The sequence below is a fragment of the Bos mutus genome, unplaced genomic scaffold (genome assembly GCF_027580195.1).
Source record: "Bos mutus isolate GX-2022 unplaced genomic scaffold, NWIPB_WYAK_1.1 CTG292, whole genome shotgun sequence".
NCBI lineage: Eukaryota > Metazoa > Chordata > Mammalia > Artiodactyla > Bovidae > Bos > Bos mutus.
Genome location: NW_027219787.1, coordinates 1 through 72,089, shown reverse-complemented (window position 1 = coordinate 72,089; position 72,089 = coordinate 1). Strand labels below are relative to the sequence as shown.

Genomic DNA, 72,089 nt, shown 5'->3' with positions numbered 1-72,089 from the left:
GCAGGGACACAGAACAAAGACTAATTACGTGGGGCTACATCAACTACTAAACTGATTATAACGTTCATGACCTTTGGGGTGACGCATTACTGGCTTCCACTCTTTTCAGGTATAAAGAAGCTCTTCTCCTCAAGCTACGTAAGACTTACAACAGTTTGGTAATTTACACCTCTGGGTAAAGATTCAAACATTTTTTCTTTTCTCTCTGCCTTGTCCCTCCAGAACTTAGAGACACTTGGGTTCTGAGCAGCCTTATCAGGTAAATGAAAAGACCATCTCCTGACACATACAAGAATCTCAAAGATTTGAGATTTGGGGGACCTTTAGAATAGAGAATGGAGAAGGCGATGGCACCCCACTCCAGTCCTCTTGCCTGGAAAATCCCATGGACAGAGGAGCCTGGTAGGCTGAAGTCCATGGGGTCGCTAAGAGTCGGACACAACTGAGCGACTTCACTTTTACTTTTCACTTTTCTGCACTGGAGAAGGAAATGGTAACCCACTCCAGTGTTCTTGCTTGGACAATCCCAGGGACGGGGGAGCCTGGTGGGCTGCCGTCTATGGGGTCGCACAGAGTTGGACACGACTGAAGCGACTTAGCAACTTAGCAACAAGAGAGAAAAATCCACTTAGTCAAAATCTGATGGCAAGCCTCTGGCATGACTTTCTAGGCCTTGAGAGGCCTTTTGGGAATTTTAGTCCAAGACTCCTGAGGAATTACAGCAGAGACCGTGTAGAAGAAGCTGTGTGGTCAGTACACCAAACTTATTTTTAAAACACATTAGTCTTGGCCTAGTTTAATAAAAATGGGGGTAATTTTAGGAGAAAATTTGTTTCATTAAATATTAAATTCTAGTTTTGTTAATTCAGGTCTATGTTTACTAAGACTTTTCCGTCTTAGTAAACGTAGGACCTGGATTACACTGGCTGCACTTCGTCCAGGTTCTCAGATTCTTGCCTGTGACCCTACTAGCACTGCCAGCTGTGTTATTTCTTGTTCTGCCTGCTTTCGAGTTGCTTCTTGCATTACCAAATATACGACTGAGCCTCTGATAACACAATGATATCATATCATTCCTCATGAGCTCAGTGATGGTAGTGGTTTAACCCTAAATATGGAAGAAGCTCCAAATGGGAATGTTTTCATGGGCCACAGAGGCTGGAGAGACAGGTGGCCCAGCGGCTCCCGGCTGCTGCTTTGTGGCCTTGTCCAGTAACGGCGCACTGAGTGGCCTGTCAGCGGAATCTCTGCCAGGCCTGGGAACGAGCGTGCCTAGCACCATGGCTCAAAACGGATGTGAGATGCCACCAAAACCGTCATCAAACCTCCGGCCATGAGGGGGCCATGCTGACAGGAGACTGGCACCGCCGTCTGCTCCTGCGAAGATTGAATCAGGGGCCTCTGCCGTGGTTGGCCTTCAGCACACCCTGAACGGCACTGAGGCGGAGGTCAGGAACGAGGCCCCGGCTCTGGGGAAGCCGGCAGAGCAAGCCTTCAGACGGTTAGATGTCTTCAGGAAAGATTCTCATGAGCCCACATTCCTGCCTCTTCTCATGCCTAGAGAAGCACTAAAGTCAGTAACTGTGACAACTGCTTTGGGTTTTGTGATTTTTTTTGTGTTATTAATAATACCACATCAGACGTTAAACTCTATTTAGATAAATCTAGACAACTGGCTACCAGGCTAAAGGTCTCCTTGAAGTGCCAGGTCTGGACTGGAACTCAGGCTTACCCTCCTGGAAAAAAAAAGATCTATTTTCCTTATTACTGCTCAGGTTGTCACTCCTCCAACGACTTGAAACTGAGCCTGTCACACCCACATCAGTCACTCTGGGCTAATACAGGAGACATCGGAAGTATGTAAGACCACGCAAAGGCTCCGTTCCTTTGGACAGGGCACCACCCGTGCTGACTATCTGGACCAGGATCAAAACTGCTGCAAAACATAACCCGATTCTCACTCCTGCTTGGGCCCCTGGTCACAGTAATTCTGTTACCGATCTTCAGCCCCTGCTTTTCTAAATCTCCTTGTTAAATTTGTCTCTTTCAGATTACTACAGTTTCACATCAAGATAAGGGTAATGCAGAGATTCCAGTCCATCCTTGGAACAGATCCTGAGAGATTAACACCAGAAGTCACCCTGGGGCCCCTTCATGAGACAGGGTGAGAGCTCCGTGACCCCAGCAAGGTGGGGTCTACAGTCCCATGCCAGCCTGAAGAAGCTCCAGAAGACAGACCTTTGCCCTTCATATTCCCAATAAACAATTTTATTTTTCATGTTTCTCAGAGGGATTTGAGGTAGGAGATAGAAGGGCCCCCAGGCTGGAAAGCTGGAGTCTGTCAGGTGGAGTAAAGTTGAAGCTCTGTTCTCACCAGACACTCCAAGGACAAAGCTAGTGGCAGAAGCTGAGCCCTGCTGGGGTCAAGAGATAAAATGCCCATTCCTGAGGACAAGCAGAGCTTCCCTCTCTGCACACGCGCAGGAAGGCTGCTTGGCGCTGAGAAGACCATGTGGCCCCATCCCATAATAAGTGTGGACATGCACCGCAGGCCTCTGTGGTGGGATCAGTGTGAAGGAAAAGTTGTACATGTGTGCTGGGGAGGGTCCAGGGAAGAGCCGGTGGGGAGGCGAGGGGAGGGGAGGAGAGGGGAGGGGCAGGGACCCTGGGGAGGGAGGGCGGGGTGGGACCCTGGGCAGGGGAGGAAAGGGGTGGAGAAGCAGGGCGGGGCGGGCCCTGCCAAGGTGCGGCCTCCGGGGAGGGGGTGCGAGGTGGGGCCTTAGTGATTTGGGTCTCAGGCTCTTTGTCCACTACCTTTCAGAGAACAGTTGTTGAGTGTAGGTTTTTGTTTGTTTGTTTAACAGGTGCCCAGGCTTGGTGAGGGCCTTCCCAGGTGGCTCAGCAGTAAAGAATCTGCCTGAGATGCAGAAAAGGCAGGAGACGTCACTGGTTGGTTACCTGGCTCAGGAAGATACCTTGAGGAGGGCCTGGCAACCCATTCCAGAATTCCTACCTGGAGAATCCAACGGACAGAGGAGACTGGTGGGCCACAGTCCATCGGGTCGCCAAGAGTTGGACACGACTGAAGCGACTGAGCACACACGAGGGCTGGTGGGTGTTAACTGCACAGCAGATGTTTACAATTGCTTTACCAGGGTCAGGATTAAGTCAGAACCAGAGTCATACCAGAGTGAGGCCTAAGCACGTACCACAGTCAGGCCTGAGTGTGCACCAGAGTCAGGCCTGAGTGTTTCCAGAGTCAGGCCTCAGTGTGACCAGCGTCAGGCCTGAGTGTGACCAGCATCAGGCCTGAGTGTGACCAGCATCAGGCCTGACTGTTTCCAGAGTGTGGAACCGACTCCTCCTGATATTACTCACTTAGGCCTCACTCTGGTCTACACCAAGGCCTGACTCTTGTACCCACTCAGGCCAGACTCGGGTCCACACTCAGTACAGATTCTGGTCCACACTGAGGCATGGTTCTGGTCCACACTCAGGCCTGACTCTAAACCACTGAAGACCTGACTCTCGTCCACTTTCAGGGCTGACTGGTCCACGTTAAGTCTGACTCTGGCTCACACTGAGGCCTGGCTGTGGTTCTCACTGAGGCCTCATACTGTTCCACACTACAGCCTGACTCCAGTCCACACTTAGGCCTGAGTCTGGTCCTCAATTAGGCCTGACTCTGGTCAAGGCTAAGGCCTGGTTCCACACTAGGGCCTGAATCTGCTGCTCACTAAGGCCCGTACATCATAAATCAGTTCAACCCCAAATAAGTTATAATCAGAGCTGGCATGAGCTTAGTCAGAAACTAACAGAAAATTTCAGAGCTATTATCCAGCAATAAAAAATAAATTAAAAAATCATATATGTGTATAAATTTTCAGTGCTTGGGCTCCATGCCTGCAGAGAGAGCTGGAGAAAAAGTAATATTTTAGAAGACAGCCACACCCCAGCGATATTGGCAGCTCTAGGTTCAATAACCAAGACAGCGAAGCAACCTACGCTTAGAAGGAGAGATGACAGATAGAAAAGATGCAGTGCAGATACACAGGGCGATATTATCTACCACAATATGCAATGAAATCGCGCCTCTTCCAGCCATGGTGACAGAAAACATATGATCGTGATCTCGGGGAGACAGCAGTGAGCGCGCCTGGAGAGGGATCTCGGCTCCCTGCCCGGAGCTGAACCAGGGTGCCCTGGATGAAAAGCAGGACTGCCAGCCATGAGACCGCCGGTGACCAGAGTGTAGAAGCAAAGTGACCCTCGGTCGTTCCCTGGTTTGAACCCAAGAATATTTTAAGGAGGCAAGAAGCATAAATACGTATAGAAGTCCATTATTATTGACACAGCGTAACATCTTGGAGAGCATAGAGAAATGCAGGGTGTTTAAGAGAGAAGCAGCTCAAAGACAAAGAACTGAGAGAAGTGTATGTGTCCTGCGGAGGAGCCCAGGAAGAGGTGATGTAAATCCCTCATTTAGGACCATCCTTCTGGGTCTTTGGTCACCTTTGAGCAATTACCTTGTCTCTTTTTTCACACCTGACTGGTCCCTGCACCCTCCCCAAGATGTGGGCATGACATTTGCTAAGATTGATCCCCCACAGAGGCCTGTGGGTGCATGTCCACACTTATTATGGGATGGGGCCCCTCCTTTTTGGCCATCAAGGAGGCTTCCTGCCCTTGTACAGTGAAGTCTTCTTCAACCTGAGGAGTGGGCACCGTATCTCTTTACTCCCACAGACTTCAGCTTCTGCCACTAGATTTGCCCTTGGAGTTTGTGAGTGAGAACAAAGCTTCAATTTCACTCCAGACAAATACCAGCTGTCCAGCCCAGAGGCCCCTCTATCTCCTATGTCAAATCCTGCTGAGAGACATGAACCCCAAAAACCTTTATTGGGAGGCTGAAGGGCGAAGGTCTGTCTTCTGTAGCTTCTTCAGGCTGGCACGGGGCTCATAGACCTTACCTAGCTGGGGTCATGGAGCTCTCGTCCTGTCTCATTCAGGGGCCCCAGGGTGACCTCTGTTGCTATCCCCACAGGATCTGTTCCGAAGAGTAGCTGGAACCATTGTCTTGATGTGAAACCATTGTAATCCGAAAGAGACAAACATAACAAGTGGATTTAAAAAGTCAGGGGCCAAAGATCTGTGATTAATTATCACAAATTATTGTGAGCAGGAGCTATAGCAGGAGTAAGAACCAGGTTATGTTTTTTAGCAATTTTGATCCTGGTCCAGATCAAGTCAGCACGGGTGGTGCCCTGAGCCTTTGGCGTGGTCTTACATACTTTCGATGTCTTGTATTAGCCCGGAGTGACTGATGAGGGTGTGACAGGCTCAGTTTCCAGTAGTTGGAGGAGTGACAACCTGGACAGTAATGTGAAAAATCAATCACAATTTTTCCCAGGAGAATAAGCTGGATTCCCAGTCTAGACCTGGCAGGCACTTCAAGGAGACCGGTAGCCTGGTAGCCAGTTGTCTAGTTGTGTCTGAGTAGGTTCTAGCTGCTGACGTGGTATTCACATATTAATTCACATATTAGTCAGAGCAGTTGTCACTGTTACTGACTCTAGTGCTCCTCTAGGCATGAGAAGAGGCAAGAATCTGGGCTCGTGAGAACCTTTACTGAGAGCATCTGACTATCTGAAGGCCTGTTCTGCCAGCTTCCCCAGAGCGCAGATGCCCCGTTCCCGATCTCCCCCCTCAGTGCCTTTCAGGGCTGCTCAAGGGCAGCCGCTGCAGCGGGTCCTGATTGAGTCCTAGCAGAGGCAGACGGCAAGTGCTGGTTTTTAGTTGGCACGGCCCCTTCGTGGCAATTTGACCGTGGTTTTGGGGGCGCTTCATGTCCATTTCCTCCCATGGTGCTAGGAATGCTCATTCCTAGATCTGGCAGAGATTCTGCTGACAGGCCCTCAGTGCGGTGTTACGGGACTAACCCAAAAAACAGGAGCCAAGAGACGCTGGATCACCTGTCTCAGCAGCCTCTATGGTCCGTGAAAACATTCCCTCTTGTTGCTTCTTCCCATAGCTACAGTTTCACCGTTACCCTCACTGATCGCATATCATCATTTTATCAGAGGCTCAGCCACACATTTCCTAATGCAAGAAACAATTGTGCAAAGCAGGCAGAAGAGGAAATAATGCAGCTAGCAGTATCAGTAGGACCATAAGAATCTGAGAACCTGTTTTAAGTACAGTTAGTATGTCCCAGGTCCTCTGACTTAGTTTGTTAAATAACTGTAGCCTGGTGTTAATCTCCTGGCTGTAGACCATGGAGATTCTGACCCTTATCCAAAGACTGATTACTGAGATAAGTTTTAGAAATAAACTTAGAGAGCTCCTTAATAATTCAGTTAACTCTCATCAGCATTATAACATAAACGCAAGGAACTATGTCATAAGAGTTTCTTAGTAAATATAGACCTTAATTAACAAAACTGGAATTTAATATTTAGTGAAACTTTTTTTTTTCTAAAATTGCCTCTATTTTCATTAAACTAGGCCAAGACTAATTTGTTTTAAAAATGTTTGGGTGCTGACCACATAGGCTTCTTCTACATGGACTCTGCTGTAATTCCTCAGGAGTCTTAGACTAAATTCCCCAAAGGCCTCTCAAGGCCAAGAACTTATTAATTTGTTCTACTTTCCCCCATTTATAAATGACTGACTAGAGAATAGAATTATCATTACTTTTTTACAACAAAAATGTTTCCAGTCTTTATATCTTCTCTCACTGACAACACATATCCGACTTGCCATACACACTGAAACATTTTCCTTGTCACTTTAGTAGATTTGAGTCCATAATTTTTAATCTTTAAAAAATGAACCCCTAGTGAAAATCAAGAAGAAAGCAATTGTGAACTCTCTGTTGCATTGGCAGTCTCTGATTAGCAAATTCAAGAACATATTTTAGAACCTCTAACAACATGTATTTTTTCAAAGTAGTTTTTCTCAATGTAATACAAGGCATGTGTCTAATAGATATGTGTCTGTGTATAACTGAATGAAGTTCCTGAAAACCAAAAACAAACACAACATCGGAAATCACTCCGGAAGTCTACTCCAACAGAATATAAAAATTTACCAAAATAATAGAGAGTGGGGCATGAAGAAATGTTGCCACCTTGTGGCCACTTTGGGTAGCAACAATTTAAAACCTGTGAAGATGGGTGCGTAATATCCCCAGGCCTTCAGGGATGCGAGGAAAAAACACCTGTTGTCAACGAACGACCTTAGGTAGATCCTGGAAAAAGAATTCAAAACCTGGCAATTGGTCAAGAAGCCAACCTTACTCACACTCGTTCAAAATAATCACACGAAAAGATTTCAGTATCACTAAAACTTCCTGCTGCTGCTGCTGCTGCTGCTAAGTCGCTTCAGTCGTGTCCGACTCCATGCAACCCCATAGACGGCAGCCCACCAGGCTCCCCCGTCCCTGGGATTCTGCAGGCAAGAATACTGGAGTGGGTTGCCATTGCCTTCTCCACACTAAAACTTACAGAAATTCGAATCAAAACTACAATGAAGGTATCACCTCACTCCGATCAGAATGGCCACTGGCAAAAAGTCTGCAAACAATAAATGTTGGAGAGGGTGTGGGGAAACGGGAACCCTCTTACACTGATGCTGGCAAGGTAAGCTGTTAACCGTCAGCATGGAGGAACAGGGTGGAGGTTCCTCAAACAAGTGAAAAGAGGATGAAATTACTACACTGCTTAACCCCATGCAGAAAAACATACGCCAAATCAATTAGAGATCTAAATGGAGGGATGGATACTATAAAGCTCTTGAGGAAAATATACAGAACATGCCTTGATATAAATCGCAGCCAGTTCTTTTTGGATTCATTCTTAGAATAATACAATAAAATAAACAAATGGGACCTTATTAACTTTAAAAGCATTTGAGCAGCAGGATAAACCATAAATGAAAGAAAAAGAACCCTCAGAATGGGTGGGGAAAAAAGTGTTTGCAAATGGAGATACAAGGAATTCATCTCCAAAACATGAAAACAGTCCATGCAGCTCAATTAAAAAAAAAAACAATCGAAAAGTGGGCCAAAGATCGAAATGGGCGTTTCTCCAAAGAAGGCATCCAGGTGGCCATAAAGTACGCAAAAGATGCTCAGCGTCCCTAATCGTTCAGTTCAAGAGAAATACAAATCAAAAGTTCAATGAGATATCACTTCACACCAGTCAGCATGGCCATCTCAAAAATTCGACAACAATAAATGCTGGAGGGGGTGTGGAGAGAAGGGAACCCTCCTACCCCGGGTGGGAATGTAAATCAGTGCATCGACTCTGGAGAACAGTATGGAGGGGCTTTCAGACACTCAGCAACAAAGTACCACGTACCCCAGCCATCCCATGCCTGGGCATGGATCCTGGGAAAACCAAATCTTCAAGATACTGCACGCCAACAATCATGGCAGCACTGGATACAATCGCCAAGATACAAAAAAACCTAAGTGTAGAAGGACAGGTGAACGGTTAAAGAAGCCGGGGTACAGACACACAAAGCGGCATTACCCAGACACGAAAGGATGACAGAAAGCCACTTCCAGTCACAGGGAAGAGCCAGAGACGCCACACTAGGGGAAGTAAGTGAGACAAAGTATCACCTGTTATCGCTTCTAGGTGGAATCCAAACATGGAAACAAATGAACTTCTTTACAAAACAGTAACAGCTTCAAACACTTAGTAAAGAAACGTGTTACCAAAAAGGAAAGGCCAGGTACAGGGAGAAATATTTGTTGAGAATAACATATACACACTATTAGTTATAAAATGCGAAGAGTTGACTCAGTGGAAAAGACTCTGATGCTGGGAGGAATTGGGGGCAGGAGGAGAAGGGGACGACAGAGGATGAGATGGCTGGATGGCGTCACTGACTCGATGGACAAGAGTCTGAGCGAAGTCCGGGAGTTGGTGATGGACAGGGAGGCCTGGCGTGCTGCGATTCATGGGGTCGCAAAGAGTCAGACACGACTGAGCGACTGAACTGAACTGAACTGAACTGAATCCATAAGGACCCACTGTAGAGCACAAGGAACCCTACTTTGACTGTAAATAACGTATATGAGAAAAAGAACCCCAAAAGAACATATATACATCTATGTATAAATGAATAATGTTGCTTTACACATTAAAAAAAAAAAAACCCACAACAGTGCAAATCACCTATATACTCGAATTTAAAATAAACATAACAGGAAAGAAAGAAAGCCAAAAGAACTGCTGACTCTGTTCCCCTCGGGCCTTGGGACCTGGGCTGGCGTCACACTCCTGGGGCCTGAGCAGGCTGGGTCCCCAGGCGGGGCTGTCCTGGGGCTGAGGGCGCTGGGGAGGATATGCCAGCCAATAAGCCCCCCACCCCGGTGGACATGGACTTCCTGTACCCCTCTGCATGAGTCCACAGTCTCCAGATCCTGTGGGACCCTCCTGCAGCAGAACTAAATCTAGTGCCCCCAAAGGATGGTGGGGTCTCTGGGCTGGAAGAGCTTTGCAAAGTGCTCTGGGCTCCGTGTCTCCTGGTGGCAGGGTTCCCAGCTCCAGCCTCCTTCCTTAGGGTCACCCCACTGAGAGGACAGGTCCCTCTGCAGAGTGGTGTTGCAATCATTGGGATCGCCTGGGGATGAAGGCTAAGGGGGAAGAAATAAGGAGACACAAGCCTTAGGGCTTCCCAGGTGGCGCTAGTGGTAAAGAATCCACCTGCCAATGCAGGAGACATAGGAGAAGCGGGTTCAATCCCTGGGTCGGGAAGATCCCCAAGATGGATTCTCATTGACAACCCAGAAACCGGATTTGCCCTAAGGCTCTGGTTGTCCAGGTAACCAGAGCGGGCATGAAGAAATGCTGCCACCTTGTGGTCATTCCCCGTAACAACCACTTGAAAACCGGGGCTGTTGGGCTCGGCTCTAAATGACACCAGCCCTAAAGAAATCTTCCGGGGTAAATCACATGAAGAGAACTCAAAACAGGGCTGACTGTCAAGAAGCCACTTTCCAGAGGTTAACTGTACTCGCCCGTAGAAGGTAAAAAGCCCATGGAAAGATACTCAACATCACTAAGTATTAAAGAAATGCAAATTAAAACTACCATGAGCCATCTTCTCACACGGCTCAGAACGGCCATCCTCAAAAGATCTTCGAAGTTTAAGTGCTGCCGAGGGCGAGGGGAACAGGGAACCCTCCTACACCGTGGGCAGGGTTGTAAATGGGTGGGTGCAGCCACGAAGGAAAATATCTGGAGGCTCCTTGAAACACGAAATAGAGAGTTACCACGTTTTCCAGCAATACCACTCCTTGCTTTGATCTGGAAAAAACTCCTAATTCAAAGGAATATGTACATTTCTATTTTCAGGGCAGCACTACTCACAATAAGCAAGTCAGAGCATTAACCAAAATATCCATCGACAGAAAAATGAAGACGAACTGGCCCATCTATACAGTGGAATACACTCAGGAAAAAAAAAAAAACTACCATGAGCAGCAGCATGGATGTACTGAGAGATTATCACACTGAGGTATGAGACCAAAGACAAACATCCTAAAATAGTACTTAAAGCTGGAAGCCAGAAATTCATGCAAATGAAACAATTTGCAAATAGAAACAGACTCAGAGTTAAAAAAAACAACTCATGATTATGTTTTTAAAACGTTGCAGGAGGGATACACTAAGAGGGATTAAAATGCTACATTACTACGCATCAAACAGGTAATCTAAAAGGACCAGCTGAAGAGCTCAGCAAGTTGAAGGAAACACACTGTGATAACCTTCCCGGGAAAAGATCCCCAAAAGAACAGCGGTACATCTGTTTATGACTGAATCAAGTTCCTGAACACCTAAAACAAACACAGAGTCGGAAATCAACTCTATTAGAAAAAATTAATTACCAAAAAAAGTGGAGGATGAAAAATGCTGCCGCCTTGTGGCTGCTTTTGGTAACAATAGCTGAAAAACCTGTGCTGACCAGTCCTTCAGGCACGTTAAGTAAATACACCTGTTCTCAACAAATGTCCTGGGGTAGGTCCTGGAAATAGATTTCAAAACAGGGCAGGTGGTCAAGAGGCCAACGTAACTTGTTAATAGCCAGGACAGAGGACAGGGAGGAGGGTCCTTAAACAAGCAAAAAGAGAATCAAATTACAACACTCCCTAACCATTTAAAGAAAAACTCCAAATTAGTTAAAGAACTAAATGGAGAGACAGTTACTCCCTACCATTAGAGGAAAGCATAGGAAAAACAGGCTTTGACATAAATCACAGCAAATTCCCTCTGGATCCACCTCTTAGAATAAGGAAAAAATAGAAATAAGAAAAACTCAGCAAGGGACCTCATTAACCTTAAAAGCACTTACACAGCAAGGGAAACCATAACGAACAAAAATGACAACCCTCAGAGTGGAAAAAAACTTTACAAGCAAATATATCAACAAGTAATTCATCTGCAAAACAAGCAAACAGCGCATGCAGCTCAATTAAAACACACACACACACACACACACACACACACACACACACAGAAATGGGCCAAAGATCTAAACGGATATGTTTTCAAAGAATGTATCCAGATCGCTATAAGGCACATGAAAAGATGCTCAGCATCCCTAATGATTGGAGAAATGCAAATCAAAATGACAACGAGGTATCAGCTAAAATCACTGAGAGTGAGTATCCTCCAAAAGGTCTACAAAGATTAAACTCTGCCAGGAGCTTGGGGAAAAGGAATCCTTCTACCCTGGGGATGTAAATAGGTGGGTGTGGCCAAGAAGGAAACCAGCATGGAGATTCCTTAAAACACTAACAGGGAGTTACTAAAGCCCTGGAAGCCAACTCCTTGCCTTAGATCCGGAAAAAATAAAAAATTTAAATGATATGTGCATGTACCCTTATTTTTGCTGCTGCTGCTGCTAAGTCACTTCAGTCGTGTCCGACTCAGTGTGACCCCATAGACGGCGGCCCACCAGGCTCCCCCGTCCCTGGGATTCTCCAGGCAAGAACACTGGAGTGGGTTGCCATTTCCTTCTCCAATGCATGAAAGTGAAAAGTGAAAGTGAAGTCGCTCAGTCATAACTGACTCTTAGCGACCCGGTGGACTGCAGCCTACCAGGCTCCTCCGTCCATGGGATTTTCCAGGCAAGAGTACTGGAGTGGCGTGCCATTGCCTTCTCCGACTTATTTTTAGGACAGCACTATTGACTATATTGAAGACAGAGTGTTAAACAAAATGTCCATCGACACAAAAATGAAGGTAACTGGTCCATCTAGACACCGGAATACATTCAACCAGCAACAGAAGGAGACAGTGGCCTAGATGGACGGAGGGGACGTAAGGAAAACACACCTCTCCTCAACTTGCGTCCTCAGGTGGGTCTCGGGAAAAGAATTCAGAACAGGGCAGACGGTCAAGAGGCCAATCTTGAGAGGCGGGTTTTAATCACAGTTTTGTTTGTTTGTTTGTTTAATCAAATGGAAACCTTTTGATATGAAGTAATTTTAGAGAAATTCAAATAAAAACTACAACTAGGAATGAGCTAGTCCCAGTCAGAATGGCTAGTGTCAAAAACTCTACAAACAGTAAATGCTGGAGGGGTTTTGGAGAAAAAGAAATTCTCCCACATTGATGCTAGTAATGTCAATTGTTAACAGCCAGAGCAGAGGATGGTGTGGGAGGCTCCTGAAACAAGTGAAAAGTGAATGAAATTGCATTTCTCCCAAACCTCATACAGAAAAGAAACTCCAAATCGATTAAAGAACTAAATGGAGGGATGGATACTCTAAACTTCTTGAGGAAAATATGGGCAAGACAGGTTTTGGAATAAATCCCAGCAAGTTCTTGGTTTCCCTCTTAGGATAACAACAACAACAACAACAAAACCTCAACAAAAGTAACCTCATTAATCTCAAAAGCTTTAGCACAGCAAGGACAGCCCTAAATGAAAGAAAAAGACAACTTAAATTGGGAAAAATGGATACACTTGATTTGGAACACGTGTACCCTGTCACGGATTCATTTTGATGTATGGCAAAACCAATACAATATTGTAATTATCTGCCAATTAAAATAAATAAATTTATATTAAAAAATTAAAATAAAAACAATTTATTCATCTCCAAAAACATGCAAACAGTTCATTCAGCTCAACATCAAGATCTAAATAGGCCTTTGTCTTCAGCTGGCATCCAGCTGGCCACAAAAAGCTCATGAAAAGATGATAAACACTACTGTTAAAAAAATGCCCATCAAAACTGCAACGTGGTATCAACGCACACCCCTCAGAATGGCCATCTTCCAAAAGCTCTCCGAAGATTAAATGACGCGGAAGGCGAGGCAAACGCGAAGTCTTCCTACACTGTGGGCGGGGATGTTAATCAGTGGGGGCGGTAACGAAAGAAAGCAGTGTGAAGATTGCTGAAACACACTAAATATAGTTACTGCATGATCCGGCAAGCCCACCCACATTGCCTTAGATCCAGAGAAAACCATAATTTAAAATGATACTTGCAACCCTATTTTCAAGGCAGCAATATTGACAACATTTAATAGCTTCCCCAGTGGCTCAGCTGGTAAAGAATCCACCTGCAATGCGGGAGACCTGGGCTCGATCCCTAGGTTGGGAAGATCCCCTGGAGGAGGCGTGGGAACCTACTGCGGTATTTTTGCCTGGAGAATCCCCAAGAACAGCAGAGCCTGGCGGGTTACAGTCCATGGGGTCGCAGAGAGTCAGACACGACTGAGCGACTAAGCCCAGCAGAATAAAGAGCATCAGTCGAAATGTCCATCAATAGAGAAGTAAAGTCACTGACCCATCTACACACGGGAATCACTCAGCTGTCAGAAAGAGCGAAAAAATATCATTGTCAGCAGCATGGATGGACCGAGATTTATCATACTGAGTGAAGTCAGTCAGGAAGGGAAAGAAATATATCACTCACGGGTGGAATCTATAAATTCATACGAATCAAAGAATTTATAAAGAGAAACAGACTCTTAGACTTAGAAAACCAATTTATGATTATTAAAAAAAAAAAAAAAAAAACAGGTACAGGGAGGGAGACAGTAAGAGGTTGGGATTAACATATACTTACAACGTATTGTCAGATAGATAATCCAAAAGAACCTCCTGAATAACACAGAGAAGTCTACCGAACACCCTGAAAGAACCGACCTGGGACAAACCAGAAAAAGAACAGACACAGTTCTCTATGTAATTCAATCAAGTTCCTGTAAACCTGAAACAAGCACAACAGCGGAAATAACTCTAGTCCAAGAGAAAATAAATATTAATTTAGCCAACGGAACAGCGGAGCGTGATGTGCTGCCGCCTTGTGGCCGCCTTTGGTAACAACAGTGGGAAAACCGCAGACGGGCACTTAACATGCACCAGGACCAAGGGGCTGTAGGATACACCCGTCCTCAACTCATGTCCTCGGTGGGTTGTGGGGAAGATTCAGAACAGGGCCAATGATCACACGGCCGATCTCAAAAGATCAGTTTTACTCACATTGTTTTTAAAAATATCACATGAAAAGCTTTCAACATCGTGAAATGTTCAGTTCAGTTCAGTTCAGTGGCTCAGTCGTGTCTGACTCTTTGCGACCCCATGAATCGCAGCATGCCAGGCCTCCCTGTCCATCACCAACTCCCGGAGTTCACCCAGACTCACGTCCATCGAGTCAGTGATGCCATCCAGCCATCTCATCCTCGGTCGTCCCCTTCTCCTCCTGCCCCCAATCCCTCCCAGCATCAGAGTCTTTTCCAATGAGTCAACTCTTCGCATGAGGTGGCCAAAGTACTGGAGTTTCAGCTTTAGCATCATTCCTTCCAAAGAAATCCCAGGGCTGATCTCCTTCAGAATGGACTGGTTGGATCTCCTTGCAGTCCAAGGGACTCTCAAGAGTCTTCTCCAACACCACAGTTTAAAAGCATCAATTCTTCGGCACTCAGCCTTCTTCACAGTCCAACTCTCTCATCTATACATGACCACAGGAAAAACCATAGCCTTGACTAGACGAACCTTTGTTGGCAAAGTAATGTCTCTGCTTTTGAATATGCTATCTAGGTTGGTCATAACTTTCCTTCCAAGGAGTAAGCGTCTCTTAATTTCATGGCTGCAGTCACCATCTGCAGTGATTTTGGAGCCCAAAAAAAGAAAGTCTGACACTGTTTCCCCATCTATTTCCCATGAAGTGATGGGACTGGATGCCATGATCTTCGTTTTCTGAATGTTGAGCTTTAAGTCAACTTTTTCACTCTCCACTTTCACTTTCATCAAGAGGCTCTTTAGTTCTTCACTTTCTGCCATAAGGGTGGTGTCTTCTGCATATCTGAGGTTATTGAGATTTCTCCCGTCAATCTTGATTCCAGCTTGTGTTTCTTCCAGTCCACTGTTTCTCATGATGTACTCTGCATATAAGTTAAATAAGCAGGGTGACAATGAAATGTTACAGAAATGTAAATCAAAAAAGTACAAGGAGGTATCAGTTCATAACGGTCAGAACGGCCTTTGTCTATAAGCCTTAAAAACGATAAAGGCTGGAGAGTTTGTGGAGAAAAGGGAGCCCTCCTACGCTGATGGTGGGACTGTAAGTTGCTAACAGCCACGATAGAGGACGGAGTGGAGGTTCCTTCAACTTGTGAACAGTGAAAGAATTTACTCCTCTCCCTAACCGCTTACAGATGAAGGAATTTAAAATCGATTGAAGAATTTTATGTAGGGACGATTCCTCTACATCTCTTGAGGAAAATATATGCAGAACACACTTTAACATAAATCACAGCAAGTTCTTTTTGGATCTATACTCAGAATTATTAAAAATAAAACTAAACTGAAAAAAAAGGCACCTCATTAACCTAAAAAGGTTTTGCACAGGAAGGGAAACCCTAAAGGAAAGAAAAAGACAACCCTCAGAATGGGAAAATCAATGTTTGCAACCGAAGTTAAAAATAAGGAATTCGTCTCCAAAGATGCAAACTGCTCACGCAGCTCACGATAAAACAAAACTCTGAACCCAGCAGGAATACAGGCAAAGATCTAAACGGACATTTTCCAAAGAAGGCATCCAGATGGCCATAGAGCGAGTGAAAAAATGCTCAGGACCACACTTACAGAAATGTCAATTGAAACTGCAACCAGGTATCACTCACACCTCTCAGACAGCCCCCCCAAACCTACAAAGATTAAATGCTGCCGAGAGCCAAGGGAACAGGGACTCCTCCTACACTGTGGGCGGGGAAGGAAATGGGTGGGTGTGGCCACAGGGAAAACAGTAAGGACATTCCTTAAAACACTGCTGCTGCTGCTGCTGAGTCGGTCAGTCGTGTCCGACTCTGTGCGACCCCAGAGACGGCAGCCCACCAGGCTCCCCCGTCCCTGGGATTCTCCAGGCAAGAACACTGGAGTGGGTTGCCATTTCCTTCTCCAATCTTAAGACACTAATCATAGACTTACTACCTGATCTGGCAAGGCCACCCCTTGCTTTACATCCAGAGAAAATCATAATTGAAAATGACAGTTGCACCCCTGTTTTCAGGGCAGCACTATTGATTCTCCACGACAGAACATCAGCCAAAGTGTCCATCAATAGAGACGTAAAGAGGAACCTGTCCATCTAAACACCGGAATACACTCAGCCATCGGAACAAATGAAAAAACGTCATTTTCAGGAGCATGGATGGACTGAGAGTTTATGATACTGAATGAAGCCAGTCTGAGCGGGAAAGCAAACTCTTACACACGAGGGGAATCCATAAATTCCTCAAATGAACGAATTCATAAGCAGAAACAGACTCACAGACGTAGAAATACAAGTTTATGATTTTTTTTAAAGGTTGGGGAAGGGAGACAATAAAAGACTGGGATTAACAGATACACACTACTTACTGTCAGATCATCCAAATGAACCTACTGAATAGCACAAGAAAGTACAAAACACACTGAAGGAACCTATATGAGAAAATACTCCGGAAAAGAACAGAATAGATGTACCTCTATGTATAACTGAATCAAGTTCCTGTCAGCCTAAGACAAACATAGCAGAAATCAACTCTACTTCAATAGAAAATAAAAATTAACAGCAGTAAATAAATTAACGGAAATAAATAATTGTGAAACACAAGGAAATGCTGCCGCCTTGTGGCCGCTTTTGGTACAACAACGGAAAATCCTGGGCTGACGGCACTTCCTATTCCCCAGGACTGAGGGGCTCTACGGAGAAGGCAATGGCACCCCACTCCAGTCCTCTTGCCTGGAAAACCCCATGGACGGAGGAGCCTGGTAGGCTGCAGTCCATGAGGTCGCTGAGAGTCGGACACGACTGAGCGACTTCACTTTGACTTTTCACTTTCATGCATTGAAGAAGGAAATGGCAACCCACTCCAGTGTTCTTGCCTGGAGAATCCCAGGGACGGGGGAGCCTGCTGGGCTGCCGTCTCTGGGGTCGCACAGAGTCGGACACGACTGAAGCGACTTAGCAAGCAAGAGAGGCTCTAAGGAAGAAACACCTGCCTCAAGAAATGTCCTAGGTGCGTCCGGGAAATTTTTCAAAACAGGGCAAAAGATCAAGAGGCCGATCTCCGAAGCTCGTTTTACTCACACTGTTATTAAAAATATCTCATGAGAAGCTTTCAACATCGTGAAATGTTATAGAAATGTAAATCAAAACTACAGTGAGGCATGGGCTCATACTGGTCAGAATGGACTCTGTCAAAAAGTCTTAGAAAAAATAAAGGCTGGAGAGATTGTGGAGAAAAGAGAGCCCTCCTACGCTGATGCTGGGAATGTAAGTTGTTAACAGCCAGGATACAGGACGGGGTGGAGGTTCCTTAAACAAGGGGAAAGTGAAAAAATTTACATCTCTGGCTAACCGCTTACAGACAAACTCCAAATCAATTAGAGTTAGCTGGAAGGACAATTACTCTAAACCTCTAGAGGAAAATATAGGCAGCACACACTTTACATAAAAACCACAGCAAGATTTTATATATATATATATGCTCAGAATTATTCAAAATAAAACTTTTAAAAGGCACTTCATTAACCTGAAAAGATTTTGCACAGGAAGGGCAACCCTGAAGGAAAGAAAAAGACAACCCTCAGAATGGGAAAATAAATGTTTGCAACTGAAGTGAAAAACAAGGAATTCATCAACAAAGATGCAAAGTGCTCACACAGTGAAAGTGAAAGCTGTTCAGTTGTGTCCGACTCTCTGTGACCCATGGACTGTACAGCCCGTGGAATTCTCCAGGCCAGAATACTGGAGTGGGTAGCCTTTCCCTTCTCCAGGGGATCTTCCCAACCCAGGGATCGAACCCAGGTCTCCTGCATTGCAGGCAGATTCTTTACCAGCTGAGCCACAAGGGAAGCCCCCCACAGCTTATGATCAAAAAAACAATCAACCCAGTAGAAAAACTGGCAAAAATCTAAATGGACATTTCTCCAAAGAAGGCACCCAGATGTCCATAAAGCACATAAAAAGATGCTCAGGACCACTCTTACAGAAATGCCAATCAAACTGCAACCAGGTAGCACTGACACCCCTCAGAAGAGCCATCCTCCAAAAGATCTACAAGGATGAAATGCTACAGAGGGCAAGGAAAACAGGGAATCCTCCTACACTGTGGGCGGGGATGGAAATGGGTGGGTGCAGCCACAGAAGAAAACAGTATGGAGATTCCTTGAACACTAACCATGCACTTACCGCATGGTCCGCAAGCCCACTCCTGGTCTTAGATCGGTAGAAAGTCAAAACTGAAAACCATGGTTGCACCCCTATTTTCAGGGCAGCATTATTGACAATATCCAAGACAGAGCATAAACCAAAGCGTCCATCAATAGAGAAATAACGAGGAAACTGTCCATCAAAACACGGCAGTACACTCAGCCATCAAAACGAATGAAAAAAAAATTTTTAGGAGCATGGATGGGCCGAGAGATTTATCATACTGAGTGAAGCCAGTCAGAGAGGGAAAGCAAAGGATGACATACAGGGAGAATCTATAAATTCCTCACGTGAACTAATTCATAAACTGAGACAGACTCACAGACGTAGAAACACGAGTTTACGATTTTTTTTTAAGTTTGGGGAAGGGAAACAATAAGAGATTGGGGCTTACAGATACACACTACTTACTGTCAGATAGATAATTGAAATGGACCTACTGAATAGCACGGGGAAGTCTACTGAACACTCTCAAAGAACCTGTATGGGAAAAGACCCCGAGAAAGAATAGAACAGATGTACCTCTGTGTATAACTGAACCAAGTTCCTGTCAACCTAAAATAAACACAACAGAAATCAACTCTACTTCAATAGAAAAGAAAAGTTAACCATAGTAAATAAATACATAATTGTGCAGCATAAGGACTGCAAGGAGATCCAACCAGTCCATTCTGAAGGAGATCAGCCCTGGGATTTCTTTGGAAGGAATGATGCTAAAGCTGAAACTCCAGTACTTTGGCCACCTCATGCAAAGAGTTGACTCATTGGAAAAGACTCTGATGCTGGGAGGGATTGGGGGCAGGAGGAGAAGGGGACGACCGAGGATGAGATGGCTGGATGGCATCACCAACTCGATGGACGTGAGTTTGAGTGAACTCCGGGAGTTGGTGATGGACAGGGAGGCCTGGCGTGCTGCGATTCATGGGGTCGCAAAGAGTCGGACACGACTGAGCGACTGAAATGAACTGAAGGAATATAGACACAAAAGTTTGTCCTTTCCTCCTCCTTGAGAATTCCAGACCCCTCTCTCCTTGGGGACCCCCGGACTTCTTATCAACCTGCCTAGGAACTGACTGTCTCACTCTTGAGTGAAGTCTATGGCCACATCCTGGAATGTCAGCCGTCCCTGAAATACAAAGGACATATGCCATGTGACTGTGGGAAGACTTCCTAATGTGATCCAGGATGAAAACAGCACGTACAGAGAACTAGTTTTTCAATGAGAAGAGTGTCTGATGTTATACAATAATATACTTTTTATATAGTAATATGCTCTACCACATTTCTAACCTGAAGAAAACAGGATGACAGATGATCCACAAAGCCACTTGGCTTCCCTGGTGGCTCAGATGGTAAAGAATATGTCTGCAATGCGGGTGACCTGGATTCGATCCCTAGGTTGGGAAGATCCCCTGGAGAAGAGAATGGCAACCCACTCCAGTTTTCTTGCCTGGGGAATCTTATGGAGAGAGGAACCTGGCAGGCTATAGTCCACAGGGTCAGAAAGAGTGGGACGTGACTGAACGACTATGATTCATTCATTCATGCATCTGGGAGAAAAATTATTAATGTGATCAACAGAGGCATATTTTCTTTTAAGGGTTTTCCTTGTGTTCCTCAGGATAAATATCAATCAAAGCAGGAATATTTTTAAAAAGCACATTGTGATTCAAGAGTTCTAGGGTGGGGCCACAGTTTTCCATCTTGAACAAGCTTAGTTTTCACTAAATGTCTGGTTGATAAATGGCCATTGTGAATAGCACAGAGGTAAAAGAGCCATGGCAAATAGCCATGGCATCCAGTCCCATCACTTCATGGCAAATAGATGGGGGAACAGTGGAAACAGTGAGAGACTGTATTGTTTTGGGCTCCAAAATCACTGCAGATGGTGACTGCAGCCATGAAATTAAAAGACGCTTGCTCCTTGAAAGAAAAACTATGACCAACCTAGACAGCGTATTAAAAAGCAGAGACATTACTTTGCTGACAGAATTCCATCTAGTCAAAGCTATGGTTTTTCCACTAGTCATGTATGGATGTGAGAACTGGACTATAAAGAAAGCTGAGCACCAAAGAATTGATGCTTTTCAACTGTGGTGTTGGAGAAGACTCTTGAGAGTCCCTTGAACTGCAAGAAGATCCAACCAGTCCATCCTAAAGGAAATCAGTCCTGAATATCCATTGGAAGGACTGATGCTGAAGCCGAAACTCCAATACTTTGGCCACCTGATGCAAAGAACTGACTCACTGGAAAAGACCCTGATGCTGGGAAAGATTGAGGGCGGGAGAAGGGGACGACAAAGGTTGAGATGGTTGGATAGTGTCACGGACTCAGTGGATACGAGGCTGAGTAAGCTCTGGGAGTTGGTGATTGTCAGATGTCCTGCAGCCCATGGGGTCGCAAAGAGTCGGACACAACTGAGCGACTGAACTGAACTGAAAAGAGCCAGGTACAAATTCATAGTTATTACTGAACTTTATGCACTTTACAGATTTTACAGGTTTACTAGATTAGTAAGCAGAGAAAACAATCCTTTTGACTATTTCTGAACTATATAACTTTCTAACAGTTTTTTAATTTTTAATCTTGAATGAGCCACATAAATAATTTTAGACAAAAAATATTGCTGTTCAAAATTGTTTGGAACATTTGATCAAATATTCAGAAAATGGTAGAGCTTGGGATTGACTTCAATGGGTCTGAACTCGATTTATATAAAAAGAATTAAGTCAACACAGAGACCTGACTGAGCGACTGAACTGAACTGAACGAAGAGACCACTCTAATGGATTTTTACCAGTTGAGGTAACTGGCAAAAATATAAAAAACAGAAAAAATGTCATATACTGTTAACATTTTCACGCACACAAACATACACCAGTTGGGAGACAAATTATTCATGTTTATAAAATCAGGAATAGATTTCTGTGCTTAAATCTTATAATTTATTTGTGGCAATATTCTGTATTTTTTAAATACATTAGGGTGCAAAAACACATAATGACATAACTTAGAGCTCTTGGTTCTGAATCTTTTATTCCTTTGAAAATCTCTATCATTTTTGTTGAATTAAATTTTAGATTTAACAGTTAAACATACATAAATAATAACATTTTTGTAAATATTGTAGAAAATAGAAAGAGGTGATAAGAATTCTGTCTGGAAAATGAGTGCAGAGTATATTACTAAGAGAAATGATCAGACCTGGGCTTGAGTGATGAAAACCTCCATTCCCAAAATTGCAACAACCTTACTAAACACAGGTGAGTGTTCATTTTCCAAAGCAAATGGAACTAAGAAGGCACACTTTGCTACATTAATTTTGGTAGTTTATACACGTCACCAAGTCTTTCAAAAATCCTTATTAAAGTAAAAAAGCAGGAACATCACACTTGCAATATCACAGAAGCACCTGAACCAGGGAACGTGAGGTGTAGTGGGATAAATGTTAGCAGTGATCTGAATCCTGAAAAATATCAGTTTTATACAAAATTCACTTCTTATATAACTTCCATGTTCTGTATCCTAAGACTACACTTAAGAGTGAGTCCTTCCTACCAATATAGAGAAGGGTCTCTCATACTTTTCTCCTTCTTTTCCCCAAACTTCCTGTGGAATTCTGGACCACTAAGGTAATTCTATTCATAAGGACAATTTCTTAATGCTGTTCTAAATGTCTGAAGTTGCATATATATGTAAATTCATCATTAATTTCCCCTACTTCTCTAAGATCCCAAGACTGAACCACATGCTAATGGGAATCTCAGAACCTAGGCCTCCCCTTGTTGATCTCTCACAAAGGGAATATTTTCAGCAGTTGAAAGGCACTCATTCAGGTTGAGAATTTTTCATGCTTTATCGGAGAAGGCAATGGCACCCCACTCCAGTACTCCTGCCTGGACAATCCCGTGGATGGAGGAGCCTGGGAGGCTGTGGTCCATGGGGTCGCTGAGGGTCGGACACGACTGAGCGACTTTACTTTCACTTTTCACTTTCATGCATTGGAGAAGGAAATGGCAACCCACTCCAGTGTTCTTGCCTGGAGAATCCCAGGGACGGGGCAGCCTGGTGGGCTGCCGTCTATGGGGTCACACAGAGTCGGACACGACTGAAGTGACTTAGCAGCAGCAGCATAGAAAGCCAGGATACAGACAAGGGAGACAAGGTTCTGGGACACAAGGTGGAAGTGACCTAAAGAGCCGGTCCTCACTCTAAGAAAAGGAAAAAAGAAGAAGTTGATAACAAACACCCCAGGCAGAAACTTAGAGGCAGAGAACTAAAGGTTTGCAGGTTCCCTCAGTTCAAGCATTTTAGGGAAAAAGCAGACACAGCCCCAGACCCAGGACAGAACATGTACCTGAGAAGCTGCCCTTTGGTCCTCTTCTTCCTCCTGCTGTGTCTTCTCTGAGGATGTTATGTAGCAAACACACCTCTGCATCTTGGAAAAATACCTTCAAAGGCACAGCTCTTTAACCTGCAACCACCACAACTACAGAGGACCTTGAAAAGCTGAAAAAGACCCACTTCTCCTGTGCTGTCTCAGGAGAGATTCAGGAACAATCTCTTCCTACTTGGAGACCAGACTGTGAACTTATTTCTTGATTGTTCTCAGAGAGAACTCCTAACCCTCTGCTCACACAGACCATGTGAGCTGACTTCCCTGGTCCAAATCCAGCTAGACCAACGCTGCTGCCTCTCCTCAGACTGAAGCTAGGCCTCAGCTCTCACAGATGGACCAGCAGCCACGTCCTTAACCCGCGCCATCCCTTAGAAGCCCCTGGAGCACTTCCTACACACCACACTGATGCTCCCACAGGACCAAGAGAGAACTCTGTGGGGAGGTTATCGCTTAACACTGGTCATGTGATCTTGATAGGAAACCAGGTTGAAACCACTTAAAGATTCTTTCTGAACCATTTCAGTGAATATGAATCCCTTGAGGTCAGGTCCCCACTCTAAGAAGTTATAAATCTGGAGGTCTGAAGAGGGGCCATGAAATGAGTCTTCAGCAAGTTCCCTGTTTATTTTGATGCTTCTCCCCCAAGACCCACACTCAGGAGCCCTGAGTTTCAGCCCTCACACTCAGCACACCTGAGACCTCTCAGGAGAGGTTCTAGGGCAGGAATTTTTAGGTCAAGGTTAGGACCAAGCAGAAAAAGCTCCAGTATTTGAGGTTCAGGCCTTTATAAGAGACTTTGGGTGAAGTGCTGTGGGCTCCCCAGGCTGAGCGTGGATGGGTCCATTCAAACCAAGAGCAGCAGGAATCTGGTGAGCTCTGAGGGTGTCACTGAAGGGGGGGCCTGTGCAGTAGACCCTGGGGTTCAGCAAGGCTGCTGATCTCTAGGTGGGTGGTCATCTAGTGCAGGTGCTCACAGGACTGGCTGGTGTGAGCTCAAGGACCTGCAGGCTGCCTGCTCCCCAGACAGACACTGAGGCAGCAACAGCACAGAGCAGTCAGGGAGGCTCTCAACAATACTCTGTATAATCCTTATTAGAATCATCACAATGTCCCAGAAGTTACAGAGAGGGGGGAAAAGTACAATGGAGAAATGATGGGAAATATCCAAATATTTGAGGCTTAAAGGCAGTATGGAAACTAATTGTTACAGATATCATCCCTCTGTGCTAACAAAGAGTTTATTGTTAGGTATTCTTCCCTTCAACCTTAAATCGGTAGGTTGACACTTCATTCCACACCAACTTCCTCACAAGAAACCATCCAGTTTTATTAACATGTAATATCACACAGTCAGAATCAAACCTTTTCCAACCCACTGTGTAACTGAATAAAATACAGATTACAAGCATAAACAACAATATTTATTCCTCTGATACAATGATCTGAGAATGGTGATTTCTACCGTTACAAAATGGAGGCTAATCGTTTATGAAACAAGACATACACTAATTACATGACTTTTCTGGGAGGGGTTTCCATACATTTCTAGGGTATCAGAGATGTCTTTATTTGAAACATGTCAACTAATATTCATGACTTCTGTTGATATTATAAAGATACATCAAGATTTCAGTGAACTGTCATTGTATTTTCCTTAAAAAGCAAGTGACATAACTATTGAAAATGTACATCGTACTTTAATATGTGGAATTACTCCCTGAACACTTACCTCATGGTGACCTATAGGGATATTTGACATGAATGACTAACACCTCCATTTAGATGTACATGTTACATTAGTGTGTCCTTAATCTTCTAATGGAGAATAAATAGAAATGATTTCTCACTAGGATAGAAGGCCTTGTCTTATCTTTGAGGTAGCAACCATCAAAACCATAACTTTGCATACACACTAGAAATGAAGCATAGCAGCATGGAGTAATTTGAGAGTTGAATAACATTTATTTTGGTTTTCAAATAATCACAAACAAAGATATATTGCTAATAATTGTACATTTCTAAATACCAACCCGTCCTTGTGATCCATAATAACATATCAGTTTTCTATCTGTTTTAACTATGGATTACTGTCTACAATACTTCTCCTGAAGAGGAACTTCAAAAAACAGGATTGATGAAATGCTTTCTATTGTGCAGGCTTCCCTAATGACTCAGTTGGTAAAGATCCACCTCCCACTCCAGTATTCTGGCCTGGAGAATTCCATGCACAGTCCATGGGGTTGCAAAGAGTTGGACACGACTGAAAGACTTTCACTTTTTCTAGTGTGCAATTTCTGGTATTTATGTAATTTAATTTTCATTAAATACTTTTCTACATTTTTTCATGCCATTCCTTATGTTTCTTAAATAAATGGTCTTGTATTTTCTCAAGTGTATGTTTAGGACAAACCTCTTCCATCACTTATTTTATTACTAGGGTTTCTCTCCAGTACATGCTGTCTGATGTCTAATATGGTGAGAGCTCTGATTAAAGCTGTTGCCACGTTCCTTACATTCATAAGGTTTTTCCTCCAATATGAATTCTCTGATGTTGAGTAAGATGTGAGTGCTTGATAAAGGCTTTTCCACATTCTTTACATTTGTAAGGTTTCTCTCCAGTATGAATTCTCTGGCGTTGAATAAGACTTGAGTGGTGACAGAAGGCTTTTCCGCATTCTGTACATTTATAAGGTTCTCTCCAGTATGAATTCTCTGATGGTAAGTAAGACCTGAGTGCTTGCTAAAGTCTTTGCCACAATCTTTACATTTATAAGGCCTCTCCCCAGTATGAATTCGCTGGTGTTGAGTAAGAGTTGAGTTCTGACTAAAGGATTTCCCGCATTCTGTACATTTATACTGTTTCTCTCCAGTATGAATTCTCTGATGGTAAGTAAGACCTGAGCACTGGTTAAATTCTTTGCCACAATCCTTACATTTATAAGGCTTCTCTCCAGTATGAATTCGTTGATGTTTAGCAAGAGTTGAGTAGTGACTGAAGGCTTTTCAGCATTCTTTACATTTATAAGATTTCTCTCCAGTATGGATTACTTGATGTTTAGTAAGATATGAGCGTTGTCTAAATGCTTTGCCACAATCCTTACATTTATAAGGCTTCTCTCCAGTATGAATTCTCTGATGGTAAGAAAGACCTGAGCACTGGTTAAATGCTTTGCCACAATCCTTACATTTATAAGGCTTCTCTCCAGTATGAATTCTCTGGTGTTGAGTAAGATTTGACTTCTGATTAAAGGCTTTGCCACACTTTGTACATTTGTATGATTTCTGCTGCATATGAGTTATCTGATGTTGAGTAAGACGTAAGCTACAAGGAAACACCTTGCCACATTCTTTACATGTGTTTGGTTTCTCCCCTGCATGAACTCACTGATGCACACTGAAATGTGAACACCTAAACATGGCTTTGCCACCTTCCTTACCTTTGTAAGGTTTCTGCTCTGTATGGATTCGCTGATGTTGAGTAAGATTTGAGTTCTGATTAAAGGCTTTGCCACACTTTGTACATTTATAAGGCTTCTCCCCAGTGTGAATTCGCTGATGTCGACTAAGATGTGAGCAAGACATAAATGCTTTTCCACATTCCTTACATTCGTAAGGTTTCTTGCCAGTGTGGATTTGCCGATCTTGACCAAGCTTTGAATTCTGATTAGAGGTGTTGCCACACTCTGTACATTTGAAAGGTTTCCATCCTGAATGAATTTTCCTTTGTCTACTTAGACTGGATGAGTTAGTAAAGGCTTTCTCACATTTCTTACACTTGTAACTTTTCTGTGGATTCTGAATACTCTGCTGTTGAGTGAGATTTGAAGACTGATTAGAAACATCACCATATTCACAATTATAAGTCTTCTCTCCAGTATGTGTACTCTCATTTAGTGGAAGACCTGATATTTGATACAAGATATTCCTACATGTACTATTTTTAGAATCTTTGTCTGAAGATTGAGGTCCCTGATGTTTCATAGGGTTAGAGTCTTGTTCAGTTTTATACCCAGTTTCATTGCATGAGTGGTTTCTCACTCCATCGTAAATATGCTTGTAATTATTGGGGGTAGAGCTCTTACTTAAGGCGTGACTCGTGTTATTACACGTGAGAAGTTGTTCCGTATTAACCGTATCATGATGTGTATTGAACAATGATGGTGGGATTAACTCTCTTCCATTATAATCAACATGACACATTTTGGAACAGAGAGAAACTGTCTGTTGGTGGAAGAATAATGACCCCTTGCTCACAGATCCCTCAAACTGATTATATTGTGAGTTTTCCCCATCATTTTTAAATTTCTGGTTTTCAGATGTGCTTGAATGTATGTGTAATCGAAGCCCGTGTTCAGAGTAGTTTGAATGAGTATTTGCAGTAGAGACTGGATGACTTTCCAGATTTTCCACATTTCCCTTCAGAGAATGTGTACGTTTCAAAAAATGATTGAAGCCTTTGCTTGAAGAGATACACTTCTCTGCAGATGTTGATAACGGAAACGGGTGTTTTCCACAATTTGACTCCCATTGCTCATTTCTTTTGGCAGTAATGTCCGCATTGTGTGAAACTATCTCAGTTTCTTTATGTCCATATGAACATCTTCTAGATCTTTCACATATCCCCGTATATTCCTGGTCTTTCATTAAATGTTCGTTTCCAAGGTGAGCTCTTTGATAAATTCCTAGGTTTGCTTTTTGGATTAAATTTTCTAACCTTGGATTCTTGGACATCAAACCACGGGTGTTGTGAGAAGACACAGCTGAAAGATACCAAATAAAGTTTTCTTATCTACTATTCTTATCTACTGGGGCTGGTGCGAGCTCAGTTGGGACAGAAGGCGAGCCTTCTCTGTGGGAAGAGAACATGGCAACAGTCTGTGGCAGCAGGACAGACTGAGACCTGTACACAGGGTACTGACCCCAGCCCTGCCCACCCAGTCTGAGAGGGTGTCCACCAGTGCAGACAAGGGCTGGGTGCTGGAATGTGGGGTCTGGAGAGCAGACCCAGGCAGAGGACTGCTGTGGGCGGTGAGGAAACGTCCTGAGGGGATGGGACAGAGGGAGGAGTTCTATAAACAGGAACGCTTGTGGAGGAAGCCTGAACCACCATAGCACAGAGCGCCATTGTTGAGTGATGCCCAAAGGGAAGACCCACCATTGCAGCCCCTCTCCCCCTGTGCTGGCCCCTCCTCCCCCAGCACTAGGAAGGGCCACCACCCCAGTGGGCTCTATTGAGCTCCAGCCACAGCCTCCCCCCATGCACCTCCTCCACCATCAGCAGACTCCTGTGCTCTGGGGCAGCCTCTGGAGCAGACACCTGTGGGTGGGCCACACACACAGAAGGAGCTGAAAGCTCAGCTGAGCCCCAGGGTTAAAGGAAGAAAAACTGAAGTCTCTCCTCACGGTTACACAAACCATGCTTTTATACCTGCAATTGGCTTTGTCAACTCAGCCCCTATAGAGCATCTGAATGGACAACCAGGGCTCCCCCAGTCACGGGAGTGCAGCTTTAGCAGCTGTAGACTTTGTGGGGTTGTATACTAGGGGGTGGGGCCAGGCCAGAGTCTGAGCTGCCCCCATAGCACCACAGTGGGTCCAGCTCCATGAGTGCAATTCTGGGACCTGAGTTCACTGGATCTATGCTGGTGTTCCAGTGAAAACAACATCTGAGAGACACCAGAGCAATGTGCCAGCATGCCCATGGTTGAGGGGGAGCCAAGAGCAGTGCCAACATGGGGTCACAGGAGACTCACAGCACGTGAGCACACCCCAAGGTGAACATCCCCAGAGAAGCAATCCTTGGTGGCTTCTCTCCCAGTGGGCGTGCTCCAATCTTAGCTGCCTTGACCACAGATCAGAATCACAGTGAAGAAACAGATCTGGGGGCTCGACTCCACCAACCAGGGAGCAGATCCCACCACAGACAGGGCAGTGACAGCCACAGAGCCAAGGGGAAGCTCCCCTCAATATCCAGGGGAGGCTCGGGTCACAATAACAGCAATCAAAGCCCAGATCAAGGGGTTAATGGTCCAAGCCTGTGGACCAACCTCACCTGCCAGGGGGAAGACAACAGAGCAAGAGGAGCTAGGATCCGGCAGCCTGCAGAACAGACCACAAACCCAGAAAATGTGACAAAATGAGAGGACAAAGAAGTATGGTGTACAGGAAGGAGCAAGACAAAAAGCTACAAGAACCACTAAATGAAGAAGAGACAGGCGGTCTAATGATTACTTTTTGACTTACGTCATCTTGAATGCAGATGCCCCTAGGTGCCCTCTAATTCTTTAGCCCACTTCTTACTTTAGCATGTTCTAGTAGATGTTTCCATCTAAAAATCATAAACCATACTGACGTAGGTCTAATCAGAAAGTGAGGACATATAGGACAAAGTCTGGGGAAGCTGATAACAAGATTAATTAAATAAAGTAGTTGTTCTTGAGAAATTAAGAAATGAGACTTTAAAAATATGGTGGGAACACAGGGAATGCTATCAATGCTCTGTGGAGATCTAATTGGGAAGGAAATCTAAAAAAGAGTAGATATCTATACGTTAAATGGATTCTCTTTGCTGTACAACATTGTAAACCTGTTAGACTCCAATAAGAACATTTTAAAAACAGTATATTATCTAAAAATTGTAATAGTTTGAAACCATTAAAAATATGGTGGAAAATGTTTTAAGCTCTTATGCCAATTTATTTGAAAATTCTTTGAGTTAATTGAATATATTTAAGTCTTTTAGCATTGAGGAATTGGGGCAAATACACTTACTATTTCATATGAGTTCATATGAAGAAAACAGAAACTTTGAAGTAATCCTGAGATATGCATTCTTTCTCTTTAGGGAGGTTTTGGTTTATACAGTGAAGAAATTACTTGAATTTAAAAGTTATAAGATCATATTTGTAGCTTCCAGTGTTTTAGAAATTATAAGTCAGAAAAAAAAACAAAAAACAAAAACAACCCACTGTCCCCAGTATTCCTAGAACTGTGGCAGTATGTCTACAATTCCACTCACATACTGCCACCTAGAGGTAGAAACAAACTTTAATAGGAGCGTCTTAGAGTTTTTCAGAGAAGTGCCATTTTCCTAGGACCCCCAAGAAATGGAATAGTAACAGATTCATTCAGGTTGTCACAGGCCAAGAGCATTTCAGTTCTCACTGCGATTGAGAAAAGTAATCACTGGACATGAATTCAGGAATGATTTAAGAGACAGAATGGGGCAGGTGATATCTGCCTATGACAGCAACAGAGCAACAGAAAGAAACCCAGACTTCTCTAAAATCATTTCCACTGAAGCAGATCTTCCCAAACCACATGACAAAAGATGAATTCCTCACTGATCCTGGGACCTGTCGTTGAGTCATCGGCTCCATCCATTCACACCTACCTGTGTATATGGCTGGTGACTCCAGTCTCCTTACATCCCAGGGATTCTTCATTTGCTCCAGAAAGGTGACCAGGTCCAGCTTAGAGACCACAAGACCTGCTATCAGGAAAAGGAGTATTTGTTTTGCTAGAGATTCATCAGTTTCCAATCTAATATGTATTCAAGTGAGAAGAGAAGGCACATGTGCTAAGTCGCTCCACTCATGTCTGACTCTTTGCCACCCTATGGACTGTAGCCTGCCAGGCTCCTCTGTCCATGGGATTCTCCAGACAAAAATACCGGAGTGGGTTGCCACGTCCTCCTCCAGGAGTTCTTCCCAACCCAGGAATCGAACCCACTTCTTTTACGTCTCCTGCATTGGCAGGCAGGTTCTTTACCACTAGTGCCATCTGGGAAGCCCAGAGAAGGCGTGGTAGAATGTCAATACAGCCCAGAAATAAAGTATTTGGGGACATCATTTCCTAGGCTGTATTAACATGCCCTGGTGGCTCAGCTGGAAAAGAAGCCACCTGCAATGTGGGAGACCTGTGTTTGATGCCTGGGTTGGGAAGATCCTCTGGAGAAGGGAACGGCTACCCATCCCAGTATTATGGCCTGGAAAATTCCATAGACTATTTCATGGGGTCGCAAAGAGTCGAACATGACTCTAATCATGACTCTAATCTTGCTCATTACATTATTAACATTCTAGAGAAGGCATGGTTGAATGTTAATATAGCCCAGAAAATTATATCCCCAAATACTTTATCAAAAGCACTTTTATAACTAACAAATACATAAAGAAAAGATCTTGAGATTCTAGTCAAGTACTACTAAGGCCAAAGTAAGTAATAGTAGAAATCTGATTTCTAAAGGAGAATGGCACCCTTTTATACCACAAAACCTACAGAATTACCACTAACCTAGAAGGAGGAGGCAGATTACATCAAGGAAAAGTTAGAATCATAATCAATCATCATGAAGTCTTCTTTCTCAACTCATAAATAATCCATTTTTCCCATAGAAAGCAAGGATCTGAAACTATTATAAGAAGCAGAACATTCTAGGAAACATTCTAGAAATGCAGGAACCAAAACCTTGTGGGTAGATAAGGGATTCTGGAAGGCAGTTATCCTCACCCAAGGAGGCCAGGTTCCTGTAGTTCTCTAACATCACATCCCTGTACAATTCCCGCTGATCGAGGTCCAGGCATTCCCACTCCTCCTGGGTGAAGTCTATGGCCACATCCTGGAATATCAGCCGTTCCTGAAATACAAAGTACAGATGCCTTGTGGCCATGGGAAGACTTCCTAATGTGACCCAAGATGAAACCAACAAGAGAAATGGTTTTGATTTAGGAGAATGTCTGGTGTTACAGCAGCAGCAGCTGGTGTTACACATGAATATAATTTGTACACAGTAATATTTTCTACCACATTTTTAACCCCAAGAAAAGAGGATGAGATACGATCCATCAACCACTACAGAAATTATTCTGATTTGGAAGACAAATTATACAATAATCAGATCAACATTGGCATATTTATTTTTGAGTGCTGTACTCAGTTAACAGAGGATAAACTGTCTATCAAAAGAAACAGGAAATATTTTTTAAAAGCACTTCCTGATCCAAGTGTTCTGGAGTGGACTCAGTGTGCCACATTTTTAACAAGCTTATTTGAACTAGTAATGTTGAAAATTCTGCTCCATGAGTGACAATGTCTGAACAGCAACGAAGTAGAATAGTAAGGAAAGAATTCATATTTAACTTTGAACTTTAAGTGCTTTACAAATTTTACAGATCTGATAGGATAGTAACCTTGGCGACAACAATCATTTTAACCATCTGGTATATGCTATATATCTTTCTGACAGTTTTTCAGAATCTTGAACAGAAATAATTTAAAATCAATAATGTTGCTGTAGCATCTTTTGGCAAATATTTAACAAACATTCTTTAAACGACAGGTTAAGGGAAGGGGGAGCCTGCTGGACTGCCGTCTATGGGGTCGCACAGAGTTGGACACGACTGGAGCGACTTAGCAGCAGCAGCAGCAGCAACTTTTACTTCAGTTTATGACTCTAGACTTTAATAAAACACAGACAAATGCACAGAGCTAACTCTAATGAAAGTTTATAGAAATTTCTGTATTTGTAAATAATACTAAAAACAAGAAAAGTGTTAGTCACTCAGTCGTGTCCTACTCTTTGCAACCCCAGGGACTGTAGCCTGCCAGGCTTCTCTGTCCATGGGATTCTCAAGGCACGAATACTGGAGTGGGTAGCTATTCCCTGCTTCAGGGAATCTTCAAAAAAGAAAAAAATCAATCCAATGATGTTAACATGTTCATGCATACAGACATACACTAAAATGGGACTATATACTTATTAATTAGTAAGAGAAAAATTGTCATGTCAATAAAATCAGGATAATTTTTAACTGATTGAAAATGTACATAAATATTTGAGGATGATATTATTTTAATGTTTTAAAATAGACTAGGGTACAGACATACACAATGATAAAAAAAATAGACAGCTCTGGTTGTGAATTTTTTAATTTCCTCAAAAATCTACCATTTGCATGGAACTATATTTTAAAATTTAACACAGTTGAACATAGAATAGCACTAATATGATTCTTATAAACATTTTGGAAAATACAGAAATGTGATGAGACTTATCTGTGATGTGAGTGTGGAGTGTACTGGAAATGATCAGACCTGGGCTTGAATGATGAAAATCCACACTCCCAAATCCCAGCATCTCTACTAAACACACATGAGTGTTGTCAACTACAAATCGGCACTTGCCAAGAGCATTGCTGGGGACTCAACAAGGGCGTTCGCCATCTGCCTCTGGGGAGAATGAACCCTATGGTGCTGCAACTGTTGACTTCAATCCCCTCGAGGGAGTTCAGGGTGGACTGAGGCACTCTGCTCCAGGAAAATCTGGTGGGACAGGTCTTTAGAGAGTTAGGTATTTTCAGGAACTGCTTTCATGATCCCAATCCTTGTATCTCTTCATATCTAGAAAAGCACTAAACCACTAAATGATGACTTCAGTTCCTCACGACCCGTGGCAGAAAACGTTTTGTAAAGTAAGTGCTTGATTGCACTGAACTCCCCCTTCACCAAAATCAGACTGACCTTCCCCCACTGTCTCTTTGGAGCAGTTTCTGAGTTATCTGAGGTGCTGTCTCCTGGGCTGCTGTCCTCATTTTGCCCCAAATAAAACTTAATTCACATCTCTCAAATTGTGCATCTGTTTTAGCTGACAGTGTTCATTTTTCAAAGCAAAGAGCAACTAAGAAGATACGGCATTTCCTCTTTAACTGTGATAGGCATATCCATCACTTTTTCTTTCCAAGAGCCTTGTTCAAGACACACAAAAAATAAATTTCATAGTGTGGAAATCTCACAGAAGCACCTGGACCAGTGAACATCAGAGGTCACGGGGTAAGAGTACATGGAAAAATGCATTATCACTGCCAGATATTTGGGCAATATTAGGAATACCATGATCTCAATCTATCATGAAAAATGTCAGTTTTCTGCAAATTCCACCTCCTATATACCTCCCATGATCTGTAGCTTAATAGTCCATTGAATTAGTATATTTTTCTTATCGGTATAGAGGATTGTCTCTGCTACTTTAACTTCTGAAAAATTCTGGAATGCTGAGTTCATTCTATTAACAAGGGTATTTTCTTACTCCTGTTCTAGAGAGCTGAATTGCATCCACATGTAAATTCATCACGGCATTTCCCCAACTTCCTTAAGATCCCAACACCAGACCACATCCCAATGGGAATCTCTGGTACCAGTGCCTCCCTGTGTTGATCGCTCACAAAGGGAATGTATTCAACATTGAAAGTCACTATTTCACGTTGAGAATTCATCATGCTCTATAGAAAGCCAGGATACAAACAATGGAGAAAAGGCTCTGGAACACGAGGGAGACGAAACCTGAAGAGCTGGTTTTCACTATTAAAAAAAGGCGAGGGGGATAAGATGATAACAAGCACTCCAGGCAGAAAAATTAGAAGCAGAGAACTAAAGGTTTGCAGATTCTCAGTTCAGGCATTTCAGGAGGAAAAGCAGACACAGCCCCAGACCCAGGACAGGACAATTACCTGAGAAGCTGCCATTTCCTCCTCTTCTTCCTCCTGCTCTGCGTCTTCTGTGGGGATGTTACGTCTCAAACTCACATCTGCATGTTGAGAAAATACCTTCAAAGGCATCCATATAGCCGTTTAACCTGCAACTGCTGCAGTGAAAAAGAAGAAAGGGTTTTCTTGTTTCTCTCACCCTTTTCTGAGCTCTTTTCTGACTTTCTGTGTTCCTGAGCTGTAGTGGGTAATCAAGACTAACCTGATATGCTAATCACATCCCGGTGCTCCACTCTATTTGCAGATCTTCCCAGATAGTTCCTGTCCTTCCTTTTTGCATTACAGAGAGCAGGCCGCAGAACAATTCACAAGAGACAAAGGACCCTACTTCTTGGCTACCTGACCCAGCCTATGAGGGTTTTGAAGAAATGCAAGAGGAAGACCCCATTCAGGAGCCCTGAGGGAAACCTCACATTTGGCACAACTGAGACCACAGGAAGGGAGGATTTAGGGGGAACTTCCAGAAGCAAAGGTCAACCTGATTCCCTGGGGAGGGGCTCTTTCTAGGCTGGGTGTGGTGGTCCATAACCTGTGCCTGTGTCCTTGGGGGAGGGGAGGGGAGCGGTGAGTGTTTGGTGGGAATCACCTGGGGGTCTTGGGTTCCTGCCAGGCTTTACTTGCAGAATTCTTCCCACAGATCTCCCTTAGTTTTTTTACCCCCCTCTGCAGCCTGGGGACACAGGTTTTCACAAAATGATTTGCATTGTGACCACCTCTCTGCAGGTGTGGCACCTCCAACTTCAGAGACCAGGAGCCTAGAGGTGTTTCCATCAAGGCTTTCTTTGAAAATAAACCAGAGGCAGCCGGAGGCCTGGCGAGCTGCAGTCCATGGGGTCGCAAAAGGTGGGACAGGACTGAGCAGCTGAACTGAACTGAACTGAGCAGGACACGCTAGGTTAACAGTGTGTGTGGGCAGAGACAAATGCCTTTGAAAATGATGCCCTAAATGCTATCTGATGACCAACCAAGGAAATAATGATCGGTGTTGTCATAAGTTACATTACACATGAATTTAGACGTGAGAACGTTGTTGTTCTACTTCCTGTGTGTGTTTTTCTAGGTTTTATGAATCAATTGCTACAGTTTGTTGTCTGCTCCATTTAGAGAACTCTATTTTCTCACATCTTTAAAGTATAATGACTAAGGAAAAATTAAAGATAGAAGCATGTCCATCTTTCTAATATTATATATTCTAAAAAATATTCAGTGTGCATGCACCAGTACCAACTTGGTAGAAGATTTAGTTTCACAGCAGAATTGAGAATAAGGTATAGACGTTTCCCATATACCTCTTGTCCCAACACGTGGACAATTTCCCTACTTACCTTTCCCCACCAGAGTGAGCATTTGTTACCACTGATGAATCTACATGGACGGTAAATAGATAAACTCTTTAGTTTACCCTTATGTTTCTCTTTTAGGGATGTGCACTCCATACCTCTGGTTAAATGTATAATAACATGTGTCCATCACAACAGTTTAACACAAATTATTTCAAGGTCCTGAAAGTTCTCTAGACTTAGGATATTCATAGTCCCTCCTTTGAAACCCATGGCAACCACAGACCTTTTTAATCTCTTCTATATTTCCTACTAGATTCCTAGGTGATTGAGTGGGAAGAAATCTGCCTGCTGATGCAGGACCTCCAGGTGATACTTGGGTCAGGAAGATCCCCTGGAGGAAGAAATGGAAACCCATTCCAGTAACCTTTCCTGGGAAATCTATGGAGAGAGGAGCCTGGCAGGCTACAGCCCCTGGGGTCACAAAGACTCAGACGCAACTGAGCACATATGGACATTTACCTATGCCAAAATGTCATCTTGTAAACTTCCTACTTTTTGTAGCATTTTTGAATGGGCTTCTTTCACTTAGTAAAATGCATGGAATGATTGTCCATGTATTTTATGCCTTGAAAGCTTAACATCCAAAAGCTTAAGAACTACCTCTGCGCCTATATTCCTGCTCAGTAAATAAGTTCATCAACACCATTTTTTTAGATTCCATAAATATCTGTGAAGACAATATTTGCACAAATATAGAGAACAGGTGTGTGGACATGGCAAGAGAAGAAGGGGACAAACTGAAAGAGCCCCACTGACACACATACATACACCACCATGGCTGAAATGCTGGAGAAGACTCTTGCGAGGCCCTTGGACTACACGGAGATCCAGCCGGTCCATCCTAAGGGAGATCAGTCCTGGGTGTTCATTGGAAGGACTGATGCTGAAGCTGAAACTCCAGTACTTTGGCCACCTGATGTGAAGAGCTGACTCATTTGAAAAGCCCCTGATGCTGGGAATGATTGAAGTGGGGAGAAGGGGACGACAGAGGATGAGATGGTTGGATGGCATCACCGACTCAATGGACATGAGTTTGACAAACTCTGCAAGTTGGTGATGGACAGGGAGGCCTGGCGTGCTGCAGTCCATGGGGTCGCAAAGACTTGGACTTGACTGAGCAAGTGAACTGAACTGAACTGATGGTTAAAACAGGTTAGCTAGTGGGAAGCTGCTGTATAACACAGGGAGCTCAGCTTGGTGCTCTATGCTGACCAGAAGGGTGAAATGGAGATCACAGGAGGGACGTTCAAGAGGGAGCAGATTTATGTATACTTACGGCTGCTTGATGATGTCCTACAGCAGACACTAACACAACATTGTAAAGCAATTATATGCCAATGAAAAGTATATATGCATCTCAAAAGGAAAAAAGGCTAAACAGACTGGCCACCCAGTGGTGGAGAATCCATCTGACAGTGCAGGGGCCATGGGCTGGATCCCTGGTCCAGGAATACTCCACATGCTTTGGGGCAACTAAGCCTGTGCGCCACAACTGGGTGGGGCAGCTTGCTCTTTTAGAGGGCAAGAGGCAAATGAAAGATGCTCACCAGCGGGAAACAATAGGAAATGCAAACAAAGCTACAATGGTGCATCACCTCATGCCAGTCAGAATAACAATTAGCAAAGAGCCCACTAATAGTATCATATTATAATTCTTAGCATGTTCTCCAGGCTGAAGAGGCCTGGAGATCAGGGAACCTCCTACATGGCTGGAGGGAATGTAAACTGGTGCGGTCACGCGGGAGGACAGTGTGGAAGTTCCTTAAAAAACGGAACCTCCTGACATTCAAGGAAATGAATTCCATGAACAGTAGACAAAACAGATTAATTGACAAACTGACAAGTTTTGCAGTTTTTAGTAAATCCTCTGCAATTCTAAAATGACCAGTTTGGATCTAGCATTTCTAAATTCTCGAAGTTAAATGTGTACGAATACACATACACTCACATATTCCTTCTTGGTTTTCTCACTGCTAACGCGTATACCTTTAGATATTTATATAGTGTAATTAAATGTGCACTATACAAATTATATTCTGTATATATCTTCAGATATTTATATATTGCATTCAAAGTATGCCAAGGCCATGAGAAAACAGTTCCTTTAAGCCTAGACAAGAAACATGTGCTAAGAACTATACAGGGTAAGATTTTATAAATCTTGGTTCAGAACTTTACTATCATGGCTTTTAATTATTCTTTTTGTGACTTTGTTAAATTTACATTTGCTTAAATGAGCCCTTGAAAAGCTTTAGCTAACAGAAGAACAAAAGACAATTGAAGCAGGTGAGTTTCTGACTCTAGGTCCTGAGAGAATTCACAGGAAGCCTTGAGGGCCCCTGAGGAAGGTCAAGGCTAGAACCAGGCAGAGAAAGCTCCAGTACTTGGGGTTCAGGCCTTTATAAAGGACCCTGGGTGAAGTGCTGTGGGCTCCCCAGGCTGAGCGTGGATGGGTCCATTCAAACCAAGAGGAGCAGGATTCTGGTGAGCTCTGAGGGTGTCATTGAAGGGGGGCCTGTGCAGTAGACCCTGGGGTTTGGCAAGACTGCTGATCTCAAAGAAGGGGGTCATCTAGTGAAGGTGCTCACAGGACTGGCTTGTGTGAGTTCAAGGACCTGCAGGCTGCCTTGTCCCCAGACAGACGCTGAGGCAGCAACAGCACGGAGCTGTCAGGGAGGCTCTCAACAGTACTCTGTATGGTCCTTCTTATTAGAACCATCACAATGTCTGAGTAGTTTCAAAATGGGAGAGGAGATACAACATAGAAATGGTGGGAAATATATGAACTTATGAGAGTTTCACGCCAGTAAGGGACTAATTTCTACAGATGCCATGCCCCTGTGCTACAGATAGTTTATTGTAACGTTATCTTTCCTGCAACCTTAAATAGGTGGGAGAGGTTCATGCTGGTGGTGCGTTCACCCTTCATTCATTCCACGTCAGCTGTAACACTAAAAAACCACTCACTTTTATTAATTAACATACATTAATTTTACACAGATGGAATAAAACCTTTTACAACTGTTGTTTGATCCTTGATTAAAAGACAGATTACAAGCTTCTAAAAACTTTCCTGTTTCTCTGATGAAATGATCTGTGAATGTGATTTATATCGTTTACAAAATGGAGGCTAATTTAGTAAATATGGATGGACATTTATTATACTAATATGACTTTTCCAGAAAGAGTTTTCTATACTCACATCAGGTAGCAGAGAAGGTGTCCTTGCTTCAAGCCTGCCAGGTAATATGCATGATTTCTCTATGTTGATGTTATAAAAATACCTTAGATTTTAATGAACAACCCTTGTTTTATGCTTAAAAAGCAAGTGACATAATTACTGAAAACTTAGAGCAAACTTCCGTCTTACTTTGAATTATTCCCTGAACACTTACATCATGGTGACAACACAGATGTTTGACATCAGTGACAAATACCTCCATTTAGAGGTTTGGTGTGCATATAACATTACTGTGTTCTTAATCTTATAAATTGGAGAATAAATATAAATGATTCCCACCTAATATAGAAGGGCTTCTCTTACAATTGAGGCAACAACCATCAGAAACAGAAGTTCATATATACAGTAGAAACAAATCACAGCATAGTAACTTGAGAGTTGAATTACATTCGTTTTGGTTCCTTAATGATCTCAAATAACATTAATATAAACAAGGATACATGAATAATAATTATACCTCTGCAAATATCCACCCCTTCATCTTGTGATCCATACTAACATATCAATTTTGTACGTGTTTTAATTATGGAATACTTGCTACAGTGTTTCTGTTTAGAGTAATTCAACAAAAGTGGTACTAATGAAATGCTTTCTAGTATGAATTCTCTGGCATTGATTTCCTTTTGCTGTTTGATTAAACACTTGTCTACATTTTTGTATTTCATTCATGTATCTTTCCAAAGTAAACACTCGTTTTTTCAAAATTGTATATTTAGGACCAAGCTTTTTTTATCACTGATTCATTTCTAGGGTTTCTCTGCAGTATGTATTCTCTGATGGTGAGTGAGGTGATGGCTGTGATGAAATCCTTTGCCACATTCCTTACATTTCTGAGATTTCCCTGCAGTATGAATTCTCTGATGTTGAGAAAGACCTGAACTCCGGGAAAAGGCTTTGCCACATTCTGTACATTTATAAGGTCTCTGCCCAGTATGGATTCGTTGATGCTGAGTAAGAAGTGAATAACGGGTAAAGGCTTTGCCACATTCTGTACATTTATAAGGTCTCTCCCCAGTATGGATTCGTTGATGCTGAGTAAGAAGTGAATAACAGGTAAAGGCTTTGCCACATTCTGTACATTTATAAGGTCTCTCCCCAGTATGGATTCGTTGATGTTGAGTAAGATGTGAACAACAGATAAAGGCTTTGCCACATTCTGTACATTTATAAGGTCTCTCCCCAGTATGGATTCGTTGATGCTCAGTAAGACTGAATAACAGTTAAAGGCTTTGCCACATTCTGTACATTTATAAGGTCTCTCCCCAGTATGGATTCGTTGATGCTGAGTAAGAACTGAATAACAGGTAAAGGCTTTGCCACATTCTGTACATTTATAAGGTCTCTCCCCAGTATGGATTCGTTGATGTTGAGTAAGATGTGAACAACAGATAAAGGCTTTGCCACATTCTTTACATTTGTATGGTTTCTCCCCAGTATGAGTTCGCTGATGTACAGTAAGACTCAGATGCCAGTTAAAGGCTTTGCCACATTCTGTACATTTATAAGGTCTCTCCCCAGTATGGATTCGTTGATGCTGAGTAAGAGGTGAATAACGGGTAAAGGCTTTGCCACAGTCTGTACATTTATAAAGTCTCTCCCCAGTATGGATTCGTTGATGGAAGATTTGAACAACAGATAAAGTTTGCACATTCTTTACATTTGTATGGTTTCTCCCCAGTATGAGTTCGCTGATGTACAGTAAGACTCAGATGCCAGTTAAAGGCTTTGCCACATTCTGTACATTTATAAGGTCTCTCCCCAGTATGAATTCGCTGATGTTGAGTAACATGTGAACAATAGATAAAGATTTTGCCACATTCTGTACATTTGTATGGTTTCTCCCCAGCATGGATTCGCTGATGTTCAGTTAAATATGAACTCTGATTAAAGGCTTTGCCGCATGCTGTACATTTGAAACATTTCCTTCCTGTATGAATTTTCCTATGTCTACTTAGATTTGGTGAGTTACTAAAGACTTTCCCACATATATTACACTTGTAATGTTTCTGCTTAGTCTGAATATTCTGCTGTTGAATAACTTTTGAAGACTGGTTAAAAGCTTTAGCATAATCATAACAATTATAAGTCTTCTCTCCAATATCAATACTCTTATTCATATTAATAGTAAGATTTGAGCTTTGATAAAATATATTCTTATACTTATTATGTTTAGAATTGTCTGAAAATTGATGTCCCTGTTGTTTCATGAGATATGAGTCTTGGTCAACATTATGCCCAGTTTCACTGCATGAAGAGCTTCTCATTCCATCATGTATACTCTTGTAATTATTGGGGGTAGAGCTCCTGCTTAAGGCATTACTCATTTTGTTACGCTTGTAAAGTTGTTCCACACTAATTATACCTCCATATGTATTGAACAATGATGGTTGAATAAGGTCTCTCCCATTATTATCCACATTACAGATTTTGGAACAAGGAGAAAATAGTTGTTGGTTGAAGAACAATAAACCCTTGTTAAAGGATCCCTCAAAATGATTATATTGGGAATTTCCCCCCTCATTTTCAAGTTTCTGGTTTCCAGATATGTTTGAATGTATATTTAATAGACACCTATGCTCAGAGTTGTTTGAATGAGTATTTGCAGTAGAGACTAGATGACTTTCCAGATTTTCCACCTTTTGCTTCAGAGAACGTGTATGTTTCAAGAGATGATGTGGGTCTTTGCTGACAAATATACACTTATCTGCGGATGGTGATGACTGAAATTGGTCATCTGAGACTGGTTTTTCCCTATTTGATTCACATCCTTGATTTCTTTTGGCGGTAATGTTTACATTATGGGAATCTGTACCAATTTGGTTTTGTCCATCATAACATGCTCTCTGTTCTTTATGTGCCCTCATATATTCCCAGTCTTTGGTTAAATGTAAATTTCCAAGGTGAAATCTTTCATATATTCCTAGCTTTGCTGTTGGGAATAAATCTTCTAAGCCTGGCTTTTGGGTCCTCAAACCCTGGGTGTCGTGAGAAGACACAGCTGAAAGATACCAAATAATAAGTTATTCTACTTACTATTCTCGGGGAATATGGTTTACAATTTACATACAATTAGCATACACTGGCTAGATTAAGCCTAAAACTGAGATGGAAGAAGTCAAGATGGCAGAGGATTCAGAAGATGTGGAGTTCGTCTCTCTCCACAAAAGCATCAAGAATACATCTTGAAGTGGAAGAATTCTCACAGAGCCCTGCAGAACATGGGCAGAGGAACTTGGACACCTGAAAGGACAAGAAAGATTCCTGCTGAGCCAAGTAGGACAAAAGAATGAGGGAGGAAAAGGAAGAGGAAAAGAAGCGGGATGGGACACGCAAAACCCTGGGGGGACTGAAGAGAGGAGAGGTCTCCCCATCCAGGGAAGCCCCTCACTGGGGGAAGCCCAGTTGGGACAGAAGGAGAGACTCATTCTCTGTGGGAAGAGAACGCTGCAACCAGTGTGCAGGACAGAGTGAGACCTGTACACAGGCTGCTGAGCCCAGCCCTGCCCACGCAGCCTGAGAGGGTGTCCACCGCTGCACACAAGGGCTGGGTGCTGGAATGTGGGGATTGGAGAGCAGACCCAGGCAGAGGACTGTGGTTGGCTGTGAGGAGACATCCTGAGGGGACAGGAGGGAGGGAGGAGCTCTGCAAACGGGATGCTTGTGGAGGAAGCCTGAACCACCAGAGAAGCAGAGCAGCGTTGTTGAGTGATGCCCAAAGGGAAGAACCCCATTGCAGCCTCTCTGCCCCTGTGCCTGTCCCTGCCTCTCCAGATACTAGGAATGGCTCCCACCTAGGTGGGTGGGACCTCACGACCCCCACAGCTGCTTCCTCCTCCCCAGCCCCCTCCCCAGTGGTCTCCAGGGGCACCTTCAGAGCACACGCCTGTGGGTGGTCCCAATGTACAGATGGCACTGAAACCACAGCTGAGCCCCAGGCCCTACCACTAAGAAAGAAAAGCTGAGATCTCTCCTTGCAGCTATACAAACCATGGTGTTACACCCCACAACTGCCTTTGTAAACTCAGCTCCGACAGAACATCTGGATGGAAACGAGGCTCTGGCAGGCAAGACCAGTCTGGCTTTAGCAATTGTAGAGTTTGTAGGCATTCCCATGAGGCAGTTGGGCCAGGTCGCATCTAAATTGCCCCCATAGCACTGCAGGGGGTCCAGCTCCACAATGAATGTACACCTGGGACATGAGACTACAGTGGATCTATGCTGGTGACCTGGTGAAAACAACATCTGAGAGACACCACGGTCAAGTGCCATCATGCCCATGGTTCAGGTGGGGCCAAGATCAATGCCAACACAGGGTCACATGAGAGCTCGCACAACACATGGAAGATGACCCACAGAGCACGCTCCGAGGTGAACATCCCCCGAGGAGCAATCCTCAGTGGCTTCTCTCCCAGTGGGTGTGCTCCAGTCCCACTGGGTCAGAAGCACCATAGATCAGAAACACAGCTAAGTAGATCTGGGGACTCTACTCCACTAATCAGGGAGCAGACCCCACCCCTGACAGGGCAGTGACAGCCACAGAGGAAAGACGAAGCTCCCCTCAATATTCAGACAGGCTCTGGTCACAATAATAACAATCAACTCCCTATCAAGGGGATAAGGGAACAAGTCTCTGGACCACCTCACCCACCAGGGGGCAGACACCAGAGCAAGAGGAACTAAGATCTGCAGCCTGTAGAACAGAGACCACAAACACAGACACTGGACAAAATGAGATGACAAAGGAGTATGGTGTAGAGGAGAAGTCAAGACAGAAACCTACAGGAACAGCTAAATGAAGAGCAGTTGGGCAATGTAATGATTAATTTTACCTTTAAGTAATCAAATTTACAAACAAAACATTTTCACAAATACTGCTGCTGCTAAGTTGCTTCAGTCATGTCTGACTCTGTGCGACCCCAGAGACGACAGCCCACCAGGCTCCCCCATCCCTGGGATTCTCCAGGCAAGAACACTGGAGTGGGTTGCCATTTCCTTCTCCACAAATACTAATGCCTACTAATTATTTAACCCACTTCTTACCACTCAAGTTGTTATCTGAGCATGTTCTAATAGAATCTAAAATCGTAAATGATATTGACCTAGAACTAATCAGAAATAGATGGCATAAACAATAAAGTCCTGGGATGTTTCATAACGAAACAAGATAGATTTAATAAGGTAAGAGTTCTTGAGAAATAAAATAAGAAGTGAGACTTGAAAAATATGGTGAGAACATAGGGAACTCTATTCAATGCTCAGTGGTCACCTAAATGGGAAGGAAATCTAATCAAGGAGGGAAATGTGTATATGTATCACTTATTCTTTCTGTACAGCAAACTAACATAACTTTGTAAAATGGCATTATTGGAAGAGAAAAATTTCTTTTTAAAGATTCCTTTATATAATCTATAAGCTTAATAGTGAAGAATAATCAGAAAAAAGCACTGTGGGAAATGTCTTAAATTCTCATGCCAAGAATATATTTAAAAACTCTATGAGTTAAATAAATATATTCAAGTATTTTAGCATTAAGGAATTGGGGTAAATATACTTAACACATTTAATGTTAGTTCATATTAAAAAAAAGAACTTTAAAGTAAAATTCAGGTTTGCATTTTCTCATTTTAGCAAAATGTTTTATGCAGTGAAGAAAGAATTTGAGTATGAAGTTTATAAGGTCATATGTGTAGTTTCTAGTGGGTTGGAAAATATAGGGTAGAAAACAAAAAATATTTGTCCCCAGTATTCCTAGAAGTGTGGCAATTTGTTCACAAGTCCACCCACACACTTCTGACTAGGGACAGAATCAGAACTTTTAAAAGGGCTTAATACAGTTACTCAGAAATGTGCACAGATTTTCCAAAACCTCCCCAAATGGAAGAGCTATCAGGTCATGCAGGTTGTCCCAGGCCAGACAAGTATTTTGGTTCTCACTGTGAATGTGAAAATTAACCACTGGAGAAAAATACATAAACGATAAAAAGAATCAGGAATGGGTCAGGAGATGACCCTCTATGACAGTGACAGAAATAAACCCAGGCTAATCCAAAATCATTTCCACAGCAGATCTTCTCAAACCACACCACGAAGTATGACTTCCTCCACAATGCTTGTCCCTCTCACCGGATTTTTCTGCTCCATCCATAGACACATACCTGGGTGCACGGCTGGCGTCTCCATTCTCCGTATATCCCAGGGATCCTTCATTTGCTCCAGAAATGTGACCAGGTCCGGCTTAGAGATCACAAGACCTGTTCATCAGAAAAGGAATATGTGTTTTCCCAGATATTCATCAATTTCCAATCCAATATGTGTTCAGGTGAGAGAGAAGTCAAGGAAGAAAGTTAAAATAGCCTTAAAAAATGATTTTACCAAATAGTTTATTGGAAGCACTTTTAAAAGACAAATGCTCAAAATCAGGTTCTGATATTATGCTCAAGTACTACTAAGGCAAAAGCTAGTAGTAGAAATCCGGTTTTAAGAGGAGAGTGGCACTATTTTATACCACAGAACTTATAGAATTACCACTAACCTAGAATGAAGGATATGCAGGTCAAGAAGCAATAGTTAGAACTGTACATGGAACAACTGTACCATTGGGAAAGGAGTACATCAAGGCTGGATATTGCCACCCTGCTTATTTAACTTATATGCAGAGTACATCATGAGAAATGCTGGGCTGGATGAAGCACAAGCTGGAATCAAGATTGCTGGGAGAAATATCAATACCTCAGATATGCAGATGACACCACCCCTGTGGCAGAAAGTGAAGAAAAACTGAAGAGCCTCTTGATGAAAGTGAAAGAGGAGAGTTAAAAAGTTAGTTTAACTCAACATTCAGAAAACTAAGATCATGGCATCCAGTTCCATCATTTCATAGCAAGTAGATGGGGAAACAATGGAAACAGTGATAGACTTTATTTTGGGGGGTCCAAAATCACTGCAGATTGCGACTGCAGCCATGAAATTAAAAGATGCTTGCCCCTTGGAAGAAAAGCTATGACAAACCTAGACAGCATATTAAAAAGCAGAGACATCACTTTGCCAACAGAGGTCCATCTAGTCAAAGCTATGGTTTTTCCAGTAGTCACATATGGATGTGATATTTGGAACATAGAGAAAGCTGAGCACCAAAGAATTGATGCCTTTGAACTGTGGTGCTGGAGAAGGCTCTTGAGAGTCCCTTGGTCAGCAAGGAGATCACACCAGTCAATCCTAAAGAAATCAACCCTGAATATTTGTTGGAAGGACTGAAACTGAAGCTCCAATAATTTGGCCACCTGATGTGAAGAGCCGACTCACTGGAAAAGACCCTGATGCTGGGAAAGACTGAGGGCAGGAGGAGAAGGGGGCGTCAGAGGATGAGATGATTGAATAGCATTATTGACTCAATGGATATGAATTTGAGCAAACTCTGGGAGTTAAGGAAGGATAGGAAACCTGGTTTGCAGCATTCCACGGGATCACAAAGAGCTGGACATGATTTACCGACTGAACAACAAGGAGGCAGATTACATCAAGGAAGAAGAAGGTTAGAATTATAATGACCCATAATGAAGTCTTTCTTTCAAATGTCACAAATACCCTTTTTCCCCTAGAAAGTAGGGATCTGAACCTCTACTGGACAAAGCAGAAAATTCGAGGAGACATTCTAGAATGAACGAACCAAAACCCTGAAGGTACTTAAGGGATTCTGGAAGGCAGTTATCCTCACCCAAGGAGGCCAGGTTCCCGTAGTTCTCTAACATCACGTCCCTGTATAATTCCCGCTGACCGAGGTCCAGGCACTCCCACTCCTCTTGAGTGAAGTCTATGGCCACATCCTGGAATGTCAGCCGTCCCTGAAATACAAAGGACATGAGCCATGTGGACATGGGAAGACTTCCTAATGTGACCCAAGATGAAACCAGCAAGAGAAATGGTTTTGATTTAGGAGAATGTCTGGTGTTACACAAGAATATAATTTTTATACAGCCGTATTTTCCACTGTATTTCTAACCCAGGAAAGGAGAATGAGATATGATCCACAGACCACTATAGAAACTATTCTGATCTGGAAGAGAAATTATAAAACAATCACACCACACTGACCTATCTATTTTTGAGAGTTGTACTCGTGTGACACAGGATAAACTGTCTATCAGGGAAAGTATGTTAGTCACTCAGTCATGTCTGATTCTTTCTGACCCCATGGACTGTAGCACGCCAGGCTTCTGTGTCCATGGGATTTTTCAGGCAAGAATACTGGAGTGAGTTGCCATTTCCTTCTCCAGGGGAATCTTCCCCACCAAGGGATCAGACCCAGGTCTCCCACATTGCAGGCAGACTCTTCACCATCTGAGCCACTGGGGAAGGCCCTTATCAAGGAGACAGGCAATATTTTTAAAAAGCATGCTCTGATCTAAGAGTTCTGGAGTGGGGCCAATGTGCCACATTTTTAACAAGCTTATTTTAACTAGCAATGTTGAAAATTCTGATACATAAATGACCATTATGAATAGCAAAGAAGTAGACTAGTAAGGTAAGAATTTATACTTAACTTTGAATTTTAAGTGTTTTTCAAAATTGATGGGTCTTATAGAATAGTACCCATAGCAGCAATAATCTTTTGAACTATTTAGTATATACTATATGTCTTTCTCGGAGAAGGCACTGGCACCCCAACTCCAGTACTCTTGCCTGGAAAATCCCATGGACAGAGGAGCCTGGTGGGCTGCAGTCCATGGGGTCTCAAAGAGTCAGACACGACTGAGCGACTTCACTTTGACTTTTCACTTTCATGCATTGGAGAAGGAAATGACAACCCACTCCAGTGTTCTTGCCTGGAGAATCCCAGGGACGGGAGAGCCTGGTGGGCTGCCATCTATGGGGTCGCACAGAGTCGGACACGACTGAAGTGACTTAGTAGTAGTAGTAGTATATGTCTTTCTAACAGTTTTTACAGAGTCTTGAATGCACCACATAAATAATATAAAATCAACATTGTTGTTCCACCTTTTTGCAAATATTTTGTCAACCATTACTTAAATGACAGATTTTGAATTTTGCTTCAGTTTATGTGAACTAAAATTTAACTAGTAAAACACAAATACACAGAGACAACACTAAAGAAAGTTTATACAAGTTTTTATAGGGTCTTCCCTGGTAGTCCAAGCTCCCAAGTCAGGGGGCTGGGTTCAGTCCCTTGTTAGAGAACTAGATCCCACACGCCACAGCTAAAGTTTGCCTGCTGCAACAGTCTCCCACATGGCTCCAAGATTCTGCAGGCTGTAAACAAGACACAACTCAGCCAAACACATAAATATGTGTATTTTTTAAAAAGAACTTTATATACCTGGGGAGAATACCAAAAGAAGAAAAAAAATTTAACATTTTCATGCATACAGACATATATTAAAATGAGACTATATACCTATTAAGAGTATTAAAGAAAAGCTAACATTCAGAAAACTAAGATCACGGCATCTGGTCCTATCACTTCATGGCAAATAGATGGGGAAACAGTGGAAACAGTGGCTGACTTTATTTTTTGGGGCTCCAAAATCACTGCAGATAGTGATTGCAGCCATGAAATTAAAAGATGCTTACTCCTTGGAAGGAAAGTTATGACCAACCTAGACAGCATATTAAAAAGCAGAGACATTACTTTGTCCACAAAGGTCCATCTAGTCAAGGCTTTGGTTTTCCCAGTAGCCATGTATGGATGTGAGAGTTGGACTATAAAGAAAGCTGAGCACAGAAGAACTGATGCTTTTGAACTGTGGTGTTGGAGAAGACTCTTGAGAGTCCCTTGGACTGCAAGGAGATCCAACCAGTCCATCCTAAAGGAAATCAGTCCTGGGTGTTCATTGGAAGGACTGATGTTGAAGCTGAAACTCCAATATTTTGGCCACCTGATGCGAAAAGCTGACTTGTTTGAAAAGACCCTGATGTTGGGAAAGATTGAAAGCAGGAGAAGAAGGGGATGACAGAGGATGAGATGGTTGGATGGCATCACCAACTCATTGAACATGAGTTTGGGTAAACTCCAGGTGTTGGTGATGGACAGGGAGGCCTGGCATGCTGTGGTTCATGGGGTTGCAAAGAGTCAGACACGACTGAGCAACTGAACTGAACTGATTCATGTCAATAAAATTGAGATGATTTTTAATGGGTTAAAATATATACATCTACTTGTGGATGATATTCTTTGTATATTTAAATACACTAGGGTGCAAACATATACAACCGTATAAGATAAATTAGAGCTCTTGGTTCTGAAACTTTGATTTCTTGAAAAACTGTATCATTTTGTTGAGCTGTATCTTAGAAATTCAACATAGGTGAAAACAGATTAGCACCAATATGATTGTTGCAAATATTTTGAAAAAAAATAAGTGAGTAAGAAGACTATGTCTGTGATATGAGCATGGAGTGTACTGGAAAAACCACACCTGGGCTTGAGTGATGAAAACCCCACTCCCAAAACCCAGTGTCTATCATCAACACAGTGAGTGTTCATTTTCCAAAGCAAAGAGAAACCAAGAAGATGCGGAGTTTCTCCATTAACTGTGAGGGTTTTCACACGTTCCTCACTCCATTTTTCCACAACCTTGTTTAAAGACAGAGGGGAAAAAAATGAACTTCATAGCCTGATAACCTCAGAGAAATCACCAGAGCCAGTGGACATCATCTGTCATGGTGTAAATGGATCACACGGAAGATGCACAATCAGAGCCTGGGCATTTAGGAAAAATTAAGGAAATTATAAGTTGAACCTAACATAAAAAGATATCAGTTTTATGCAAAATTCAGTTTATATACACTTCCTCTGTTTTGTCACCTAACAATGTGTTTAACTAGTAAGTCTTAGCATTACAGAGGACAGTATCTCCTAGTTTTCTTTTTATTTCTGAGCAGTTTCTGAAAAATTCTGGATCACTGAGTTGATTTAATATATAAGGGCATTTTTTAACTCCTCAAGAGCTGAATTGTATCCACGTGTAAACTCATCATGGCATTTCCCCTACTTGCCTAAGATCCCAACACCGAACCACATCCCAGTGGGAATCTCGGATACCAGTGCCTCTCCGTGTTGATCTCTCACAAAGGGAATATATTCACCAGCTGAAAGTCACTAATTCACTTTGAGAATTCATCATGTTCTATAGAAAGCCAGGATACAGAAACCCAGAGAACAGGCTCTGGGACACAAGGGAGAGGTGGTCTAGAGAGCCGGTCTTCACGATAAGAAGAAAAGGAAAAAATAAGAAGTTGATAACAAATACCCCAGGCAGAAAAATTAGAAGGAGAGAACTAAAGGTTTGCAGATTCTCAATCCAGGCAGTTCAGGAGGAAAAGCAGACACAGCCCCAGGCCCAGAACAGGACATGTACCTGAGAAGCTGCCATTTCCTCCTCTTCTTCCTCCTGCTGTGTCTTCTCTGGGGATGTTATGTAGCAAACACACCTCTGCATCTTGAGAAAATACCTTCAAAGGCATCCGCACAGCTCTTTAACCTGCAACCACCACAACTACAGACAGAAGGCCCTTGAAAAGCTGAAAAGACCCACCTCCCCTGTCCTGTCTCAGGAGAGATTCAGGAACAATCACTTCCTACCTGGAGACCAGCCTGTGGACTTATTTCTTGATTGTTCTCTCCCCACAGAGAGCTCCTAACCCTCTGCTCACACAGACCATGTGAGCTGACTGACTTCCCGGTCCAAATCCAGTTAGACCAACCCTGCGGCCTCTCCTTGGACTGAAGCCCAGCCTCAGCTCTCACAGGTAGACCAGGAGCCACGTCTTTAACCCGGGCCTCCCCTTAGAGTCCCCTGGAGCTCTTCCTACACACCACACTGATGCTCCCACAGGACCAAGAGACAACTCTGTGGGGAGGGCACCAGGAGGTCCTTGCCTAACACTGGTCACGTGACCCTGATGGGAAACAGATGGAAATCACTTGGCCAATGAATTTCAGTGAATATGAACCCCTTGAGGTCAGGTCCCCACTGTAAGAAGTTATGAATCTGCAGGTCTGAGGTGAGGTCATTAAATACGTCTTTAGCAAGTTCTCTGTTCTGATGCTTCTTCCCCAAGACCCACACTCAGGAGCCCTGAGCTTGAGCCCTCTCACTCAGCACACCTGAGACATCTCAGGAGGGGAGGGTTTAGGGTGGGAATTTCTGAGGGAGGTCAGGCTAGAACCAGGCAGAGAAAGTTCCAGTACTTGGGGTTCAGGCCTTTCTAAGGGACCCTGGGTGAAGTGCTGTGGGCTCCCCAGGCTGAGCGTGGATGGGTCCATTCAAACCAAGAGGAGCAGGATTCTGGTGAGCTCTGAGGGTGTCACTGAAGGGGGGGTCTGTCCAGTAGACCCTGGGGTTCAGCAAGACTGCTGGTCTCAAGGAAGGGGGTCACCTAGTGGAGGTGCTCACAGGACTGGCTGGTGTGAGTTCAAGGACCTGCAGGCTGCCTGCTCCCCAGACAGATGCTGAGGCAGCAACAGCATGGAGCAGTCAGGGAAGCTCTCAACAGTACTCTGTATGATCCTTCTTATTAGAACCGTCACCATTTCCCTGCAGTTACAGAGAGGGGGAAAAAGTACAATGGATAAATGGTGAGAAATATATGATCAAATTATATGAGGCTTAAGGGCAGTAACAGATGTCATCCCACTGTGCTACCTAATAGTTCACTGTTTTGTATTCTTCCCTGCAACCTTAAATAAAGTGGGAGAGGTTAATGTTGGTGGTAGGTAAACCATTCATCACACATCAACTGTATCACCAGAAACCATTCAGTTTTATTGATTAATATGTATGAATATCACACACACTATATGGAGAAGGAAATGGCACCCCACTCCAGTGTTCTTGCCTGGAGAATCCCAGGGACAGAGGAGCCCGGTGGGCTGCTGTCTATGGGGTTGCACAGAGTCAGACACGACTGAAGCGACTTAGCAGCAGCAGCAGTATGAAGGATGAAGATTATCTCAGTGGAGAGGAAGGTTAAAAATCATAATGAATCATCATGAAGTCTGTCTTTCTCAACTCATGTATTCCCATTACTCCTAGAAAGCAGGGATCTGAAACTCTATTATAAGAAGCAGAAGAATCTAGGAGACATTCTAGAAATGCAGGAACTAAAACCCTGAGGAACCAAAACCAAAATCCCAGGCTGCTGAGCAACTAAGCCTGTGTGCCACAACCACTGGGCCTGTGCTCTAGAGCCCGAGAACCACAACTGAGCCCATGAGCCAGAACTACTGAAGGCCAGGCACCCTAGGTGCTGTGCTCTGCAGCAAGAGGAGCCACTGCAGTGAGAAGCCTGCTCACTGCAACTAGAGAAAAGCCCGCACAGCAATAAAGACTCAGCACAGCCAAAGATAAATAAATAAACAAAATTATATATTAAAAAAAATGTTGTTCGGACGTCCAGAGGAGTCAGGCCTCACAGACCAGTTGCCCTTCACCCTTTCTCCTCATCTGGCCTGAACCGGAACACTCAACTTTCCCGACGGATAGCAAAGGAATCTCCTGAGGATCTGCATTGCCTGCGATCTCTCATCCACCCGGACCCAGGCTAGACTTCCCACCCTCAGCTCCTCCCTTCCTTGCGTCCCCAGCTCTGGCCCTTCCAGCCCCACCTGTGGTCAGATTTTTCCCTCCATCACTGTCTGGATGCTCCTGGCAAGTCACTTCCCCTTCTACTCTTCCCTGAGCCCGTCTCACACTATCATTGCTGGGAAAGGCATACAATGAATGCCTGAGGTTTACTGTGTTCCTGCCTCAATTCAGGACCACGTACCACCCATTCAATGAACATTTTTAGATTTTCCTCTTCCCCATCCCAGTGGACGTGGACTGGGCATTCATCTTAAGCAAAGACTGCTATGCTGATTTCTGAGTGAGAACACCATGAAACTGCCTCACTCTTCATAGAACAGGTCGGACATGTGGTCCATCCAGTGAGATTGTGGGTTGATAAAGGATAGTCATGCTCTTCAAGATCTCCAATAATGAGGAATCAGTCCTTAGCATTTCCACGTATTTTGCCATTGAAATTGTTTGGGGTTACTGGAGGAAAGGGGTCATTTCCCCCTGAAGAGTTGCCCTTGATCTTGGACTTTCCATCTGGGTTACTTGGGGGGAATGAAGAATTTGCCTGTCTCTCCTCCACCGCTGACCTCCAGATGATTCATTTTCACCACCTGGGGAGACAGGCCATGGAGAGTGATCGACAGATGCTGAAACACTGACTAATCTTGGAACTCCCAGTGTGCTAACTATATTCAGATGGCTCCTGTGCTCGAAGCTCTTCAGACCCCCCTGATGAGCTCCTATCCTTGCCCACACCCCCCTTACCTCCCCAGCCTGGCCAGAATCTGGCCCGCAGATGCTTAACCCACATTGATTCCTTGGTGCCCTACACCCTTGTGTGGCTGCTGCGTTGCATCTGATTCTTTGCCATCCTTTGGACTGTAGCCCACCAGGCTCCACTGTCCCTGGGATTCTCCAGGCAAGAATGCTGGAGTGGTTGTAATTTCCTCCTCCGAGGGATCTTCCTGGCCCAGGGAAGGAACCCAAATCTCCTGCCTTCCAGGTGGATTCTGTACTGCTGGGACATCAGGGAAGCCCACCCTACACCCTTAAGTCCTGTTTTTTCACATCATGGCAGCCCGAGCCACCCCCTGCTCTGGAGCCTCCAGCTTTTCATCTTGTAACTCTCCTCTGTCCACATTCAAATCCTTCTTCAATTTCACAGCTGAGTTGAATGCAGCTTCCTCCACGCAGCCTTTCCTGATTGCCCTACCCAATCAGAAGTGGGTAATCTCTCCCTTTCCAGAATTATCAAGTGATTTCCTTTTTAATTTATTTATTTGGCTACGTTGTGTCTCAGTTACAGAAGGCGGGCTACAGGGCATGGAGTTGCTCGGCAGCAGGTGGGATCTCAGTTCCCCGACCAGGGATGGAACCTGTGTTGCCTACACTGGGAGGCGGAGTCTTAACCACTGGACCACCAGGGAAGCCCCTATCAAGTGATGTTATTTGTTCTTTTCTGGAGAAGTGATTTTTTCCTCATGACAGAGTGATTTGTTTTTGTGTAGATGCCAGATAGTAACCTACCCTGCTCTTCATTACTCAACAAATTCAACCTGTTTAGGGATGCAATATTGCCCGCTCAAGCACTACTTTGGCCTCCTTTGCAGTTAAGAGGGGACCGTGTGACATTGCTTTAGTGGAAGTGAGCTGGGGATTCTTGGGGAAGTTTTTGCTTTCCTGATACTGTCCTTTCCTCTTTCCTGTCTCTTCCTTCTTCTTCTTCCTAGAATATGGATGTGATACTGGAGGTGGAGCAGCAATTTGGCAACCATGAGGTAACCATAATGGAGAAAGCCACTCATGGTGATTATTCACTTAAGGATGCTTTAGCAGAACAATTCAAGAAGCCTAGTTCCCTGACGGCCTTGGAGAGCTGCTATGCCAACCCTGCACAGCCTAGCTCTGCACATCTTTTTCTTTAATTGACGTATAGCTGATTTAATGTTAGTTTCTGCTGTACAGCAAAGAGATTCAATTATACATGTATATATGTATAAATATATATATTCTCTTTCATATTCTTTTCCTTTATGGTTTATCACAAGATACTGAAAATAGTTCCCTGTGCTACACAGTAGGGCCTCATTGTTTATCCATTCTGTATTGTAATAGTTTGCATCTGTGAATCCCCAAACTCCCAATCCATCCCTCCCCCACCCAGCTCCCCCTTGACATCCAAACATCAAGCAGACCTCTGTGCCCTGTGCAGAGCTTAGAAATGAACTTGTTTGATAGTCACTGATAAAATGGTCACATCAATTTCACCTTTCTTGAAACTATTCCCCACACACACTTGTTTTTTTTTTTGAAAAGCACCAACTTCAGAGCAGGAGCCCAGGGTTTGAGTGCCAATTATGGCGGCTATGACACTGATTCATTGGGAAACCACAGACAACTGCTTTTCCTCTCTGGGCCATTTCTGCAATAATTCTGCAATAATTCCTGGGAAAGAGGCAGAATGAAGAAATACGTCTGGGCATGACCTTCCTTATTAGCATTTTAATCAAGCATTACCAAAGACATCATGGGTATTTCAGGTTCCAGGGTTATTTTATGTCCTCAGACATTGGGTTGGTCTCAATTCATTTCTGGTAAAATATTTCAGCAGCCACCACTTTGTGGAGCTCATTGGCTTTTGCCATAAACTCCGGTCTGCATAAGGATTCTGAGACTTCTTTCCAGTAATTTTATAGACAGGGGCTAGCAACAATCCCTGATGTAGAATATGTTCATGTCCCCCAAAATCCAAATAGGCCAATCAGACACTGGGCTTCTAACTTCTTTTTTCCACCAGACATCCTGTCCTTTTCAAATTAACAACCTGTGTGGGTTTGGGCAGTTTTATTGGTTCCCATTTATTATATCCAATCAATTTTGGTTGAAGGGAGGATTTATATGTCTCCTGTTTAATAATACTAGAAAGGGGAAATGTTCCCCAGTCATACAACGTATCTATTTATTAATACATTGAGGTAAAGGAGGAGATTCAATGACTTTCCATGAAATCTGTTTAAACATTCCAATCTTCCTCTAAACTCCCACAGTAATCCCATCAATTCTTAAATTTCCATAGCTTCCCCATTCAACTGTAACTCCTATTAGGACTGACTAGCATCCAGTCCCATCACTTCATGGCAAATAGGAGGAGAAAAAGTGGAGGCAGTGACAGATTTTATTTTCTTGGGCTCCAAAATCTTTGCAGATGGTGACTGCAGTCATGAAATTAAAAGATGCTTGCCTTTTGGAAGGAAAGTTATGACAAACCTAGACAGCGTATCAAAAAGGCAGAGACATCACTTTGCTGACAAAAGTTTGTATAGTCAAAGCCATGGTTTTTCCAGTAGTCATGTACAGATGGGAGAGTTGGACCATAAAGAAGGCAGAGCACCAAAGAATTGATGCTTTCAAATTGTGGTGCTGGAGAGGACTCTTGAGAGTCCCGTGGACAGCAAAGAGTTCAAACTAGTCAAGGCTAAAGGAAATCAACCCTGAATATTCATTGGAAGGACTGATACTGAAGCTGAAGCTCCAATGCTTTGGCCACATGATGCAAAGAGCTGACTTATTGGAAAAGACCCTGATGCTGGGAAAGACTGAAGGCAAAAGGAGAAAGGGGACGACAGAGGATGAGATGGTTAGATAGCATCATTGACTCAATGGTCATGAATTTGAGCAAACTCTGAGAGATAGTGAAAGACAGGGGAGCCTGGCATGCTGCAGTTCACGGGGTTCACAAAGAGTCAGACATGACTGAGTGACTAAACAACAAGTTTTAGAATCACAGAGCGTGAGGTTCCCGTGTTAAGGAGTCTCAGAAACATGTCTCCATTTTATTGCTAATGTGCATATGGCTTTGAGTGCCCTGCTGGAAATGGGGCCAAGGAACCCAGGCCCTTCAATGAATCTTTATCTTGATTAGGTTATGGGACCATCACCTCAGGTGATTTGCAGTCAGATTTCTCATTGTCCTATCTGTCTTGTGGCTTTTTAAATTCCCCCAAACAAGGGTAGATAGAGCAGACTTGACTGAGGTCCTTCAATGCTGGGGGATGATCCAGGGTTCCCACGGGTCCACCCAGTCTCCCAGAGTGCTGCACTGAGACCTTTGTTTTGACCCCATCAATGTCCCATTTATCCCAATTCTTTTTAAAATTAATGTATTAATTTTTGGCTGGGCTGGGTCTTTGTTGCTGCATGTGGGCTTGCTCTATTTGCAGCACGTGGGTTTCTCATTGCAGTGGCTTCTCGGTTGTGGAACACAGGCTCTAGGTGCACGAGCTTCAGTAGTTACAGCACACAGGCTGAGTTGCCCCTCTGACATGTGGAATCTTCTTGGACCAGGGCTGGAACCTGTGTCCTCTGAACTGTCAGGAGGATTCTTAACCATTGGACCACCAGGGAAGTTCCTATTTATCCCATTTCTTAAGGACTGTTTAAAGATTTCCACCCTGTCAGACTTTGACTCTCCCCTTCGTCTTTCTTCATTTTCTGGTGACTCACTTTAATGTCTTGTGCTCCCTGTGGTTTCACCATAACGCTTCCCTTTAGTAGCAGCAGCCCCGAGGCTAACAGCTTTATCTTGGGCTGGACAGAACCCAAACTGGGCTGTCAGGATCCCGCCCAGCCTTTTCCTCTTCTTTCATGTTAGCTATTACAGATAAAAATAACCCAGGATCATGCATTTAGCTTGTTCTTGTTATGTTGCATTTTCTTATGCATCCAGTGAGTCAACTTCTTGGATGTTGTATCCATCATTAAAAAAAGGTAACCCTTAACCTCCTGTAACTAATTACAGAACAGTTGTATTTCAGGAACCCTTGAGTAACCCTGGGGCCACCCAGGAATCAGAGTCATCATCTCGTGTCCTCATATCCTTCCTTTTCCCAAATGGTGTGCTTCAGTGGGTCCTGTTTGTTCTAGTGGATTTCATTTCTATGCCAGCAGCAGCTAGGGAATGGTCTGCAAGATGCCTCATTCCTGACAGTGACTGCAGATTGCAGGGGTCCCTAAAAGCCCCTCGTTTTTGATATCTATTGAAAGTCTGGGGGCCCTCAAGACTACCCTCAGATTTGATAATTCACTGGAAGTACTCCCAGAATTCACAGAAGGACTTCCCTGGTGGTCCAGTGGTTAAGACTCAGCACTTCAGATGCATGGGTCATGAGTTCAATCCCTTGTCAGGGAACCAAGATCCCATATGCTGCAGGGTTCAGCCAAAAATAGGAAACAAAAGAATCCACTTCTAGAATTCACTGAAAGCTGTTTTAGGTTACTGTTTTTTGCAACTAAAGGACACAGATTAGAATCTGCCAAGAGAAGGAGCACAGAAGGCAGAGTCTGGGAAAGTTCCAGCCAGACAGCTTCCTGTTCTCCTCTCCCCGAGGAGTCAGAGACATTAACAGGCCCAGAGACTGACAACAGGCCCAGAGACTGACAACCAGAGAAGCTCACCCAAACCCCGTGACCAGAGTTTTTATTGGACCTTAATCATGAGGGCATCTGCCCTTTCGGAAGATTTTATTCTCCTGCTCCTTCTGAAGGTGAACTGGTACCACAGGATCCAAAGCCCCACTGGAAATCACGTTGTTAAACTGTCTTGTGCAGCCAGCTCCTGCTCTTAATCACAGCTGAAGACTCTTCAGTGTGACGCCAGGACCTCAGGCAAACAGAGACTCTCCATCAGGCAGGACTTCCCAGGGTTTAGAGATTATACCTCCTGGAATCCAAGGGCAAAGGCCAGACCTCTCTTTGGGCTCCATTAACTTCCTTACTACATAGAATGATGTGTGCTAAATTCAAGGTAGCAGTGATTGCTAGATTTTAGTGGGAGATATGGTTGGGGAAGGGGTACAAAGGGTGAGTGTTTTAAATTTTAAGCTGGATGGTAGGTGCATGCTCTTTTATACACCATTTTTATACAGTTCTGTAAAGAATCTGCCAGCAATGTGGGAGAACCGGGTTCGATCCCTGGGTCAGGAAGATCCCCTGGAGAAGAATGGCAACCCACTCTAGTATTCTTGCCTGGAGAATTCCATGGACAGAGGAGAAATGAAAAATTGATCATTTCATTTATGTAAAAGTTTTATTTATTTATTTTTGTTTTGGCTGCACCTCGTGGGCCTGTGGAATCTTAGTTCCCTGACCAGGGATCCAACTGGCATCTCCTGCATTGCAGGCTGAGCCACTTGGGAAACAGAGATGGATTAGTAAGTGGAAAAAAAGAAAGAATCACCTAATTAGGCCATAATGAGATTTTAAAAACCTTTAACTTCAACTAGTATTTATTGTTTACTATGTGTCTGACTGTCAATTTCACGTACACATAGTCTCATTTACATCCCCGTCAACAACCTGAGAGACTGAATATACAGAAAAAAGAGCCAGACTACATATGACCCTCAAGTCTCATCAGTATGACATACATGACTCTGGTCCTCAATTACCAGCAACTAGTCCAGAAACCAAACCACTACTGCAGTGACAGTTAGCCTAGAACAGTCAGAGTTTGCCCCGTAAGTATCAGGTTCCTTATTATTTACTGTTTCCAGCTCAGAACCAACCAAAGAAAACCAAATATGCTTTCCAATCCAACCACAGAAGGTGCTAACCCTCCATCTTTCTCATGATTAAAATCATCTCCCAACACTGCTGACACTCCTTCACTTTTTTCCACTCTAAAGGACTCCCACTGCCCTGCCCGGCTTTGTAGTCTTTGCCGAATGCAAATGGTGGTGGCTGGCTCTCTCACTACAGCAAGTCTGAATCAACAGCCTGTTTGTTCTCATTTGGGTGATTTTCGTTTATTTCCACAAGCCCTATGGAATTAAGTGTTATGATTTCCTCTTCACAGAGGAGAAAATGGAAACTCAGACAAATAAGTAATTTTCCCAGAGTTGCTGAGCAAATACAGTTAGAGATGAATTTAAAACTCGTTTCTCTTTTTCCACACCAACTTTCAAGAGTGTAGAGATTATAAGCTCCCCAAATTCTCTGGCCAACTGGCACTATGGGTACTGTACAAATTACTATTAAATGTTTAAACAGCACTGCCCTATTCTCAGGGCTTCCCAGGTGCTCAGAGGCAAAGAATCCTTCTGCCAATGCAGGAGACGTGGATTTGATCCCTGAATCAGGAAGCTCCACTGGAGAAGGAAATGGCAAGCTACTCCAGTATTCTTGCCCAGAGAATCCCATGGACAGAGGAGCCTGGTGGGCTGCAGTACACGGGGTTGAAAAGAGTTGAACAAGACTGAGAACACATGCAGCAACACAGCCCTCATGTCATAAAAAGGAAAAAGTCAATCACCTAAATTTAGGAAATATGTCTCTAAATCAAATAAAATCACGTTCAGGAAGAAATCAAGAATCAAGACCTCAGAGTCCACTTTGACTACTCTTTTATATGTCAGAAAATCCTGTTGGTATTGTTTTCCAAAATATATTCAAATTCTGGCCATTTCTAATCAGCTGCACTGCTGCCACTCTGGCCCAAACCACCATCCTCTCACCCAGATGGCTGCGATGATCTTCTCATTGGGTTGGCTGCTTCATCTGTGTCCTGTACATGCTACTCCCCGCATGGCAGCTGGAGGGATTCCATCAACACCTCAGTATCATCCTGCCCCCTTCTCTTCTCAAAACTCTCCAAACGGTTCTCATCTCACTCAAGAGTAAAAGGCAAAGTTCTGCATAACATGGTCCATTCCCTCCATTCCCTTTCCTTGTCTGATCCCATCCCCTACCACTCTACAGAAACTCTACATCAAAGAGCAGTCTTCCCCTTCTCAGGAACCTTTCTCGAGAAGCACACGCCGTTTTTGTTTTTGGCCATGACACACAGCCAGCATGTTGGATCTTAGTTCCCCCAGGAGGGATCAAACCTGGGCCCCCTACATCGGCAGCACAGAGTCCTAACCACTGGACCACCAGAGAAGTCCCAAGGAGCACATGCCTTTGTGATGGCACTCTTCATTCATTCTTTCAGTCAACCAACATGTTTGAGCATCTCCTTTATGCCAGGGACTATTTTAGGGTTTTAGCAGTAAGCAAGAATGACACTATCCCTGTCCTCAAAAACCAAGCTGATGGTGAGCATAACTTGATAACTGTAAATACAATGAAGGAAAAGAACCCAGGAAAACACGATAGGAATTATGGGATGGGGGACATTGGGGAAACAGTTTAGATAGGGTGGTCAATGAAGGCTTCTTGGAGGAAGTGACATTTGAGCAGAAACCTAGAGGAAGGAAAGCCAGGCCACGCTGGGGAAAGGAAAATTGCAGGTTGAGGGAACAGCAACTGCAAAGCTGAGGAGTTTAGCATGGTTAAGAGAGAAAAAAAGTGAGCTGCTGAAGTGCAGTGAGGGGTGGGGGAGACTGGCATGAGACAAGGTCAGATACCAGGTGGGCTCAGCTCCTAAAAGGCACAAGGAGGAATATGAATGCAATTCCACTGGAGTGTATTAAGAGGCGTGACTGTAAACTGATTAATTTGGTTTTGAGTTCCCTCTGGCTGCTGTGTGGAAAATGGACCACATCAGGGGCTAGAGCAAAAGCACAGAGACCAGTGGGAGACCATGCAGCCAGTCAGAAAGTGTGATGATGGCTTAGCCCAGGGTGGCAGCTCTGGAGATCCTTACTGTACTGAGGATAGACTCTGGGCTGAGAAGATAGTATTTTCTCTTCTTCACACCCTACAGCCATTCCCTTTTTGCACTGCCATTTTTATTCCCTTTTCCTTTCTCCAATTTAAAACTGCATTTGGGTGTTGGGATGAGCCCTGTCTGTGTCCTGGCCGAGGCTTGCCCAGTAAATCACTAAGAACCTTGGTCAACTATTTTACCCTCTCTGGTTTTTTTTTTTTTTTAATCTATATTTATCTATTTGACTCCATGGCATCCTAGTTGTGGCTCATGGGATCTAGTTCCCTGACCAGGGGTCGAACGGAGCCTCCCTCCATTGGAAGCACAGGGTCTTAGCCACTGGAACACAAGGGAAGTCCCTCCTTTTATTTCTTCATCTATAATATGAGTGAGCTTGACTGTTTGAGATGTAATGATCAGCCAAGCTCTAAAATTCTGATTTCTTCTTGCTCCTCTCTGCCAGCCTTTTAGAGGTGAGTTGAGTGACTCTTCATGCACCCTCTTTTCCCCTTTCCTTCTATTTCCCTTCATCCATCACCTCTCCTCTCAATTTCACCTTTGTCTCTGGTTCCAAGGGCCCCAGACGGTTCTTTGACCTCAGCACACCTCTGTCTGTATATTTCTGAAGCAGAGTGCAAGAGATGCAGTGACCTTTCCAGACTTGGTAAGGGCGGGACTGACTTTTGGATGACTGACCTATTTAGGAGCCTGGAAAATGAATTTTCAAGAGAAATCAAGGACTAACAGTGAAACCGATTAGCTGGTTTACACGCAGGATAACTGTGTGACTAATGACTGAGTGCCTGGTAGGGGGATTAGCTTATTAGGAAGCTGATTTACAAGGAGCCTAATTGGACTGATTAACAGGGCAGGCTGTGAAGGGGATGGATTATCTGATTAAATGATTTATGAGAGGACTCACTGCAGACTCATCAGGGCACTAGCCTGATCCGCCATTGACATAGAGACTGACGGTCTTATTGGCAGATTGGTGATCCCCTGGCTGCTCTTCAGGCTGACCGGGTGACCCACTTGGTGGCAGGCTGACGAATACAGAGACAGGCTCCGGTGAACTGACTGGCTAGCTGGTGAGCTGGCTTTCAGGGAGCCTCCCAACCTGATCCAGAATTGGCCCCGGGGGCCTCTCAGGCCGGACAGCCACCTTGGGAGGCCTCACCCACCTCTGGCCGCCTAACTGTCCAAGGGTCACAGTGACTGACAGAGATGCCCTACTCTCATGGAAGCCCAGTTCGGCCAGTGCCAGCGCAGGTTCTCCACTCAACAACTGACAGGAGAGCCAGCAGGCGGAGTGCAGCCCCGTGAGGCCTCGTGAGGCCCCACGACGACCCATGTATCTACAAAAAGAAGGCTGTGTGGGAACCACCCTAGATCCTGGCTGCGTGCCTCCTGAGCGTGTGACGTAAGCATATATCCGGCAGCCAATCAGCGACTGCACGGGCCCGCCTCCCAGCCAATCAGTGACTGAGTGGTTTAGTTTGGCTCCTGAGAGGGAGGGGTGATGCTTAGAAAGTGAGGATTATTAGCGATGTACCCTTGTTATGGCAACCCATTCCAGAACTCTTGCCTGGAAAAATCCCATGGACAGAGTGCCGGTGCCAGCCAGCAAAGTCGATCAGGTCCCGAGAACGTGCACGGCGGGGCTAAGAAAGAAACTAAAGCAAGAGACTACAACAAAGATGGCGTCGAGAGGTTCAGACATGTCTCCACGAAGGGACGCAGTCTGACACCAACTTTATTCAGCATCTTATATTTATACAGAAAAGCGTGAGAAAGACAAGACAGTTGACATTTTTTCTTGGTTGGCTTATACATCTTACAAACAGTCACAAGAAATCTTGAGAGCATGGGAATGGCTCCCTGTTATTATTTCTTACACCAGATAACATTTCCCTGTGCGTGAGAAGTTTGCACAGAACTCCAGGTGCCTGCAGTAAATAAGCGCCTAATCTCTGGGGTGGTGGGACAGAGAGCTATGTTTGCAAGCAAACCCTCAAGAACTGAGGCAGCTCCCAGAGCTGTGTCCTTCGGACAAAGGACCCGTTCTCACGGGTAGCTCCCATCTCCCCTTTCTTTTTATATAGGCGCATGCTTATGTTCCTTTAACATAGACCATTTCCATAGATGGAAGCCTTTATCATCCATAGATCATCAATCAGTCTTTTAATTAAACAAGGTGCAAGAAATAAAACAGTTAAAATTATTAAGAATAGTCCTCCTATGGCTGCTCCCAAGTACCAAATACTATTGACAGTAGGTACATGTCGAAAAGTTCTTTAACAAAAAAGACTCAGCTCTTTTGCAACATCCAAATCAGGTCTGGGTGCATTTTCAATGTTCATTATTTCCTGATGTAGATACAGCAAATCTAAGGAAATATTTTCATTATGCCAAATACCTTCTAAATGAGCTTTCACCTTATCCCAAGCAGTTATACTACCATTATATTTTTGGGGAGTAACACAGATCCATCGAAAATCAGCATGACATTGTACTCGTAATCTCAACTTTATACTTTGAACCTCTTTACCTACAAATTTTACAACATCATAAAGGGCATTCAATCAATCCTCTAGCTTTTTGTCAATACCTTCTTGAGTCCTCAGGGCAACGGATGCATTTTGTGCCAGATTATTAACAAAAGTTGCAGTTTGCACTGATTGTGCCAAGGACAGGGCTGCAGTAATCGAGGAAGCAATAAGAGTTACCAAAGCTACAAATCCCAGAATTATTAACCCTATTCCCCTGTGATAACGCATTAAAGCACCCTCTACTTCTCTCCAAAGTTCAAGTCCCCTTTCATCATACCAAGACCCATTAATCTTTACAGGAACCATAACAAAAGCAGGGTGTCTTAAGACTAGAACCCTAGTTTGATTAGTAATTCCCCTAACACAGTTAGTCAAAGTACAATTGTTACAAGTTACATTATAATTTCGTAACCAGGTTGTATTTTTACAGATTCTACTAGTAAAGCATAAGGGTGAGGCACACATGCACGAGGGTATCTCATGGTGAGATTCCACAAATAACCGTGTCTCACTTTTGATCCCACCTGAAGGTAGGAACCCTCACATCCAAGGGCGGCAGCTAGTTTCCAGATTTCTGTTTGGAACACTTTAGAGCCACCCAAGATCCAAATACGGGATGCAAAGTTCCTATTATCTTGAGCTCCAGGGTTTCGGGCCGAGTCTGGAGACCAGTCCCACAATGACTCATTTGTCCCAAATATGTTATAAACCGTAGCAGTTCCATCTCGACACAGTTTCCATGGTGCAGCAGTGACCCTTCCCCTTGTTCCAAAGTCGCAGAAAGGGATATCTAAAGGACCAGTTCCATTACGACGTTGAGGAATTCCAGATTCTTTCGTTACTCCAGGAATATACAGGCTCCAACCATTGTCATAATCAGCATATCCGGACTCCCTAACAAAAAGACATCCTGTTGAATTAAAATATCTAGACAGACAAATAGGTAAGCGATCAAACACTCCACGGTAAGAGAAATTAACTTGATTAGGAATAATATGTTTATCTGAAAAACCACCCAAAGCCACAGTATCATTAGTGTATATGGGAATAGACCGACCCTCCCAGCCCACCGGGTCGGAAAAATAAGCCCAGTAAGCACTTGAATGTTCTTCAGAGTGTGCAGTGTTAATCTAATTTAAGATAATTAATAAGGTTATCAGGAAGCTTAAAGGCGATATCGGATCGCCCTGCACAGCAACACGATTCTGTGCCTCTCGCATCAATGCCTGAAGTTGTTGCAGAGATGGTAATTCATCATGCTCTTGAATCGTCAATCTCCTCATCTGGTTTGCTAGAGATCGTCTCCGCCGTGCGTACCAACCTTTCCGGCAGCCAGCGCGGCGCTTCGGCATCCTGTGGGAAAACACAAACATGCCCTCGTCCCCAGATGAGTACTGGATCTGGTCCGTACCATTTTCCCACAAGTGGGTATTTCCAAAAGACTTTAGGTCTTATTGTATGTGCATCAAAGTTCCAAAATCGCTGTGCTGCTGAACGGCCACTTATACCCAATTGTAAAAAATTTAGAACAAATAAAGCATGGTTTAGAGAGTTGGAGGGGGTATTGGGATACAATTCCCCCTTCTTTAGTTTTTGCAATTGATGTTTGAGAGTTTGATGTGCCCGTTCAATGATTCCTTGACCTTGAGGATTATAAGGGATACCTGTTTTATGTGAGATAGACAATTGCGTACAAAATAGTTGAAAACTTTTTCCAGTGTATCCTGGACCATTGTCTGTTTTTATGGTTTTAGGGGTTCCCATAACAGCAAAACATTTAATGCAATGAGCTATACAATGTTTGCTAGCTTCTCCGGATTGTAGAGGGGCATGAAAAAGCCGGAGAAGGTGTCAATAGTAACATGAACAAATTTTTGTTTAGCAAATTCAGGAATATGGGTAACATCCATTTGCCATATATCGTTTGGCAACAATCCTCGAGGATTAACTCCATAATGGGGGACGCTAAAAAATTGAGGACATGTTTGACACTGCTTAACAATCTGGCAGCTTCTCGAGTAATGCCAAATTGAAGTCTTAAGCTATTGCTGTTTTGATGGTGTAAGCTGTGAGAAGTTTTTGCCATTTGTTCCAATGAAGGAAATATCATACGTGTAGCTTCGTCAGCCAAAGCATTGCCTCGTGCTAAAGGTCCAGGAAGCCCAGAGTGAGCACGAATATGACCAAAATAGCATTTATTAACTCTGGAACAAATTAAATGTTGTATATCACGAAAAAGAGTTTGGATAGTAGAATTCAGGGTACCAATAAATGGAACAGTCTCAATAGTGTTTAAGGCTCTTATGATATATTGACTGTCAGAATATAAATTAAATGGAGCAGAAATTTGTAATAGAGCCTGAAAAACGGCAAATAGTTCTACTTCTTGAGCAGACTTATAATTAGTACGCCAGGTGGTAGTATTGTCCTGTATAATCAAACTAGCCATTCCATTTGAAGAGCCATCAGTAAATACAGTTAGGGCGTCAGCAAGGGGCTGAGAAACAATGATTTGGGGGAAGAGAAATTGGTGATAGTGAGCAAATTGCAAAATTTTATCTGAGGGATAATGATTATCAAGCTGTCCACTAAAACCAGCTAAGGCAATAACCCAATTGTCGCTAAACTGAAACAGCCAGTCCTGCTGAATTTTAGAAAATGGAACACATATAAAATGTGGGTCTCTTCCTAGATATACAGTGGATTCTGACCGCCCAAGAGCTATTAGGGCAGCAACCAAATCATAATAGGGGGTTAATACCCGAGAGGAAGAAGCAGGCAAATGAAGCCATCTTAAAGGCAATCCTTGGAATAAGACTGCTGTAGGAGCATGTTTAGTAGGAAGAATATATAAACCCCATTCTTGAGTATAGTCGCAATAAGTAGCTTGTTGTTTAGACAGGGCCTGTTCAACTTTATCTAAGGCTTGCCTTCCCTCCAGAGTCAGAGTTCGGGGGGAAGTTGGATCAGGATCACCCTTCAGAATATCAAAAAGAGGCTTCATTTCCCCTGTAGTTAGCTTCAAGTAAGGTCTTATCCAATTAGTATCTCCTAACAGTTTTTGGAAATCATTCAAGGTAACCAGATTATCTTTACGAATTTCTATCTTCTGAGCTCGAAACCATTCCTTTTCCAGAAAAAACCCCAAATAAGAATAAGGGGGGAAGCGTTGCACCTTTTCTGTTGTGATAATCAAACCATAATCCTGTAATGCAGTTTGCATATAAGCGAATGTTCTTAATAGCAACTCCTCATCTTGATATGCCAAAAGAATATCATCCATATAATGAATAATATATACTTGGGGGTACGAGGACCTAGTGGTTTTTAAAGCTTGAGCAACAAATTTCTGACAGAGAGTAGGACTATTAGCCATTCCCTGAGGTAAAACTTGCCACTGATATCTTTTCATAGGTTCTTTATAATTTGTAGAAGGGACACTAAAAGCAAATCTTTGACAGTCATTAGTGGCAAGGGGAATAGTATAAAATCAGTCTTTTAAGTCAATAATAATTTTGTAAGTATTTTTTGGAATGGCCATGGGGGTAGGCAACCCCGGCTGAAGGGGGCCCATCAATTCCATTGTTTCATTAACCTTTCGTAAATCTTGTAATAGCCTCCATTTACCTGTTTTCTTTTTAATGACAAAAATAGGTGAATTCCAAGGTGAATTTGAGGGGGTAATATGGCCGAGAGCAAGCTGTTCCTGCACAAGCTGATTGGCGGCCGTGATCTTTTCTACTGATAGGGGCCACTGATCAACCCATACCGGATCGTCAGACTTCCATTTTATCGGATCAGCATGGATTGCAGGACGATCAATGACCCCTCCTAAAAACATCCTATACCTTTTCTATCATTCTTAACTGCAGGGATCAGGGATTGTAAAGGCCCTTGTGAATGTATCCCCAACCCCTGATGGGGCAAAAGGCCTTGGTCTAACAATTGATTACTAATCTTTTTATCTGGACTATAAAGATATACCCCCATATTCATCATAACATCTCTCCCCCATAGATTAACCGGCAGTCCTGGCAAAACATAAGGTTGAAAATGTCCTTCATGTCCTTCTTCGTCCCTCCACTTTAAAAAGGTTGAACTCTGTTCTGGGTCATGTGATTGCCCAATGCGTTGCAGAGTAGAAATTACAACCTGCTTAGGCCATTCATCAGGCCAATGTTTTTGAGATATGACAGAAACATCTGCACCAGTATCCAAAATACCTTTAAAAGGCTTTTCTTGAATATACAGGGCGCTGTTTATTAATGGCCTGAATCCAATAAGCGTCTGAAGACCCAAAACCTCGGGATCCTCGTTCTTGCTTAATGGCTTTTCCAACTGGAATTGTAGGAAGTAGAATTGATTGAGCAACACGTTGACCAGATTGTATTACTGTTATGCCCTGTGGTGAATGGGCCATAATTTTTATTTCACCCATATAATCAGAGTCTATGACTCCAGAGGCTACTAATAAACCTTTCATCATAGTACTGCTTCTCCCCAATAGGAGGCTCATAGTGTTCTTCGGAAGAGGGCCAAAAATTCCAGTTGGTAAAGCCTGCATGCCCATTTCTGGAGTTAATACTGTGTAGGTGGAGAAACTGAGGTCCAATCCTGCACTCCCTGCAGTTGCACTGAACAACTCGGTAACAGTTCTGCGTTTTGGCCTTGAAGCGTCTCCAATTTGGTCAGATTTTGCATCACCCCATAACATTGTTTCGGGGCCTGGGGCTGGCCCCTCACCCAGTTTCCCGAGACCGGAGGAAGTGGCTTTCCCTGTTAAGTCAGTTTTAGAACGGCAATCCTTCGCCCAGTGTTTGCCTTTCTTACACCTAGGACAAAGGTTAGGGGTTTGAGCAGGTCTCCGGGCCTGCTTCTGCGGGCAGTGGGTGGCCTGATGACCCATCTGGCCACAAGAAAAGCAGCCAGAGCCAGGGACTCGAAGCCGACCACTAGTTTTATCCCACTTTTGTTGTTGATACAGTACTTCTTTGACTGTCTTTCCTTGTAATGCCGCGGCCAAAGTTATGCCTTGAACGTATGAAGGGCCGATATCAGCACAAATCTATATATAGTCAGATAAGCCTCCCTTTTTCCTGTAAGGTCTCAGGGCAGCTTGACAAGCCGAATTGGCATTCTCATAAGCAAGCTGTTTAGTCAACACCATCCCCGCCTGCTCATCCCCTATCATTTTACCAATTGCCTCAAGCAGGCGGGCAACAAAATCCTGATATGGTTCATCTGGCCCCTGGCGAATTTTAGATAAATCTTCAGTCTTTTTACCAGAATTTGGAAGCTTTTTCCATGCTCGTAGAGCCGCAGCACTAATCTGAGGGTAGGCTCCAGGCAAATAATTAAGTTGACTATTAGTGTCTCGATATTCTCCCTCTCCCACCATCATTTCATAAGTGGTGTTCAGTCCCTGTCGCCGATTGATATCGGCCGTGATCCCACACTGCTCAGCAAACTCAGATTTCCATAGTAAATAATCTCTTCCAGATAAACAAGCCCGAGCAACCTGTTTCCAATCATTAGGTGGCAGATTTTGATTTCCTAAAGCCTCTATAATAGCCTGAGTAAATGGAGCAGTCGGGCCGTATTGTGCACAAGCCATTTTTAACTCTTTCAGTTGCTTCAAGGGCAGCGGCTCATAATACCTCTGCTGTTGAGCATTTTCAAACACTGGATAGATTCCTGAAAACCCAGGAATATGTTCTCCTTCTTCATTAGCTCCTTTAATTGCTTGTTGAAGAGGAGATAATAATATCTCACTTTTAATTTTTATGTTTTCACCGGGCAAAGAAGCAGGGATAGATATAAGCTCTCGCAGTTCTACGAAAGGTGGAGGTGGATCGAGTCCAGCAAGAACCGAGGGAGGCTGTGCTGGAGGCTCAGGCTGGCTGGAGTGGGAGTCTCCCTGTGCATCCTTTTTTACTGCTATAACAATCTTCTGAATTAAATTCTCCAGCTGTTCTTCAGAAAGCCCTGAATGCTTTAATTCCCCTTTTCCCGAGGGGGATTGCATGTTAACCATCATCTCCCAAGGCATATCCTTTCTATGGTACTGAGCCGCTTGTTCATTTAACTCTTCCTGTTCATCAGAGCTTAACACATCATCACTCCCTCCAGCCTTACAAGCTGTTCCCTCAGGCACAGCATAAAGCGGCTCAGGTGGAGGGGCAGAAGGCTCTGCAACTTCGGGTCCCGTGGAATCCCTGAGAGCCGTTTGAATTTTATGTCCCTCATGTTCAGGATCCAGATAGTCTCTTCTGAGAGTCCACAAAGAAAAAGCATCCACAGGAACACGATTGGGACCATGTAAGGAATAATATGTCTGCAATTGTTTTCCTACCTTTTTCCAAGTTTCCAGACTAACTGTTCCTTCCTCTGGAAACCAGGGACAAACCTCTTCTATGAAAAGTAAAAACTTCTCTAGCTGTAACTTATGTACATGAATTCCCCTACCTTTTAACATAGTTTTCAACATATGTACAAATAACTGGCGGCTATTGCCTTGTCCCATGATTTATTACTCTCGACAATCACCCTCCCTGCCCTTTACTTTAATTAATTAGGAATTCCTCTTTATTTACCTCAATCTTGGTGGGCAGCAGCCGTCGTCGCGCTCCGATTCTCGAGTCCCTGTTTTGGGCGCCACCAGCCGGTGCCAGCCGGTCCCGAGACAGGTCCCGAGAACGTGCACGGCGGGGCTAAGAAAGAAACTAAAGCAAGAGACTACAACAAAGATGGCGTCGAGAGGTTCAGACACGGCTCCACGAAGGGACGCAGTCTGACACCAACTTTATTCAGCATCTTATATTTATACAGAAAAGCGTGAGAAAGACAAGACAGTTGACATTTTTTCTTGGTTGGCCTATACATCTTACAAACAGTCACAAGAAATCTTGAGAGCATGGGAATGGCTCCCTGTTTTTATTTCTTACACCAGATAACATTTCCCTGTGCGTGAGAAGTTTGCACAGAACTCCAGGTGCCTGCAGTAAATAAGCGCCTAATCTCTGGGGTGGTGGGACAGAGAGCTATGTTTGCAAGCAAACCCTCAAGGACTGAGGCAGCTCCCAGAGCTGTGTCCTTCGGACAAAGGACCCCGTTCTCATGGGCAGCTCCCCGCAACGGAGGAGCCTGGTAGGCTGCAGTCCATGGGGTCTCGAAGAGTCGGACATGACTGAGTGACTTCACTTTCACTTTTCACTTTCATGCATTGGAGAAGGAAATGGCAACCCACTCCAGTGTTCTTGCCTGGAGAATCCCAGGGACGGCGGAGCCTGGTGGGCTGCTGTCTATGGGGTCGCACAAAGTCGGACACGACTGAAGCGACTTAGCAGCAACAGCAGCACCCTTGTTTATAATGAAATAATTTGAAATTATTTGAAAACCAAAATGAATGTCATTCAACTCTCAAATAATCCATACTATGCTTCGTTTCTAGTGTGTATGCAAATGCAGGTTTTTGATGGTTTGTGCTTCAGAGAAGAGAAGCCCTTCTATATTGTGTTGCAACCATTTATATCTATTCTCCATTAGAAGATGGACACCGTAATGTAAAATGTAAAATGAACGTCTAACTGGAGGTGTTTGTTATTCGTGTCAAATATCCTTGGAGGTCACCATGATGTAAGTGATCATGGAATCTTTTCATATATTAAAGTAGGACAGATTGGTTCTAAATTTTCAATAGTTATGTCACTTGATTTGTGAGGAGAACACAGTGACAGCTAACTGAAATATTGATGTTATGTTTATAATATCCCTAGAAGTCATGAACTTTAGTTGACAACGTTGAAATAAAGACAGCTTCTGTGATAACCTAGAAATGTATGGGAAACCCTTCCTGAAAAAGTCATATAATTAGTGTATGTCTGTTTACTAGCTTCTGCTTTGTCAATCACAGAAATCACAATTCTCAGATGTTATATCAGGAAACTAAATAGCTTTCTCTACACTTGTAATTTGTATTTTAATCAATGATCACACAGTGAATTGTAAAATGTTTTATTTCAACTATGTGTGAAATTAAGACATGCTAATTAATAAAAAGTGAATG

At 43.5% G+C, this 72,089-nt stretch overlaps 1 protein-coding gene and 1 pseudogene across 1 annotated transcript; both read right to left on the bottom strand.

Moving 5' to 3' along the window:
* Positions 1-25,173: 25,173 nt before the first annotated feature.
* On the bottom strand, positions 25,174-31,766 carry LOC102272148 (zinc finger protein 678-like; annotated as a pseudogene).
* Positions 31,767-39,806: 8,040 nt separating this feature from the next.
* LOC102271198 (zinc finger protein 737-like) lies at positions 39,807-70,734 on the bottom strand (the record flags this gene model as incomplete). The annotated part of the gene is given in 9 exon segments (XM_070366922.1): positions 39,807-39,919; positions 40,003-40,464; positions 40,467-40,829; positions 40,912-41,313; positions 45,410-45,505; positions 46,969-47,095; positions 65,346-65,377; positions 68,768-68,856; positions 70,618-70,734. Coding segments are annotated over 9 exon segments (1,801 nt in total), but the record flags the coding sequence as incomplete, so codon positions are not given.
* Between the last annotated feature and the right edge of the window lie 1,355 nt (positions 70,735-72,089).